The sequence below is a fragment of the Ciona robusta genome, chromosome 4, assembly GCF_009617815.1.
Source record: "Ciona robusta chromosome 4, ASM961781v2".
NCBI lineage: Eukaryota > Metazoa > Chordata > Ascidiacea > Phlebobranchia > Cionidae > Ciona > Ciona robusta.
The window spans coordinates 1-57,725 of record NC_143238.1 but is presented as its reverse complement, the minus strand read 5'-3'; the positions used below and the strand labels follow the sequence as shown (position 1 = coordinate 57,725).

Below are 57,725 nucleotides of genomic sequence, written 5' to 3'. Positions count from 1 at the left end.
TTTTTTTGCAAAAAGTCAAAAAGGTGAAAGTTTACTCCAACGCATGATATCGGTATCATGTGTTTTTACCAAAAATCCATATTTTTTTTTTTGCAAAAAGTCAAAAAGGTGAAATTTTACTCCCAACGCATGATATCGGTATCATGTGTTTTTATCAAAACTCGAGAAAAATACATTTTTTTGCAAAAGTAAAAAAAAGTGAGATTCTACTCCAACGCATGATATCGGTATCATGTGTTTGTACAAAAATTCGAAAAAATCCAAATTTTTTGCAAAAGTAAAAAAAGTGAGATTCTACTCCAACGCATGATATCGGTATCATGTGTTTGTACCAAAATTCGAAAAATAACTTTTTTTTGCAAAAGTCAAAAAAGTGAGATTCTACTCCAACGCATGATATCGGTATCATGTGTTTGTACAAAAATTCAAAAAAATCCAAATTTTTTGCAAAAGTAAAAAAAGTGAGATTCTACTCCAACGCATGATATCGGTATCATGTGTTTTTACCAAAATTCCCAAATTTTTCGGTATCATTTATTTTTACCAAAAATCCAAATTTTTTTTTTGCAAAAAGTCAAAAAGGTGAAAGTTTACTCCAACGCATGATATCGGTATCATGTGTTTTTACCAAAATTCCCAAATTTTTCGGTATCATTTATTTTTACCAAAAATCCATTTTTTTTTGTAAAAAGTCAAAAAGGTGAAAGTTTACTCCAACGCATGATATCGGTATCATGTGTTTGTACCAAAACTCGAAAAATAACTTTTTTTTGCAAAAGTCAAAAAAGTGAGATTCTAATCCAACGCATGATATCGGTATCATGTGTTTTTACCAAAAATCCATATTTATTTTTTTTTTTGCAAAAAGTCAAAAAGGTGAAATTTTACTCCAACGCATGATATCGGTATCATGTGTTTTTACCAAAATTCCCAATTTTTTTTTATTTTTGCAAAAAGTCAAAAAGGTGAAATTTTACTCCAACGCATGATATTGGTATCATGTGTTTTTATCAAAACTCGAGAAAAATACATTTTTTTGCCAAAGTAAAAAAAGTGAAATTCTACTCCAATGCATGATACCGGTATCATGTGTTTTTACCAAAATTCCCAATTTTTTTTATTTTTGCAAAAAGTCAAAAAGGTGAAATTTTACTCCAACGCATGATATCGGTATCATGTGTTTTTATCAAAACTCGAGAAAAATACATTTTTTTGCAAAAGTAAAAAAAGTGAGATTCTACTCCAACGCATGATATCGGTATCATGTGTTTGTACAAAAATTCGAAAAAATCCAAATTTTTTGCAAAAGTAAAAAAAGTGAGATTCTACTCCAACGCATGATATCGGTATCATGTGTTTGTACCAAAATTCGAAAAATAACTTTTTTTTGCAAAAGTCAAAAAAGTGAGATTCTACTCCAACGCATGATATCGGTATCATGTGTTTGTACAAAAATTCAAAAAAATCCAAATTTTTTGCAAAAGTAAAAAAAGTGAGATTCTACTCCAACGCATGATATCGGTATCATGTGTTTTTACCAAAATTCCCAAATTTTTCGGTATCATTTATTTTTACCAAAAATCCAAATTTTTTTTTTGCAAAAAGTCAAAAAGGTGAAAGTTTACTCCAACGCATGATATCGGTATCATGTGTTTTTACCAAAATTCCCAAATTTTTCGGTATCATTTATTTTTACCAAAAATCCATTTTTTTTTTGTAAAAAGTCAAAAAGGTGAAATTTTACTCCAACGCATGATATCGGTATCATGTGTTTTTATCAAAACTCGAGAAAAATACATTTTTTGCAAAAGTAAAAAAAAAGTGAGATTCTACTCCAACGCATGATATCGGTATCATGTGTTTGTACAAAAATTCGAAAAAATCCAATTTTTTGCAAAAGTAAAAAAAGTGAGATTCTACTCCAACGCATGATATCGGTATCATGTGTTTGTACCAAAACTCGAAAAAATAACTTTTTTTTGCAAAAGTCAAAAAGGTGAAATTTTACTCCAACGCATGATATCGGTATCATGTGTTTTTACCAAAATTCCCAATTTTTTTTATTTTTGCAAAAAGTCAAAAAGGTGAAATTTTACTCCAACGCATGATATCGGTATCATGTGTTTTTATCAAAACTCGAGAAAAATACATTTTTTTGCAAAAGTAAAAAAAAGTGAGATTCTACTCCCAACGCATGATATCGGTATCATGTGTTTGTACAAAAATTCGCAAAAATCCAAATTTTATGCAAAAGTATAAAAAGTGAGATTCTACTCCAACGCATGATATCGGTATCATGTGTTTTTACCAAAATTCCCAAATTTTTCAGTATCATTTATTTTTACCAAAAATCCAAATTTTTTTTTTGCAAAAAGTCAAAAAGGTGAAATTTTACTCCAACGCATGATATCGGTATCGCATGATATCGGTATCATGTGTTTTTACCAAAAATCCATATTTATTTTCTTTTTGCAAAGAGTCAAAAAGGTGAAATTTTACTCCAACGCATGATATCGGTATCATGTGTTTTTACCAAAATTCCCAATTTTTTTTATTTTTGCAAAAAGTCAAAAAGATGAAATTTTACTCCAACGCATGATATCGGTATAATGTGTTTTTATCAAAACTCGAGAAAAATACATTTTTTTGCAAAAGTAAAAAAGTGAGATTCTACTCCAATGCATGATATCGGTATCATGTGTTTTTACCAAAATTCCCAATTTTTTTTATTTTTGCAAAAAGTCAAAAAGGTGAAATTTTACTCCAACGCATGATATCGGTATCATGTGTTTTTATCAAAACTCGAGAAAATAACTTTTTTTTGCAAAAGTCAAAAAAGTGAGATTCTACTCCAACGCATGATATCGGTATCATGTGTTTGTACCAAAACTCGAAAAAATAACTTTTTTTTGCAAAAGTCGAAAAAGTGAGATTCTACTCCAATGCATGATACCGGTATCATGTGTTTTTACCAAAATTCCCAATTTTTTTTATTTTTGCAAAAAGTCAAAAAGGTGAAATTTTACTCCAACGCATGATATCGGTATCATGTGTTTTTATCAAAACTCGAGAAAAATACATTTTTTTGCAAAAGTAAAAAAAAGTGACATTCTACTCCAACGCATGATAACTCCAACGCATGATATATATATCATGTGTTTGTACCAAAATTCGAAAAAATCCAATTTTTTGCAAAAGTAAAAAAAGTGAGATTCTATTCCAATGCATGATACCGGTATCATGTGTTTTTACCAAAATTCCCAATTTTTTTTATTTTTGCAAAAAGTCAAAAAGGTGAAATTTTAGTCCAACGCATGATATCGGTATCATGTGTTTTTATCAAAACTCGAGAAAAATACATTTTTTTGCAAAAGTAAAAAAAGTGAGATTCTACTCCATCGCATGATATCGGTATCATGTGTTTTTACCAAAATTCCCAAATTTTTCGGTATCATTTATTTTTACCAAAAATCCAAATTTTTTTTTTGCAAAAAGTCAAAAAGGTGAAACTTTACTCCAACGCATGATATCGGTATCATGTGTTTGTACCAAAACTCGAAAAAATAACTTTTTTTGCAAAAGTCAAAAAAGTGAGATTCTACTCCAACGCATGATATCGGTATCATGTGTTTTTACCAAAATTTCCAAAATTTTTTATTTTTGCAAAAAGTCAAAAAGGTGAAATTTTACTCTAATGCATGATATCGGTATCAAGTGTTTTTACCAAAAATCCAAATTTTTTTTTTTTTTGCCAAAAGTCAAAAAGGTAAAACTTTACTCCAACGCATGATATCAGTATCATGTGTTTGTACCAAAACTCGAAAAAATAACTTTTTTTTGCAAAAGTAAAAAAAAATCATTTTTTGCAAAAGTTTAAAAAGTGAGATTCTACTCCAACGCATGATATCGGTATCATGTGTTTGTACCAAAACTCGAAAAAATAACTTTTTTTTGCAAAAGTCAAAAAAGTGAGATTCTACTCCAACGCATGATATCGTTATCATGTGTTTTTACCAAAATTCCCAAATTTTTCGGTATCATTTATTTTTACCAAAAATCCAAATTTTTTTTTTGCAAAAAGTCAAAAAGGTGAAACTTTACTCCAACGCATGATATCGGTATCATGTGTTTGTACCAAAACTCGAAAAAATAACTTTTTTTGCAAAAGTCAAAAAAGTGAGATTCTACTCCAACGCATGATATCGGTATCATGTGTTTTTACCAAAATTTCCAAAATTTTTTATTTTTGCAAAAAGTCAAAAAGGTGAAATTTTACTCTAATGCCGCGGTTCCCAAAGTGGGCGCCGCGGCGCACTAGTGCGCCGACGCAACTCGTCAAGTGCGCCATGAAAATTTGCCGAAACATTTCCAATTTAGCATGGTCGAGATAATTGATTTGTATTAATATTTTATTGCAATATAAATTGTTGTTTTATATAAAAATCCAACGTGTTTGTTCAATAATAAAATTTAAAAAGTTTGTTTTCGCATTTCTATCTGTACAGTAGATTTGTATATTACGTAACAATGCCAATTATTTCTTTCGGTTTGCAATAATCATGTCCAGACCACAGAAATAAAAAAGAGTAGAACGCGCAACTGCTCAAAACCGTGATATATTCTTATTTTAAACTTTTTTTTGCAAAAGTCAAAAAAGTGAGATTCTACTCCAACGCATGATATCGGTATCATGTGTTTGTACAAAAATTCGAAAAAATCCAATTTTTTGCAAAAGTAAAAAAAGTGAGATTCTACTCCAACGCATGATATCGGTATCATGTGTTTGTACCAAAACTCGAAAAAATAACTTTTTTTTGCAAAAGTCAAAAAAGTGAGATTCTACTCCAACGCATGATATCGGTATCATGTGTTTTTACCAAAATTCCCAAATTTTTCGGTATCATTTATTTTTACCAAAAATCCATTTTATTTTTGCAAAAAGTCAAAAAGGTGAAAGTTTACTCCAACGCATGATATCGGTATCATGTGTTTGTACCAAAACTCGAAAAATAACTTTTTTTTGCAAAAGTCAAAAAAGTGAGATTCTACTCCAACGCATGATATCGGTATCATGTGTTTTTACCAAAAATCCATATTTATTTTTTTTTTTGCAAAAAGTCAAAAAGGTGAAATTTTACTCCAACGCATGATATCGTCGGTATCATGTGTTTTTACCAAAATTCCCATTTTTTTTTATTTTTGCAAAAAGTCAAAAAGGTGAAATTTTACTCCCAACGCATGATATCGGTATCATGTGTTTTTATCAAAACTCGAGAAAAATACATTTTTTTGCAAAAGTAAAAAAAAGTGAGATTCTACTCCAACGCATGATATCGGTATCATGTGTTTGTACAAAAATTCGAAAAAATCCAATTTTTTGCAAAAGTAAAAAAAGTGAGATTCTATTCCAATGCATGATACCGGTATCATGTGTTTTTACCAAAATTCCCAATTTTTTTTATTTTTGCAAAAAGTCAAAAAGGTGAAACTTTACTCCAACGCATGATATCGGTATCATGTGTTTGTACCAAAACTCGAAAATTAACTTTTTTTTGCAAAATTCAAAAAAGTGAGATTCTACTCCAACGCATGATATCGGTATCATGTGTTTTTACCAAAATTCACATTTTTTTTTATTTTTGCAAAAAGTCAAAAAGGTGAAATTTTACTCCAACGCATGATATCGGTATCATGTGTTTGTACCAAAACTCGAAAAAATAACTTTTTTTTGCAAAAGTCAAAAAAGTGAAAGTTTACTCCAACGCATGATATCGGTATCATGTGTTTGTACAAAAATTCAAAAAAATCCAAATTTTTTGCAAAAGTAAAAAAAGTGAGATTCTACTCCAACGCATGATATCGGTATCATGTGTTTTTACCAAAATTCCCAAATTTTTCGGTATCATTGATTTTTACCAAAAATCCAAATTTTTTTTTGCAAAAAGTCAAAAAGGTGAAAGTTTACTCCAACGCATGATATCGGTATCATGTGTTTTTACCAAAAATCCATATTTTTTTTTTTTTGCAAAAAGTCAAAAAGGTGAAATTTTACTCCAACGCATGATATCGGTATCATGTGTTTTTACCAAAATTCCCAATTTTTTTTATTTTTGCAAAAAGTCAAATAGGTGAAATTTTACTCCAACGCATGATATCGGTATCATGTGTTTTTACCAAAATTCCCAAATTTTTCGGTATCATTTATTTTTACCAAAAATCCATTTTATTTTTGCAAAAAGTCAAAAAGGTGAAAGTTTACTCCAACGCATGATATCGGTATCATGTGTTTGTACCAAAACTCGAAAAATAACTTTTTTTTGCAAAAGTAAAAAAAGTGAGATTCTATTCCAATGCATGATACCGGTATCATGTGTTTGTACAAAAATTCGAAAAAATCCAATTTTTTGCAAAAGTAAAAAAAGTGAGATTCTATTCCAATGCATGATACCGGTATCATGTGTTTTTACCAAAATTCCCAATTTTTTTTATTTTTGCAAAAAGTCAAAAAGGTGAAACTTTACTCCAACGCATGATATCGGTATCATGTGTTTGTACCAAAACTCGAAAATTAACTTTTTTTTGCAAAATTCAAAAAAGTGAGATTCTACTCCAACGCATGATATCGGTATCATGTGTTTTTACCAAAATTCCCATTTTTTTTTATTTTTGCAAAAAGTCAAAAAGGTGAAATTTTACTCCAACGCATGATATCGGTATCATGTGTTTGTACCAAAACTCGAAAAAATAACTTTTTTTGCAAAAGTCAAAAAAGTGAAATTTTACTCCAACGCATGATATCGGTATCATGTGTTTTTACCAAAATTCCCAATTTTTTTTATTTTTGCAAAAAGTCAAAAAGGTGAAATTTTACTCCAACGCATGATATCGGTATCATGTGTTTTTATCAAAACTCTAGAAAATACATTTTTTTGCAAAAGTAAAAAAAGGTGAAATTCTACTCCAACGCATGATATTGGTATCACGTGTTTTTACCAAAATTCCCAAATTTTTCGGTATCATTTATTTTTACCAAAAATCCATTTTTTTTTTGTAAAAAGTCAAAAAGGTGAAAGTTTACTCCAACGCATGATATCGGTATCATGTGTTTGTACCAAAACTCGAAAAATAACTTTTTTTTGCAAAAGTCAAAAAAGTGAGATTCTACTCCAACGCATGATATCGGTATCATGTGTTTTTACCAAAAATCCATATTTATTTTTTTTTTTGCAAAAAGTCAAAAAGGTGAAATTTTACTCCAACGCATGATATCGTCGGTATCATGTGTTTTTACCAAAATTCCCATTTTTTTTTATTTTTGCAAAAAGTCAAAAAGGTGAAATTTTACTCCCAACGCATGATATCGGTATCATGTGTTTTTATCAAAACTCGAGAAAAATACATTTTTTTGCAAAAGTAAAAAAAAGTGAGATTCTACTCCAACGCATGATATCGGTATCATGTGTTTGTACAAAAATTCGAAAAAATCCAATTTTTTGCAAAAGTAAAAAAAGTGAGATTCTATTCCAATGCATGATACCGGTATCATGTGTTTTTACCAAAATTCCCAATTTTTTTTATTTTTGCAAAAAGTCAAAAAGGTGAAACTTTACTCCAACGCATGATATCGGTATCATGTGTTTGTACCAAAACTCGAAAATTAACTTTTTTTGCAAAATTCAAAAAAGTGAGATTCTACTCCAACGCATGATATCGGTATCATGTGTTTTTACCAAAATTCCCAATTTTTTTTATTTTTGCAAAAAGTCAAAAAGGTGAAATTTTACTCCAACGCATGATATCGGTATCATGTGTTTTTATCAAAACTCGAGAAAATACATTTTTTTGCAAAAGTAAAAAAAGGTGAAATTCTACTCCAACGCATGATATTGGTATCATGTGTTTTTACCAAAATTCCCAAATTTTTCGGTATCATTTATTTTTACCAAAAATCCATTTTTTTTTTGCAAAAAGTCAAAAAGGTGAAAGTTTACTCCAACGCATGATATCGGTATCATGTGTTTTTACCAAAAATCCATATTTTTTTTTTGCAAAAAGTCAAAAAGGTGAAATTTTACTCCAACTCATGATATCGGTATCATGTGTTTTTACCAAAATTCCCAATTTTTTTTATTTTTGCAAAACGTCAAATAGGTGAAATTTTACTCCAACGCATGATATCGGTATCATGTGTTTTTACCAAAATTCCCAAATTTTTCGGTATCATTTATTTTTACCAAAAATCCATTTTTTTTTGCAAAAAGTCAAAAAGGTGAAAGTTTACTCCAACGCATGATATCGGTATCATGTGTTTGTACCAAAACTCGAAAAATAACTTTTTTTTGCAAAAGTCAAAAAAGTGAGATTCTACTCCAACGCATGATATCGGTATCATGTGTTTTTACCAAAAATCCATATTTATTTTTTTTTTGCAAAAAGTCAAAAAGGTGAAATTTTACTCCAACGCATGATATTGGTATCATGTGTTTTTATCAAAACTCGAGAAAAATACATCTTTTTGCCAAAGTAAAAAAAGTGAAATTCTACTCCAATGCATGATACCGGTATCATGTGTTTTTACCAAAATTCCCAATTTTTTTTATTTTTGCAAAAAGTCAAAAAGGTGAAATTTTACTCCAACGCATGATATCGGTATCATGTGTTTTTTACCAAAATTCCCAATTTTTTTTTGTTTTTGCAAAAAGTCAAAAAGGTGAAATTTTACTCCAACGCATGATATCGGTATCATGTGTTTTTATCAAAACTCGAGAAAAATACATTTTTTTGCCAAAGTAAAAAAAGGTGAAATTTTACTCCAACGCATGATATCGGTATCATGTGTTTTTACCAAAATTCCCAATTTTTTTTATTTTTGCAAAAAGACAAAAAGGTGAAATTTTACTCCAACGCATGATATCGGTATCATGTGTTTGTACCAAAACTCGAAAAAATAACTTTTTTTTGCAAAAGTCAAAAAGGTGAAATTTTACTCCAACGCATGATATCGGTATAATGTGTTTTTACCAAAATTCCCAATTTTTTTTATTTTTGCAAAAAGTCAAAAAGGTGAAATTTTACTCCAACGCATGATATCGGTATCATGTGTTTTTATCAAAACTCGAGAAAAATACATTTTTTTGCAAAAGTAAAAAAAAGTGAGATTCTACTCCAACGCATGATATCGGTATCAGGTGTTTGTACAAAAAATCGCAAAAATCCAAATTTTATGCAAAAGTAAAAAAAGTGAGATTCTACTCCAACGCATGATATCGGTATCATGTGTTTTTACCAAAATTCCCAAATTTTTCGGTATCATTTATTTTTACCAAAAATCCAAATTTTTTTTTTGCAAAAAGTCAAAAAGGTGAAATTTTAATCCAACGCATGATATCGGTATCGCATGATATCGGTATCATGTGTTTTTACCAAAAATCCATATTTATTTTCTTTTTGCAAAGAGTCAAAAAGGTGAAATTTTACTCCAACGCATGATATCGGTATCATGTGTTTTTACCAAAATTCCCAATTTTTTTTATTTTTGCAAAAAGTCAAAAAGATGAAATTTTACTCCAACGCATGATATCGGTATAATGTGTTTTTATCAAAACTCGAGAAAAATACATTTTTTTGCGAAAGTAAAAAAGTGAGATTCTACTCCAATGCATGATATCGGTATCATGTGTTTTTACCAAAATTCCCAATTTTTTTTATTTTTGCAAAAAGTCAAAAAGGTGAAATTTTACTCCAACGCATGATATCGGTATCATGTGTTTTTATCAAAACTCGAGAAAATAACTTTTTTTTGCAAAAGTCAAAAAAGTGAGATTCTACTCCAACGCATGATATCGGTATCATGTGTTTGTACCAAAATTCCCAAATTTTTCGGTATCATTTATTTTTACCAAAAATCCATTTTATTTTTGCAAAAAGTCAAAAAGGTGAAAGTTTACTCCAACGCATGATATCGGTATCATGTGTTTGTACCAAAACTCGAAAAATAACTTTTTTTTGCAAAAGTCAAAAAAGTGAGATTCTACTCCAACGCATGATATCGGTATCATGTGTTTTTACCAAAAATCCATATTTATTTTTTTTTTTGCAAAAAGTCAAAAAGGTGAAATTTTACTCCAACGCATGATATCGTCGGTATCATGTGTTTTTACCAAAATTCCCATTTTTTTTTATTTTTGCAAAAAGTCAAAAAGGTGAAATTTTACTCCCAACGCATGATATCGGTATCATGTGTTTTTATCAAAACTCGAGAAAAATACATTTTTTTGCAAAAGTAAAAAAAAGTGAGATTCTACTCCAACGCATGATATCGGTATCATGTGTTTGTACAAAAATTCGAAAAAATCCAATTTTTTGCAAAAGTAAAAAAAGTGAGATTCTATTCCAATGCATGATACCGGTATCATGTGTTTTTACCAAAATTCCCAATTTTTTTTATTTTTGCAAAAAGTCAAAAAGGTGAAACTTTACTCCAACGCATGATATCGGTATCATGTGTTTGTACCAAAACTCGAAAATTAACTTTTTTTTGCAAAATTCAAAAAAGTGAGATTCTACTCCAACGCATGATATCGGTATCATGTGTTTTTACCAAAATTCACATTTTTTTTTATTTTTGCAAAAAGTCAAAAAGGTGAAATTTTACTCCAACGCATGATATCGGTATCATGTGTTTGTACCAAAACTCGAAAAAATAACTTTTTTTTGCAAAAGTCAAAAAAGTGAAAGTTTACTCCAACGCATGATATCGGTATCATGTGTTTGTACAAAAATTCAAAAAAATCCAAATTTTTTGCAAAAGTAAAAAAAGTGAGATTCTACTCCAACGCATGATATCGGTATCATGTGTTTTTACCAAAATTCCCAAATTTTTCGGTATCATTGATTTTTACCAAAAATCCAAATTTTTTTTTGCAAAAAGTCAAAAAGGTGAAAGTTTACTCCAACGCATGATATCGGTATCATGTGTTTTTACCAAAAATCCATATTTTTTTTTTTTTTGCAAAAAGTCAAAAAGGTGAAATTTTACTCCAACGCATGATATCGGTATCATGTGTTTTTACCAAAATTCCCAATTTTTTTTATTTTTGCAAAAAGTCAAATAGGTGAAATTTTACTCCAACGCATGATATCGGTATCATGTGTTTTTACCAAAATTCCCAAATTTTTCGGTATCATTTATTTTTACCAAAAATCCATTTTATTTTTGCAAAAAGTCAAAAAGGTGAAAGTTTACTCCAACGCATGATATCGGTATCATGTGTTTGTACCAAAACTCGAAAAAATAACTTTTTTTTGCAAAAGTCAAAAAAGTGAGATTCTACTCCAACGCATGATATCGGTATCATGTGTTTTTACCAAAAATCCATATTTATTTTTTTTTTTGCAAAAAGTCAAAAAGGTGAAATTTTACTCCAACGCATGATATCGTCGGTATCATGTGTTTTTACCAAAATTCCCAATTTTTTTTATTTTTGCAAAAAGTCAAAAAGGTGAAACTTTACTTCAACGCATGATATCGGTATCATGTGTTTTTATCAAAACTCGAGAAAAATACATTTTTTTGCAAAAGTAAAAAAAGTGAGATTCTATTCCAATGCATGATACCGGTATCATGTGTTTGTACAAAAATTCGAAAAAATCCAATTTTTTGCAAAAGTAAAAAAAGTGAGATTCTATTCCAATGCATGATACCGGTATCATGTGTTTTTACCAAAATTCCCAATTTTTTTTATTTTTGCAAAAAGTCAAAAAGGTGAAACTTTACTCCAACGCATGATATCGGTATCATGTGTTTGTACCAAAACTCGAAAATTAACTTTTTTTTGCAAAATTCAAAAAAGTGAGATTCTACTCCAACGCATGATATCGGTATCATGTGTTTTTACCAAAATTCCCATTTTTTTTTATTTTTGCAAAAAGTCAAAAAGGTGAAATTTTACTCCAACGCATGATATCGGTATCATGTGTTTGTACCAAAACTCGAAAAAATAACTTTTTTTGCAAAAGTCAAAAAAGTGAAATTTTACTCCAACGCATGATATCGGTATCATGTGTTTTTACCAAAATTCCCAATTTTTTTTATTTTTGCAAAAAGTCAAAAAGGTGAAATTTTACTCCAACGCATGATATCGGTATCATGTGTTTTTATCAAAACTCGAGAAAATACATTTTTTTGCAAAAGTAAAAAAAGGTGAAATTCTACTCCAACGCATGATATTGGTATCACGTGTTTTTACCAAAATTCCCAAATTTTTCGGTATCATTTATTTTTACCAAAAATCCATTTTTTTTTTGTAAAAAGTCAAAAAGGTGAAAGTTTACTCCAACGCATGATATCGGTATCATGTGTTTGTACCAAAACTCGAAAAATAACTTTTTTTTGCAAAAGTCAAAAAAGTGAGATTCTACTCCAACGCATGATATCGGTATCATGTGTTTTTACCAAAAATCCATATTTATTTTTTTTTTTGCAAAAAGTCAAAAAGGTGAAATTTTACTCCAACGCATGATATCGTCGGTATCATGTGTTTTTACCAAAATTCCCATTTTTTTTTATTTTTGCAAAAAGTCAAAAAGGTGAAATTTTACTCCCAACGCATGATATCGGTATCATGTGTTTTTATCAAAACTCGAGAAAAATACATTTTTTTGCAAAAGTAAAAAAAAGTGAGATTCTACTCCAACGCATGATATCGGTATCATGTGTTTGTACAAAAATTCGAAAAAATCCAATTTTTTGCAAAAGTAAAAAAAGTGAGATTCTATTCCAATGCATGATACCGGTATCATGTGTTTTTACCAAAATTCCCAATTTTTTTTATTTTTGCAAAAAGTCAAAAAGGTGAAACTTTACTCCAACGCATGATATCGGTATCATGTGTTTGTACCAAAACTCGAAAATTAACTTTTTTTTGCAAAATTCAAAAAAGTGAGATTCTACTCCAACGCATGATATCGGTATCATGTGTTTTTACCAAAATTCCCAATTTTTTTTATTTTTGCAAAAAGTCAAAAAGGTGAAATTTTACTCCAACGCATGATATCGGTATCATGTGTTTTTATCAAAACTCGAGAAAATACATTTTTTTGCAAAAGTAAAAAAAGGTGAAATTCTACTCCAACGCATGATATTGGTATCATGTGTTTTTACCAAAATTCCCAAATTTTTCGGTATCATTTATTTTTACCAAAAATCCATTTTTTTTTTGCAAAAAGTCAAAAAGGTGAAAGTTTACTCCAACGCATGATATCGGTATCATGTGTTTTTACCAAAAATCCATATTTTTTTTTTTGCAAAAAGTCAAAAAGGTGAAATTTTACTCCAACTCATGATATCGGTATCATGTGTTTTTACCAAAATTCCCAATTTTTTTTATTTTTGCAAAACGTCAAATAGGTGAAATTTTACTCCAACGCATGATATCGGTATCATGTGTTTTTACCAAAATTCCCAAATTTTTCGGTATCATTTATTTTTACCAAAAATCCATTTTTTTTTTGTAAAAAGTCAAAAAGGTGAAAGTTTACTCCAACGCATGATATCGGTATCATGTGTTTGTACCAAAACTCGAAAAATAACTTTTTTTTGCAAAAGTCAAAAAAGTGAGATTCTACTCCATCGCATGATATCGGTATCATGTGTTTTTACCAAAAATCCATATTTATTTTTTTTTTTGCAAAAAGTCAAAAAGGTGAAATTTTACTCCAACGCATGATATTGGTATCATGTGTTTTTATCAAAACTCGAGAAAAATACATCTTTTTGCCAAAGTAAAAAAAGTGAAATTCTACTCCAATGCATGATACCGGTATCATGTGTTTTTACCAAAATTCCCAATTTTTTTTATTTTTGCAAAAAGTCAAAAAGGTGAAATTTTACTCCAACGCATGATATCGGTATCATGTGTTTTTACCAAAATTCCCAATTTTTTTTTGTTTTTGCAAAAAGTCAAAAAGGTGAAATTTTACTCCAACGCATGATATCGGTATCATGTGTTTTTATCAAAACTCGAGAAAAATACATTTTTTTGCCAAAGTAAAAAAAGGTGAAATTTTACTCCAACGCATGATATCGGTATCATGTGTTTTTACCAAAATTCCCAATTTTTTTTATTTTTGCAAAAAGACAAAAAGGTGAAATTTTACTCCAACGCATGATATCGGTATCATGTGTTTGTACCAAAACTCGAAAAAATAACTTTTTTTTGCAAAAGTCAAAAAGGTGAAATTTTACTCCAACGCATGATATCGGTATAATGTGTTTTTACCAAAATTCCCAATTTTTTTTATTTTTGCAAAAAGTCAAAAAGGTGAAATTTTACTCCAACGCATGATATCGGTATCATGTGTTTTTATCAAAACTCGAGAAAAATACATTTTTTTGCAAAAGTAAAAAAAAGTGAGATTCTACTCCAACGCATGATATCGGTATCAGGTGTTTGTACAAAAAATCGCAAAAATCCAAATTTTATGCAAAAGTAAAAAAAGTGAGATTCTACTCCAACGCATGATATCGGTATCATGTGTTTTTACCAAAATTCCCAAATTTTTCGGTATCATTTATTTTTACCAAAAATCCAAATTTTTTTTTTGCAAAAAGTCAAAAAGGTGAAATTTTAATCCAACGCATGATATCGGTATCGCATGATATCGGTATCATGTGTTTTTACCAAAAATCCATATTTATTTTCTTTTTGCAAAGAGTCAAAAAGGTGAAATTTTACTCCAACGCATGATATCGGTATCATGTGTTTTTACCAAAATTCCCAATTTTTTTTATTTTTGCAAAAAGTCAAAAAGATGAAATTTTACTCCAACGCATGATATCGGTATAATGTGTTTTTATCAAAACTCGAGAAAAATACATTTTTTTGCGAAAGTAAAAAAGTGAGATTCTACTCCAATGCATGATATCGGTATCATGTGTTTTTACCAAAATTCCCAATTTTTTTTATTTTTGCAAAAAGTCAAAAAGGTGAAATTTTACTCCAACGCATGATATCGGTATCATGTGTTTTTATCAAAACTCGAGAAAATAACTTTTTTTTGCAAAAGTCAAAAAAGTGAGATTCTACTCCAACGCATGATATCGGTATCATGTGTTTGTACCAAAACTCGAAAAAATAACTTTTTTTTGCAAAAGTCAAAAAAGTGAGATTCTACTCCAACGCATGATATCGGTATCATGTGTTTTTACCAAAAATCCATATTTTTTTTTTTTGCAAAAAGTCAAAAAGGTGAAATTTTACTCCAACGCATGATATCGTCGGTATCATGTGTTTTTTCCAAAATTCCCAATTTTTTTTATTTTTGCAAAAAGTCAAAAAGGTGAAACTTTACTCCAACGCATGATATCATGTGTTTGTACCAAAACTCGAAAAATAACTTTTTTTTGCAAAAGTCAAAAAAGTGAGATTCTACTCCAACGCATGATATCGGTATCATGTGTTTTTACCAAAAATCCATATTTTTTTTTTTGCAAAAAGTCAAAAAGGTGAAATTTTACTCCAACGCATGATATCGGTATCATGTGTTTTTACCAAAATTCCCAATTTTTTTTATTTTTGCAAAAAGTCAAAAAGGTGAAATTTTACTCCAACGCATGATATCGGTATCATGTGTTTTTATCAAAACTCGAGAAAAATACATTTTTTTGCAAAAGTAAAAAAAGGGAGATTCTATTCCAATGCATGATACCGGTATCATGTGTTTTTACCAAAATTCCCAATTTTTTTTATTTTTGCAAAAAGTCAAAAAGGTGAAATTTTACTCCAACGCATGATATATATATCATGTGTTTGTACAAAAATTCGAAAAAATCCAATTTTTTGCAAAAGTAAAAAAAGTGAGATTCTATTCCAATGCATGATATCGTATCATGTGTTTTTACCAAAATTCCCAATTTTTTTTATTTTTGCAAAAAGTCAAAAAGGTGAAATTTTACTCCAACGCATGATATCGGTACCATGTGTTTGTACAAAAATTCAAAAAAATCCAATTTTTTGCAAAAGTAAAAAAAGTGAGATTCTACTCCAATGCATGATACCATCATGTGTTATTACCAAAATTCCCAATTTTTTTTATTTTTGCAAAAAGTCAAAAAGGTGAAATTTTACTCCAATGCATGATATCGGTATCATGTGTTTTTATCAAAACTCGAGAAAAATACATTTTTTTGCAAAAGTAAAAAAAAGTGAGATTCTACTCCAACGCATGATAACTCCAACGCATGATATATATATCATGTGTTTGTACAAAAATTCGAAAAAATCCAATTTTTTGCAAAAGTAAAAAAAAGTGAGATTCTACTCCAACGCATGATATCGGTATCATGTGTTTTTACCAAAATTCCCAAATTTTTCGGTATCATTTATTTTTACCAAAAATCCAAATTTTTTTTTTGCAAAAAGTCAAAAAGGTGAAACTTTACTCCAATGCATGATATCTGTATCATGTGTTTGTACCAAAACTCGAAAATTAACTTTTTTTTGCAAAAGTCAAAAAAGTGAGATTCTACTCCAACGCATGATATCGGTCGGTATCATGTGTTTGTTCAAAAATTCGAAAAAATCCAATTTTTTGCAAAAGTAAAAAAAGTGAGATTCTACTCCAACGCATGATATCGGATGCAAAAAGTCAAAAAGGTGAAATTTTACTCCAACGCATGATATCGGTATCATGTGTTTTTATCAAAACTCGAGAAAAATACATTTTTTTGCAAAAGTAAAAAAAAGGTGAGATTCTACTCCAACGCATGATATCGGTATCATGTGTTTGTACAAAAATTCGAAAAAATCCAAATTTTTTGCAAAAGTAAAAAAAGTGAGATTCTACTCCAACGCATTATATCGGTATCATGTGTCTGTACCAAAATTCGAAAAATAACTTTTTTTTGCAAAAGTCAAAAAAGTGAGATTCTACTCCAACGCATGATATCGGTATCATGTGTTTTTACCAAAAATCCATATTTATTTTTTTTTTGCAAAAAGTCAAAAAGGTGAAATTTTACTCCAACGCATGATATCAGTATCATGTGTTTTTACCAAAATTCCCATTTTTTTTTTATTTTTGCAAAAAGTCAAAAAGGTGAAATTTTACTCCAACGCATGATATCGGTATCATGTGTTTTTATCAAAACTCAAGAAAAATACATTTTTTTGCAAAAGTAAAAAAAGTGAGATTCTACTCCAATGCATGATATCGGTATCATGTGTTTTTATCAAAACTCGAGAAAAATACATTTTTTGCAAAAGTAAAAAAAAGTGAGATTTTACTCCAACGCATGATATCGGTATCATGTGTTTGTACGAAAATTCGAAAAAATCCAATTTTTTGCAAAAATAAAAAAAGTGATATTCTACTCCAACGCATGATATCGGTATCATGTGTTTGTACCAAAACTCGAAAAAATAACTTTTTTTTGCAAAAGTCAAAAAAGTGAAATTTTACTCAAACGCATGATATCGGTATATTGTGAAATTTTACTCCAACGCATGATATCGGTATCATGTGTTTTTACCAAAATTCCCTATGTAACGGTTAGAAACATAATACTTTTTTTCAGAAACATTTTACCGAGAGACGTTTATGGTTAGAAACCTAATTTTGGAACACATTATTAGGTTCCGGAAACCTAATACCTATATTTTTAACAACCAAATTACCAACCGTCAGTGGGCAGCATGGAGCTAAAATGCAATTTTACTGAATAAAAATAATGAAAAAGAGTTACACAACTCACGCACAACAATGTGTATATTATGATAGTTAATCAACCAGCTAGTCATGTATTCAGCTTTATTGTTGAAACGAAAGTCAATTTAACAGTTTATGAACCTATAAAAGCACATTATTATATACACTTCAATACAATATAATAGAAATATAGTCTATGGACCCATTAAAACACAATACAGTAGAAATATAGTCTATGGACCCATTAAAACACAATACAGTACAAATAAAATCTATGGACCCATTAAAAAAACAATGCAGTACAAATATAGTCTATGGACCAATTAAAAAAACACAATGCAGTACAAATATAGTCTATGGACCCATTAAAACACAGTACAGTAGAAATATAGGGACCCATTAAAACACAATACAGTAGAAATATAGTCCATGGACCCATTAAAAAACAATGCAGTACAAATATAGTCTATGGACCAATTAAAAAAACACAATGCAGTACAAATATAGTCTATGGACCCATTAAAACACAGTACAGTAGAAATATAGGGACCCATTAAAACACAATACAGTACAAATATAGTCCATGGACCCATTAAAAAACAATGCAGTACAAATATAGTCTATGGACCCATTAAAAAACAATACAGTAGAAATATAGTCTATGGACCCATTAAACACAATGCGGTAGAAATATAGTCTATGGACCCATTAAAACACAATACAGTAGAAATATAGTCTATGGACCCATTAAAACACAATGCGGTAGAAATATAGTCTATGGACCCATTAAAACACAATACAGTACAAATATAGTCTATGGACCCAATAAAACACAATACAGTAGAAATATAGTCTATGGACCCATTAAAACACAATGCGGTAGAAATATAATCTATGGACCCATTAAAACACAATGCGGTACAAATATAGTCTACGGACCCATTAAAACACAATACAGTACAAATATAGTCTATGGACCCATAAAACACAATGCGGTAGAAATATAGTCTATGGACCCATTAAAACACAATGCGGTACAAATATAGTCTATGGACCCAATAAAACACAATACAGTAGAAATATAGTCTATGGACCCATTAAAACACAATGCGGTAGAAATATAATCTATGGACCCATTAAAACACAATACAGTACAAATATAGTCTATGGACCCATTAAAACACAATGCGGTAGAAATATAATCTATGGACCCATTAAAACACAATACAGTACAAATATAGTCTATGGACCCAATAAAACACAATACAGTAGAAATATAGTCTATGGACCCATTAAAACACAATGCGGTAGAAATATAATCTATGGACCCATTAAAACACAATGCGGTACAAATATAGTCTACGGACCCATTAAAACACAATACAGTACAAATATAGTCTATGGACCCATAAAACACAATGCGGTACAAATATAGTCTATGGACCCATTAAAACACAATGCGGTACAAATATAGTCTATGGACCCATTAAAACACAATGCGGTACAAATATAGTCTATGGACCCAATAAAACACAATACAGTAGAAATATAGTCTATGGACCCATTAAAACACAATGCGGTAGAAATATAATCTATGGACCCATTAAAACACAATACAGTACAAATATAGTCTATGGACCCATTAAAACACAATGCGGTAGAAATATAATCTATGGACCCATTAAAACACAATACAGTACAAATATAGTCTATGGACCCATTAAAACACAATGCGGTAGAAATATAGTCTATGGACCCATTAAAACACAATACAGTACAAATATAGTCTATGGACCCATTAAAACACAATACAGTACAAATATAGTCTATGAACCCAATAAAACACAAAACAGTAGAAATATAGTCTACGGACCCCATAAAACACAATGCGGTACAAATATAGTCTATGGACCCATTAAAACACAATACAGTAGAAATATAGGGACCCAATAAAACACAATACAGTAGAAATATAGTCTACGGACCCATTAAAACACACAATACAGTACAAATATAGTCTATGGACCCAATAAAACAAAATACAGTACAAATATAGTCTATGGACCCATTAAAAAACACAATGCAGTACAAATATAGTCTACAGACCCATTAAAACACAATACAGTACAAATATAGTCTATGGACCCATTAAAACACAATGCAGTAGAAATATAGTCTATGGACCCATTAAAACACAATACAGTAAAAATATAGTCTATGGACCCATTAAAACACACAATACAGTACAAATATAGTCTATGGACCCATTAAAAAACAATGCAGTACAAATATAGTCTATGGACCCATTAAAAAACAATGCAGTACAAATATAGTCTATGGACCCATTAAAAAACACAATGCAGTACAAATATAGTCTACGGACCCATTAAAACACAGTACAGTACAAATATAGTCTATGGACCCCATAAAACACAATGCGGTACAAATATGGTCAATGGATGCATTAAAAGCATGATGAGGTAGAAATATAGTCGAAGAAATCTCTAAAAATACAAGGCGGTAGAATTATACAACCCATACTAGAGCATGACTGATAGTAGCGTTTTTGCTAATTTGACGATTACTCAGAAGAGGGGCATTAATATTGCTGTGAGTTAACCAGACAAACGAAAAAACATTCATCATTATAAATTCAAAAAGCAAACTGGTCCGCAAACATTACCTAGTTTTTAAACCTAAGTTACTATCAATTAGTTTATAAATATTGATAGCTTTTAGAGCAACCAAATATTGGTTATATGCAACTTAAATTTGTATAATATTAGTATCACATCATATTGAAAAAAACAATGTCAGTCAGGCTCCAGTGTATAATCCCAATCGTAAAAACAATGCAGTAAAATATACAGTCTAGTCTTTATACAGTAAATTAAACAAGGCAATTAATATAACAGCTTCTTCTTTCTTTTTCGCTTAAATGGAGATTCAGCTACAAACTCATCATCAGAACGCACTTGTTTGCATGGGGACCCTGTAAAATAATACATAGTTAAGTATATCTGAAGACGTTAATAAAAAAGAATACTTTGTGTTAAAAGGGACAACTATTAATCAGGTGAACAAAGACAAAACCTGAACCACTAAAATTAAATTCAAATGAGTAAACATGCAAAAGATAGAAAAGCATGTGTTAAAAAAACAGACAAGATATGAGCATACATTTAAAGGTATATGCAAAATAAAACAGACAAATTATCCAGAAATACCACTCACAAGTTGTCACAACACGTCGAGCTGGATAAAAAAGGTTGTCTGCGGGCCACCTCGCTTTGCATTCTTCTTCCATCTTAATTTCATTAAACTGCTTGATGCGTTTCCCATTTTTTGTTTTTAAATCCCGCACACGGTAAATATCTATTACTTCAGCATCATCAGAAAATGCAACCCGAATAAACTTTTCATCTTTATCTGCAAAATAAATGTCAGCATTTCATTTTCACATAAAAAACAGTTACCTGCTTGACGTTTATGTTATGTAAAAATTAAGTCCAGAATTTAAACTACTCATTTAAATATACAAAGTAAAAGTACAACATAACTTACTTAAGTCAGCACACACAAGATCAGTCTCTTTATCTACCGCAGTCGGATCAGAATCAGTCAGTGTAACACCTCTTTCTTCCTCAGCAGAATTGGGATCAGGCAGTCTAGCACCTCTCTCTTCCTCAGCAGAATTGGGATCAGGCAGTCCAGCACCTCTCTCTTCCTCAGCAGAATTGGGATCAGGCAGTCCAGCACCTCTCTCTTCCTCAGCAGAATTGGGATCAGGCAGTCTAACACCTCTGTCTTCCTCAGCTGAACTAGAATCATGCTCATTACACTTTTCATCTGCAAAATAATTTTAAAATAAGGAATTTGGAAAGCTACAACGTTTATGTTATTTTTAGTTGTTAATAAAAGGATTATTTATGAAATGTGGCTTTATAATAAATTAAAGAAATATGGCATTTATGTATGTTATAAATATGGATGAATTCTAACCATTTGCTAACTGTTGCAATGTTGTACGACCCTGTTCCACAAGCTCATGCGGATGCGAAATGTCATACACCTTATGAGCTACAGCAATTGAGTGACCTTTAGACCTAGCAATGGCAATTTGAGCTGATTTCGATTGTTTACTTGCAACCATCGTAATTAACTTCCGAACATCTGTTACTGTTATATCCTTGTTTGTTGAATGAAATACTTGACTGCTTGTTTTCTTCCAATATCTATTAAATTCTGTTGACTCCATTTTTCTGTTACAACTTATTGAAGGAAACACTTTATCTAACTTGGTTGATTTTTGTTTTTTTGTTGCCCATAAATGATTTGAGGTAGTCCTCATATCGTGCAATTCCTCAACACTTAGCACTAAACAGGCATGTTCATTTTTTAACTTTTGGTCTTTAACGTATATACTATAATTTCCTTTCGGTGTTTTTTCTGCTGAATCTAACTCTTCTATTGTGACTCCGGTTAGCACAGATGGTCGACAACCAGCTCGACAAACGACTCTTAAAAAAACATCACCACATAATTCTTGAACTTCTGATTTCGACAAACTGCCAACTTCACTTCTGCGTAACTCAGCTATGGTCATTCCATGATTTTGCTCATACTCTAAAATTGCCCGGTAGGGCTGTGGCAAACCACTCAACTTTTTTCTAGAGTGCTGTTTGACAATGTTTTGCCTTTTTTCTTTCCGTGCTCTTTGTCGACTCAACCAAGAAACTGTGTACTTTATTAGTTTATGAACACTCTCACTCATGTACATTGGATATTCCAAGTCTACAAACTCCAAAAAGTTTTTTAATGTAGCCAGGTACGCATATTTTGTTCCATCTCGGCCATCACCAACAATGCTCTTTTCAATATTGATAAAAATGCGCTTGGGGTCTTGTATTTCACTAGGATTTTGAATCATCTTTTTAACCTGATTCATATATGTTTTAGCTGTATCTGCATTGACTGGATTTCTTTTTCCAACCCCAATATCTTGTAAATGTCTCTCGTACATTAATAAAATTTTGTTGTACTGTGAAGTTTCAGTATTGCAATCGACCAACATATTTTGAAACTGAGTGCCTTTTATATCAATGTCTGGATGAGCTTTAATGCAGTGCCTTTTTAAACACTTTACTACAAGGTGACATATGCTGCACTCATATCCATTAAAATCTTTATAGTTTCCCTGTTTTTGAAGTTTTAACTCAGAGTCATAGAGAAGCTTGCTTTTTGGCAAATCTTTATGGTGATTGTTATAGTGTGTTGTTACATTATAAAACATTTTGGAGCAGTAGGGACATTTTCTTTGGCGTCTGGAATGAAAAAAGATTAGTCTGTGAACACAAAATCATAAAGCCAGCAGACACACTTAAAATAATAATAGAAATAGTTAGGTTTTGATTTTTGCACTTTCAGTAAACACAACATTGCAGCCAAACTTAACAAGCATTGCATTGCAGGTTGCCTCTAGCACTTACTGAGATAAAAATAATTTAATGTGTATGTTAAGGATATACCATTCCATAAACCGATAGGAATTGTGGATCATAGGCGAATTGCCTTCCATGGATTATTAAAATTAGGTGCCGGCATCACTAACCAGTAAGGCCTAAGAAACATTTTGACATTCAAATTTTCACTAGTAACTGATTTTACTGGTTTTACTAAAGATTAGCCTACCCATCGGTTACACTTTAGATGGAATGCAAAAGAATAAATTGCGATAAGTGTTGCTTTTTTGGTCCATTTATACTTAAAATATAAAACACTTAAAAAAAAGTTAAAACTTTTGGTTCGACCCAGAAATTTAGAACCTTAATTAACTTTTATAATCAGATTATCAGAAATACACATACATTTGAAAAATATCATCTTACCTGCCAGATTTCGAAATCTTTCCAGTTTTTAATATTGTACTACTTTTGGTGGATAACGGTGTACTACTTTTGGTTGATAATGGGGAAGAAGTTGCACTGAAACATAGCATATGTAACATAACAAACTATTGCACAAATAAAGTAGGTGATTCAAAAATGCGTTAAAAACTCGAGCTTTATTGGGTTTGCTTGTGGACAATAATACCCATTTTAATAAAAAGAATATAATATATCAATATATATTGTTAAAAAGACGTGTCTTAATTGGTATAAACAGATGAAACATTGGTGCAATTTTTATGCATGTTCATCGTGGATAATGTAACGATTATTTGCACCATAATACCTTTGATAACCTATTACGATTATTACATCACAAACAAGAATGTAACTAAATATTTAAACACATACTTCGAGCTGGTTCCAGAACAGGTTGGCTGATCACTAAATATCCTGTAAAGAGAAGTTATTGTTTATTAACCAACCATGATGCAGGGTTGATATTAATTATTAAAAGGAAAAACATAGTATTAAACTGATTTACTGCCTATACATTAATTTGCAATGTTCAGATAATATTCGTATTGCAGTAGTATATACTATGTTGCACATTTAGATATTCTTCTTAATAAACTAGATGCCCATAGACAATGTATATAACATTAGAATGTTAGATATAAATAATTGAACTTCCAGACTCCAGTCTTAAACCCAACCTGCTTTAGCCACGAGGCAAGTACACTTATTGCAAAGCCATGGCTATGAAATAATAAATATTGAATTAGAATATACATACAGTGGCGCACCCAGACGGAAATAAAGAGGGGGGGGTGGGGGGACCAGTTCGCGACCTCTTAGGATCGTTTAACCAGGGAGGAGTTGGCGGCTGTGTAACGTAGCATATTTTAACCTAGGACGAGTTCGCGGCTGTGTCAAGTATCATATTTTAACTGGGGACCAGTTGGCGGACCTGTAACCTACCATCGTTTAACGAGGGATGAGATCACGGCCGTGTAGCATAGCATCGTTTAACCGGGGACGAGTTCCGGGACGTTTAACGTAGAATCGTTTAACGGGGGACGAGTTCACGCCGTGTAACGTAGCATCGTTTAACCGGGGACGAGTTCGGGGACGTTTAACGTAGCATCGTTTAACCGGGGACGAGTTCACGCCTTGTAACGTAGCATCGTTTAACCGGGGACGAGTTCGCGGCGGTGTAACGTAGCATTGTTTAACAGGGGACGAGTTCACGCCGTATAACGTAGCATCGTTTAACCGGGAACGAGTTCACGCCATGTAACGTGGTATCGTTTAACCGGGGACGAGTTCACGCCGTGTAACGTAGCATCGTTTAACCAGGGACGAGTTCACGCCGTGTAACGTAGCATCGTTTAACCGGGGACGAGTTCACGCCGTGTAACGTAGCATCGTTTAACCGGGGACGAGTTCGGGGACGTTTAACGTAGCATCGTTTAACCGGGGACGAGTTCACGCCTTGTAACGTAGCATCGTTTAACCGGGGACGAGTTCGCGGCGGTGTAACGTAGCATTGTTTAACAGGGGACGAGTTCACGCCGTATAACGTAGCATCGTTTAACCGGGAACGAGTTCACGCCATGTAACGTGGTATCGTTTAACCGGGGACGAGTTCACGCCGTGTAACGTAGCATCGTTTAACCAGGGACGAGTTCACGCCGTGTAACGTAGCATCGTTTAACCGGGGACGAGTTCACGCCGTGTAACGTAGCATCGTTTAACCGGGGACGAGTTCACGCCGTGTAACGCAGCATCGTTTAACGAAAGACGAGTTCGCGGCGGTGTTACAACGTAGCATCGTTTAACCGGGAACGAGTTCACGCCGTGGAACTTACCATCGTTTAACCGGGGACGAGTTCACGCCGTGTAACGTAGCATCGTTTAACAAAAGACGAGTTCACGCCGTGTAACGTAGCATCGTTTAACGAAAGACGAGTTCGCGCGGTGTAGCGTAGCATCGTTTAACCGGGGACGAGTTCACGCCGTGTAACGTAGCATTGTTTAACCGGGGACGAGTTCACGCCGTATAACGTAGCATCGTTTAACAGGGGACGAGTTCACGCCGTGTAACGTAGCATCGTTTAACCAGGGACGAGTTCACGCCGTGTAACGTAGCATCGTTTAACAGGGGACGAGTTCACGCCGTGTAACGTAGCATCGTTTAGCCGGGGACGAGTTCACGCCGTGTAACGTAGCATCGTTTAACGGAAGACAAGTTCACGCCGTGTAACGTAGCATCGTTTAACCGGGGTCGAGTTCACGCCGTGTAACGTAGCATCGTTTAACGAAAGACGAATTCGCGGCGGTGTAACGTAGCATCGTTTAACCGGGGACGAGTTCGCGCCGTGTAAGGTAGCATCGTTTAACCGGGGACGAGTTCACGCCGTGTAACGTAGCATCGTTTAACCGGGGACGAGTTCACGCCGTGTAACGTAGCATCGTTTAACGAAAGACGAATTCGCGGCGGTGTAACGTAGCATCGTTTAACCGGGGACGAGTTCGCGCCGTGTAAGGTAGCATCGTTTAACCGGGGACGAGTTCACGCCGTGTAACGTAGCATCGTTTAACCAGGGACGAGTTCACGCCGTGTAACGTAGCATCGTTTAACCGGGGACGAGTTCACGCCGTGTAACGTAGCATCGTTTAACCGGGGACGAGTTCACGCCGTGTAACGCAGCATCGTTTAACGAAAGACGAGTTCGCGGCGGTGTTACAACGTAGCATCGTTTAACCGGGAACGAGTTCACGCCGTGGAACTTACCATCGTTTAACCGGGGACGAGTTCACGCCGTGTAACGTAGCATCGTTTAACCGGGGACAAGTTCACGCCGTGTAACGTAGCATCGTTTAATCGGGGACGAGTTCACGCCGTGTAACGTAGCATCGTTTAACCGGGGACGAGTTCACGCCGTGTAACGTAGCATCGTTTAACCGGGTCGAGTTCACGCCGTGTAACGTAGCATCGTTTAACGAAAGACGAGTTCACGCCGTGTAACGTAGCATCGTTTAACGAAAGACGAGTTCGCGCGGTGTAGCGTAGCATCGTTTAACAGGGGACGAGTTCACGCCGTGTAACGTAGCATTGTTTAACCAGGGACGAGTTCACGCCGTATAACGTAGCATCGTTTAACCGGGGACAAGTTCACGCCGTGTAACGTACCATCGTTTAATCGGGGACGAGTTCACGCCGTGTAACGTAGCATCGTTTAACCGGGGACGAGTTCACGCCGTGTAACGTAGCATCGTTTAACCGGGTCGAGTTCACGCCGTGTAACGTGGCATCATTTAACCGGGGACGAGTTCACGCCGTGTAACGTAGCATCGTTTAACCAGGGACGAGTTCACGCCGTGTAACGTAGCATCGTTTAACAGGGGACGAGTTCACGCCGTGTAACGTAGCATCGTTTAGCCGGGGACGAGTTCACGCCGTGTAACGTAGCATCGTTTAACGGAAGACAAGTTCACGCCGTGTAACGTAGCATCGTTTAACCGGGGACGAGTTCACGCCGTGTAACGTAGCATCGTTTAACGAAAGACGAATTCGCGGCGGTGTAACGTAGCATCGTTTAACCGGGGACGAGTTCGCGCCGTGTAAGGTAGCATCGTTTAACCGGGGACGAGTTCACGCCGTGTAACGTAGCATCGTTTAACCAGGGACGAGTTCACGCTGTGTAACGTAGCATCGTTTAACCGGGGACGAGTTCACGCCGTGTAACGTAGCATCGTTTAACGAAAGACGAGTTCACGCCGTGTAACGTAGCATCGTTTAACGAAAGACGAGTTCGCGGCGGTGTAGCGTAGCATCGTTTAACCGGGGACGAGTTCGCGCCGTGTAACGTAGCATCGTTTAACCGGGGACGAGTTCACGCTGTGTAACGTAGCATCGTTTAACCGGGGACGAGTTCACGCCGTGTAACGTAGCATCGTTTAACGAAAGACGAGTTCGCGGCGGTGTAGCGTAGCATCGTTTAACAGGGGGCGAGTTCGCGGCCGTGTAAGGTAGCATCGTTTAACGAAAGACGAGTTCGCGGCGGTGTAGCGTAGCATCGTTTAACCGGGGACGAGTTCGCGCCGTGTAACATAGCATCATTTAACAGGGGGCGAGTTCGCGGCCGTGTAAGGTAGCATCGTTTAACGAAAGACGAGTTCGCGGCGGTGTAGCGTAGCATCGTTTAACAGAGGGCGATTTCGCGGCCGTGTAACGTAGCATCGTTTAACAGGGGGGGCGAGTTCGCGGACGTGTAACGTAGCATCGTTTAACGAACGACGAGTTCGCTGCGGTGTAGCGTAGCATCGTTTAACAGGGGGCGAGTTCGCGGCCGTGTAACGTAGCATCGTTTAACAGGGGGGCGAGTTCGCGGACGTGTAACGTAGCATCGTTTAACAGACGAGTGCACAAGCTGGTGTGTTTGAATCAACAACGAGTTCTGGAATTTTACACCGGATGCTTGTTGAGCCCAAACATATTAATATGTCAATTCGTCGGCATCTTATCTAGACCTATCTGGAATTAAGTTAAAGTATCCAAAGACGCACAGTAAGCTAACACATTACATATGGACACATTACGCGAATGCGAATTTATATTTCTGTAATGGTTGAAGGGAATTGTTACCATTAATTGATATCAAAAAGGGGGGCTGGTCCCCTTAATTTCACTCCCCCTGCATGTGCCATTGTATACATACAACAATTTAACAAATAAAAAACATAAATTTAAAACAGTTTTGTTTTGTAACCTTTCAATGCTTGTTGTAAAATTCTTGACAACATCTCGGAGCATCTGTTTTTTCCTTCTAAATCATAAAAACATTGGAGAGCTACTTAGTTATATATTATGAAAAAGGGGAAAAGCAGACTTGCGCAAAAGTTTTTTAAGTAGAGAAACTAATATAGTCTATAATATATAATTATATAGCCTATGTCACCAAAATTCAACTGGCTTTTTGCGCATTATAAAAGTTCAGTTTTAGTACTAAAAATTAAAGACACATTTTTTTAAAAATATTATATAGTGGGTATCACCATGTCAGTGCGAGACCTAAGGAACATTTTAACACTAACAATTTTACTAATCACCAGCTAAAGGATTGCCCAACAGACTACAAATACAGTACTAGATAGTACTCGTAGTAGGTAAGGTACCTGTTACATTCTCGTCCTAATAAATGTACATTATTTTGTGTACAATTAAGAACATTTTCATTATCTTCACTTAACACTTCTGAATCTTCACTTACTACTTCATTGAAATCTTCTTCTTCTAAATCTCTGTAATAAAAAGAAAACTTATGCAATGTGGAAACAGGTACAAATGGTGATACCGAGTCTGAACAATCGCATTCGATATACAGCAAATTCAAATACCTTTCTAAAACAAACGAGTCGGCATGAACGGATTCCACTTCACCATCACTTGGACTACTCACGGAAGAATCGGTAATTAAATTATAAAAACTTGACACGGACGACATTATTTTACAGCATACACATTCAATAACTCTTGCTTCTCAACTTCTGTAAACTAAATTCCCTCCTAACTGAAAAAAATACCCACAATGCAAAGCCAGAAAAACGTGTTTTTACCTGATTCATTGTTACGTTCAACATACCTACTGTTACGTCAGGCAGCAGGGCGCCATTTTGTATGAAAATAACACAGCGGACATGCGGAAATGCACATATTTAGCAAATGAAAGGAACTATACGCATAAAACAATTTTAACGATGGAAAAGTGAAAAAAATGTATTGACGTGTTACTAAAATAAAAACTCTTGCTTCTCAGCTTCTGTAAACTAAATTCCCTCCCAACTGAAAAAAATTACCCACAATGCAAAGCCAGAAAAAACGTGTTTTTACCTGATTCATTGTTACGTTTAACAAACCTACTGTTACGTCAGGCTGCAGGGCGCCATTTTGTATGAAAAATAACACAGCGGACATGCGGAAATGCACATATTTAGCAAATGAAAGGAACTATACGCATAAAAACAATTTTAACGATGGAAAAGTGAAACAAATGCATTGGTGTGTTACTAAAATAAAAAACGAATGTAAAGAAGGCCAATTTGTTAATGTTTTGGCTAATTGTTGGTACCCGAATTGGGCCAGTCATCGTTTTCTAAAAATGAACACCATGAACTCGTAAAAATAAAAGTTTGCGTGTTGCTGTAAACATAGCCATAACACTCGACTTAAGAAGTTTTAATTGGAATACATTTTTTCGTACTTGTTATTATGAATCAAATTAGGTTTGTATGTATTTGTCACTGTGGCTGACTTCTTGATAAGCTTTCGGCCACATGCCTATGACTCTATACGATCATAAAAGTTTCGCGGGATTTTAATATTCAGATATTGCACCAGTAAGTTGCTCTTCGGTGTCCCCACTGATCAGACTATGACAGAAAAGCGATAAATGAAGTATAAACCCACAACACTTGACATGAGGGTTGATGTGACGTCACGTGAAAAAACCAAGTAAAATATTTTAAAATAGACTAATAGAGCATTGTCAACACAACTACCAGAACTTATCTCGCGCGACTGAAAGATAATTTAAGCCTTGGGCAATTCTCATGAACCAGCTCTCTGTTGGCCGAAATTATCGATGTTTTACAACATGATCAAATGTCGTCCTTCCCTATCATCTGACGTCAGGTCGCTGTCACGTGATTTTATTCTTCATGCATAATTCGCCATTTTTCGTCCGCCAAAATTAAAATTAACCCAACTACCTTGTACTGCGTCTCCAGATCAACTTATTGGCCACAGGCGGCTCTGAAACTATTGGAAAATAATGCCACTGAAACTCACCACAAAATACTTTCTATCACAATAGCATATAGGCTACGCTAATGGGAGTAAATATTTTCGTTCCACAGATATATGTAACTTATACGTTTGCACACACACGAAGAGTACATGAAGTACATATAGAAAGCATAAATTTATAAAGAAAAATCCACTTCACCTGTAACTCCTTGATCAAAAAAACGTATCGGTCGGTAGCCCGGTTTCGGTGATGCCAGGATAGAGGATATACACGAAAAATGTCATTGTTAATAATCTCGGGTTTCGAAAATCCTACGTCTACACTCTACAAGGTGATCTCTGTTTGAATCAGAAGGAAATACCCAACAAGACGTGCGTGATGAAAAATTTCCCAAACCAAATAACTTCACTAAACAAGTGTTATAACGGCATATGTAGATTAAACTAAAACGTTAAAAGTAAATCGTGCCCACCACGCATCATCATGGAAACAAAATATTTCTGGAAAAAATATATTTTGCAGCAGTACAATTAATAATAAAAAAGAAATTTGTCAGTAAATAAGCGAATACATCCCATAAATGGCAACGAGTAAGAAGTTAGCGCCACCTAGCAGAAAATGTGCAGAAATAAAGACTTCCGGGGCAGTGGCAATGTTATTAAACTTACAAATAATACTATACGAACACCAAATTCTTTCTGTTCACTCACTTTAAGCGCTGTTCAGTTAAAGTTTGGGTGTGTTTCGTTGGCAAACTGATTACCGCTAGAAAGCCGGAGACTTGAATTTGGATTCTAGCTCCGGTAACAGCCAATTAAATAAATTTAAATAAAAAATACTGTAAACTTTTATTGTGAGCTAAAGTTAAAAATCCACTCCCGACACAGACCCACAAAACCGTATTCACTTGCGCAATACATTTAACCCATGCGCCAGTTTTATATTCACTTGCGCAATACATTTAACCCATGCGCCATGATGTTTTTTATGCGTGCGCCGTATTACAGTGCAATAACTGCTGTAAAAAAAACTAATTAATTGAATATGTATTATTGCATTTACAAAGATTAATAATTTTATAAAGTTATTTAGAAACCTTATTACGATTGTATAACATTATCGGCGCTGTAGCACACTTGGTTAGCGCATCGGCATCCAACCCAGCGGTAATGGGCCCAAAGGTCCTCCCCGTGATCACAAATGGGTTGTCCAAATTATCAGTCACACTTAAAAAAGTAAAACAAAATTATAATAATTATACCCACAAAGTAACGTCCTTGGTAACTCGTAAGGTGGCACATATGCTGGTGTTTGAAACAGAACACCCGTGTTATAACGACTGTCGTTTTCCGGCCACGCGAAGGTAAAGTAAGTTACATTCATTCATTATATACGGTTTCGGAAACATAGTCCAGTTTTTGGAAACATAATCATACAGACTCAGAAACATAATCCCATATCTGGTAACATTATAATGTTTCGGTTTATGGTAATATTGTTTCGGAAATATTTTCTGAAACATAAAAAATCGTTCTCAAAGACGGCAAATTGTTTCGTTTATTATCGTTAATGCACGGACCTAATTGTATATTTAATAATAGGCAGTCGCGCGTACCAATTTTAAATTAATATTTTTTTGTTTTTTTCATATTTTCAGGAGCGCGTTTAAAATGCGTAAAAACACCCCGCGTTACTTTATTTTTTGTGGTAAATTCAAAAAGCGACCGTTTTATTGATTCCAAAAACTTTGCTTATTGAAATTGGTCCAGTATAGGCGGAGATATTCGTCCTCAAACAGTGATCTCTAGCGCTATCCTATTTTTACTACGAGCTCCGTGATTGTGACGTAGGAACGTACTATAGGCACGTGCTGACTGATTCATTCGTGAAAGCGAAGCATGCGTTTTTTTGTTCTCTCGTTTTTCGCTGAAAACACTGCCTCTCGCCTTTCAGAATGAGAGCGGCCACGCTTCAACAATTTTGTCACGTGTTTTGTCACGTTCGTAGTACACTTCTCATTTTTTCGCCATGCAACTTTCAAATCAGCTTTATGAATTTCACGTGTTTGAGCTGGAGTATCTTTGGTTATACTGAACCGATTAAAACAAGTAAGGTGTCGTTGGAATTAGAAAAACACACTCTATATATTAAAGCGATGTACATTTGGGGTGTGTTTAGGCCCTTTAAGCGAGAAGCACCAACTACATTACTAAACCACTTTACAACCGTCTTGCCCGCTAATAACTGTTTCGTCACAATCCTAATTGTAATGTCATACACTGCCGTAGCTCCGTGCATATAGGCGCCGGTGTCTTGATATATTCGTTCCGATTGGTATATTTGTATTGCGCATGCGCCGCGACTCCAATATGACCATCCGGTCCAAATTTATTACCACCCTCCGTTGAAAACGTTGCAGACTTTTACACGTTGGAACTTTAGCTTTTGATTTAAAGTCAACAGAACTAAGTTGAGTGTTATTTGTGCCTAGAATAATTTGAGATTAGTAAAACTAACAAATTTCTCAAACAGGATGGCTTACACTGTAAATCATATAGGTGGAAATTTAGGGGTGGTTTTTTTGTTATCGTGGTAACATCCACAAATGCGTGGAAATACACACGTGTGGTATCACTATTTCCACCATTTGACTTATATCAGCATATCTTGTACCCGCCCATCACCCAAAAGGTGGAGTTGGCCACCACTAATCAAAATATTGGATTTAGTGAAATAAAATTCCGCTAACCCATATATTTAGAAAACACCTGTTATTCCGGACGTTCATTGAGTATTTACTATAATATAAACAAGTTGTCAGTGCATTTGGCTTATTTGTAAAACCTTGTTGAAATATATACTTCTAAATCTCACTCGTATGCCAATTTTGCATTTCGAAAAGAATTTTGTTTTAGGTTTGATTTGATTTTAAATTACCGAAGTAAACCAATGTCAAACAGACAGTGGGTCACGTTCAAAAGTTGGTTTTATTTATTTATTTATTGTTATTTCTGTGTTTGCGGCGTGGTCGTGGGAAAATTTACTGCGCATGCGCATTTCCGTCATGCAGTTTTTGTGAAACGTGTTCGGTTTTTTTGTATTAATATAGTGCAAACGCTGTTAGGAAGTAAAGTAAAGAATAAAGATCGGTATGTTATAATTGCATTTTCAATGTTATTTACTTACTTTTACAGTCTATTTAACCTAATTTAAAAATGGAGGGAATACCTTGCCCATATCAGGAATGCTGTGAAACAATGGCCAAACCAAGTTTAATTCACCATTTAAAGTTTGAGCATGGAAAGACTATTATTTACCAATGTAAAATAGCGAAATGTGGTTTAATTTATTCAAGTGTACGGAGCTATGAAAAGCATCTCCTAAGAATGCATTCCAATTATTCATCAATCATTCATCAGCAAGATCCAGTTGTTTCAGATTATGTGGAATGTCACGAACCCAATTCATCTGACGATAATGTTTGTGAGGGGGAGCAAACGTTTGTGAGCAATTTTGTTAAGTTTTGTTTGCAACTACGAGAGCGTTATATCTTGCCTCAACGCGCATATGAAACCATTATAAATGACATGACTGCCTTGTTTTCCCATTTTCATCAAAATTTAATCAAGCACTTCAAATCTGAGGTTGGATTCAATGAGCATTTAGAAAATCCAAATTTTTTACCAGACCTGTGGAAGAAATTACAGAACAAATCCATGTTTGAGCAGAGCTGTCAGTCGCTAGGGTTGGTTCAACCTGAAACAGTAAAGAGTGATAATAATAACATAACTTTTCAATATGTACCAATAGTAAAATCTTTGTCGAATTATTTAAACCAGCAAGATGTGCTGCAGGCAGTTTTATTGAATAACAGATCATGTGCTTCACAGACAAATGTTCTTTGTGATTTTACAGACGGTGAATATTTTCGTACAAAATCATATTTCAGGGGCAACCGAGACTTGTTGCGACTTCATTTTTATTGCGATGAACTGGAAGTTTGTAATCCACTAGGTTCTTCAAAAACAAAGCACAAGCTTACTGTGTTTTATTATTATGTGGGAAACATTGGTGTAAAACATAGTGCTAGCTTGAAAAATATATTTTTGGCTCTTCTCATTGAATCTAAGAAGCTGAAAACAATTGGTTATCATACTGCTCTTAAACCTCTTATAAAAGATTTACAGTTTTTGCAAGAGAAAGGGATTGTCACATGTGATGGTGCACATACACTATATGGTACTATAGCAACATTGTCTGCTGATAACCTTGGCGCTCATGAACTTGGCGGATTTCGAAAATGTTTTAGTAGCGGCCGAATATGTCGCTTTTGTATGTGCTTATATAGCGAATTAAAACAAAAAACACGTGAAGAAGATTTTGTTTTAAGAAATCCCATCACACATGCACTGCATGTTAGTGGTGTTGAAATGGACAGCACATTGTCTTGTGCATACGGTGTACTTGAAAGTTGTGCATTTTCATCAGTAATTGGTTTTTCCCCTGTTACGTCTTTGCCACCAGATATTATGCATGACTGCATGGAAGGTGTACAGCAGTATTTTTTGCAATACCTTTTTAGACACTTATCTTCAGAAAAAATTTGTTCTATCAGTGAATTAAATGAAAAGCTTAGCTGCTTTCCATATGGACCAACAGACTACAAGAATAAACCGAGGAGTCTACCAGGACAAGTTGTTCGTGTTAATGGAAAATTTTCAATGTGTGCAAGTGAGACGTGGTGCTTGTTTAGGCTAATCCCACTTGTTGTGGGACAGCTTGTTCCAGAAGGAGACAAAGCATGGAAGTTGTATTCTCTTTTGGCAGAAATAATGGAAATTGTTTTTGCACCTAAAATTGATGTAATGCATGTGAATCACTTAAAATTGTTGATTGATGAATTTTATTGTTCATTTCTTAAGGAAGCAGAAGACTTAATCAAACCAAAATTTCACTTTCTCCTGCATTATCCAAGACTTATAGCATATTATGGTCCTTTAAGGCACTTGTGGTGTATGAGATTCGAGTCGTTTCACAGGAAGTTAAAAAAAATAGCGAAAGTGTCACAAAACTTTAAAAACATTTGTTTGACAGTTGCACAAAGATTGCAGTATGGAAAATGTTACGAACATTTTAGTGGAACATGTATAGCAGAAGTCAATGAAGTTGGTAATCAAACTGTAACTAATTTAAACAATTTTGATACCAAAATATCCACTTTTCTTTTGTCTTTGACACCTCACTGCGCAGATAGTGTTTTGTATTCTGCCACTAGTGTCCATATAAATGGTGCAAAGTATGTGTATGGAAATGTTTTTTTACTTGACATAAATAATGAATTACCTGTTTTTGGCCAAATCAAGGATATTATTATTTATCATCAATATGTGGTAATTGTTTGTGTATATGTACTTGCTAAAAGTTTTGACAGACATTTGCACTCCTACATAGTTAGCACTACAGAGGAGTTAGTATTTCTGCAACCCGGATTTGAATTAAATTATCACCCCCTTGATTTATATGACATAGGTGATAAAAAAGTTATTCGTCTCAGACACACACTTGTGCAACAATAGGCTTAAAAATGATAAATGCGTTTATACAGCACTAACCCTGTGTTTCTTGTTTAGATTTTCAGTATGGCTTGTATGCCTTGTAAATATCTAGTTGTATTTAACAGTACAAAAAAAGTTATTACATGCAACAAAACTGAAATCCCTGACAAAATAATGGACAGTTTCAAACTTGATCAAGGTTTTGATATGAAATTGTTTGATGAGGATTTTGAAGAATGGGTTAGTATATCCGACAACTTGAATGAACTCCCGTCAAAAGGCAAGCTTCGTGTTGTAACTGAAGGTACTTTCATTCTACTTTTTGTGTAAAGGATGATAATGATTTAACCCCTGTTTTTAATTACAGAGGATGTTGAATCCGATTGTACTGTACCATTAAATACTTCGTCGGAATCGGAAGAAAGCATGGCACGTGGGGAAACAAGTAAATCATGGCTGTTATCATACTCTCTGCCAAAGTTTCCTGCATTCATTTCTGACATATTGGAGACAAACGAAGAAATATCGACACACACTAGAAAAAAGATTGGACAAATCATTTTTGATTCCATGGCTTGTTACACACTGTATGTATATTTTGTTATTGTTCTTTAAAACTTCTTTCATATAAAGTTAGTATTAATTTATGTTGCAGATATCCCACTTCATTTGAATATAAATCTGTTTGCATGGCACTGTTAAAAAAATATCCGAACCTGGCCGATAAGAGTACAAAAGATGTTACAGTTACGTTTTATATAATAGTGATTTGACTCATTTTAAAAACTTTATAATATGCAGGGTACATGGCTAGTAAGTCTTAGACAAAGGTTCAGGGATATGCGAAGACCCATGTATAACAATGATACAGTGAAAGCTATGAAAAGGAAATATGGTTTTCATGCTAGGAGAGACGATGACCAGTTACAATCAGCAAAGCGTGTGTTTGTGGTAGGTATAGTTTGGTTTGATGTAGTATGCATTAAGGCAAGGTTTGAAATTTCACAGGCATCCGATTGTACGGAGGATGCAACAAGTATCAAACTACACATAAAAGCCTTGGATGCCGAACTTAAGAAAAAGGAAAGAAATCTTGATATATTGCAAGACAGAATGTCCAGAACTTACAGCATACGCAGAAAAGAGGTTCAGGAAGGGGACTTAAGTATTTCGGACATTATATCAAAGTACTCCGCCTTAAGATTACCATTATGTGTGAGTAACATGTCGTCAGCTTTGTATTGTTATTATTTGTATTCTACTAATATTGTGTGTTTCAGTTTCTGGAAGAAGCACAACGTGTTTTCAAAGCTGATATACAAGCTAAGTTAAATGCAGTGAATCCTAACATTTGGAAAAAACTGGGAAATTTAACTAAAATTGCCAAACCATGTGAATTGGATAAGTGGATGGTTGATGGTAAGCACAAGTGAATTTTGCATGTGTTGTCTTATTTTGGAACATGGTGAAATTTATTCCTCATGAAATTTAATTCAATTTTTTTTTTACTTTAACAGAAAAGAGTTTGGCACTACTCTTTCTTCCAAGAGTATTTAAAGAAGAAACAGAACTTTACATGATCTATAACATGGTTTGTAATTTCTTACAAATTCCTAGAAAGATTTTCATTTTACTTACATACAAATTTCCTGCAGAAAAAGGAGGAATTGTGGCTTCCAGAGAGTCCCTATCCATGTATGGTCATTTCAAAAAATGAAATTGGCATATATGTTCAAAGGGTTTTTTTGTTCAACGCTGAAAATGCAAACGCAGCTGCAGTGATGGTTTTTGCATGTTATTGGGTTTTTGATATTGAATTTCCCAAAAAAAATCGTAAATCTTTGTCACTGTTGGCCGCCTTGGCCGAAATAGAGGAAAACGTTAGCACGCCTGTGCAGCGCATTTTGAACACAATACGTTGAATACTTTTGTATGTGCTAATAAAAATGACGTTCTTTAAATTATAACGGGGTGTTTGTTACCCGGTCAGGGGTGGAAAAAAAGCATCCTGGACGACGTTCAGCAGGGTGGAAACCCACACGCTGGGTTTCCGGTAAAGGTGGAAACCACCAACATAGGGGTGTTTTAGTGGGACCACCCTTGCGGGTGGTGACTACGATACTGTTTGATTTACAGTGTACATAACACCATACCTTTCTCATTCATTGTAAACTTACATAAACAAAATCAGCTGTGTATAATACAAACAAAATATTTCCCCCAGGTGATCAAAAATAAACAATGCTAATTTCGAACTAAACTCTTTGTTTTTGCTTTACAATTACATAATAGAAAAATACTAACATAGTCAAGTGTAACAACGAAGTGATTTGAGTGTTTATTTCATTAATGATAATTATCGGCACAGCATGATGTCTGATGTGATTAGACATAGCGACGCCGAAACAGTGCAGATGGTACAAATGTACCTTGAAACGGTGCAAAATGTGTTTCGTTTTGCCCAGGAACGTATTTTAGCCGGTACGTATTTATTAGAGCCCGTATATAAGTTCCGACCTACAGGGCATGCGCAGTAGCGTCACGGCGCATGCGCAATAGCGCCCGGTACAAATATATCAGTCGAAACGAATATATATAGACACCAGCTTTTTGAAAAGTAGTGCGGAGGCGAAGTCGATTATTACGTAACACAGTTGTGACGTCATAATACTTCGGTGTGATTACTCATGACTTTGGAACGACTCTAAAACAGCCGAAAGTGAGCTATAGTACTGGTATTAGTGTCGTAATGCTACCGCAAAGTTCTATCATTTTATCAAACAATCAATTTATTTCAGTGCAATTGATATTAAGTTAATGCGGTAATACAGTGACTATATGCGCCACAATTTCTTTAAAAACAAGAATGTTACGAATATTTTTGTGTGATGAACAGTTGTAATCAAGTAAAGAAAACAGAAAACGTTTTCGTGATCACTATACTGCCTTACATTTCCGTAGGATCGTCTGGTCTGTTCATGAAATAATGCTATTTGTGTCGATTAAAACGTCACAATCGAAATTTTAAAAATGGCTTTTTGTAACTTAGGTGTTTTTAGGGTATTGCGTCCTACCAACCATTGCTGTTGCATTACAGACACGAGTATATTGACAATCTTGCGCAAGCCCAGTAGTACACCTGCAAGTAAAGCGAATTCATTACGTCAGAGGCGTTATTGTGATGTAACTGATTATCGTACTGCATAATAGTAAACATATATTGAATGCATGTATTATATAAGATTGTAAAACCGTCGTTAGTTTCCTTGATAAGACACCATTTTTCTCGTTAGGTGGCAGTACATTTATGTATTTTGAATTTAAGCAACTAAAACCAGCACTACAAAGTGTTAAAGGGTATAAAAAAAAACGAATTAAAAAATAAACTAATTATATAACAAAAGTTAAATCACTTAAAACAACATCGAATATAAACTTTCCCGCCCTATACTCAGTTTGTAAAGGCACTTATGACACCATTTCTACCGGGTTCCCAACCTTGTTAACTCTTTTAAAAGTTTTTTTTTGTTTACTTAAAGTCTTAAAATGCGTAAAAACAACCCGCGTTACTTTTATTTTTTGTGGTAAATTCAAAAAGCGACCGTTTTATTGATTCCAAAAATACTTTGCTTTTTGAAATTGGACCAGTATAGGCGGAGATATTCGTCCTCAAACAGTGATCTCTAGCGCTATCCTATTTTTACTACGAGCTCCGTGATTGTGACGTAGGAACGTACTAGGCACGTGACTGATTCATTCGTGAAAGCGAAGCATGCGTTTTTTTGTTCTCTCGTTTTTCGCTGAAAACACTGCCTCTCGCCTTTCAGAATGAGAGCGGCCACGCTTCAACAATTTTGTCACGTGCGTAGTACACTTTTAAATTCTTTCGCCACGCAGCTTTCAAATCAGTTTTATGAATTTCACGGTGTTTGAGGTGGAATATATCTTGGGTTATACAGGACCGATTAAAACAAGTAAGGTGTCGTTGGAATTAGAAAAACACACTCTATATATTAAAGCGATGTACATTTGGGTGTGTTTAGGCTCTTTAAACAAAGTTCATTTTTTTGTGATCGACACGTGTAAGGGGATATAATTGAATTCTTGGGCAGTGGCAAGGTTATTAAACTTACAAATAATACTCCGAACACCAAACATAATCAGAAACATATTCCCATATTTAGTAACATTATAATGTTTCGGTTTGTAGTAATAATGTGTTGGAAACATAATAATTTTTCAGAAACAATATTCTGTTTCTGGTGTGGTAACTATGTTAGCAAGGACAGTCCTTATTACACGGTTGTTTTACTCATTAGTGACCACTGGGTTGGAGAACATTTGTCGTTAAGTGTCTTGCCCAAGAACCCATACGCCCACACGGCCACACTATTAGCAGCTACAAGCGTTCAACCCGCAACCTTAACGTCCGAGGCAGGCGCGTTAACCACTGTAACATGGCGCAGACGAAAGTTTCAGAAACATAATACTATTCAGAAACATTATTATGTTTCTAGTATGGTAACAATGTTTCGGAAACATAATATGTACAATTTCAGAAACATTATTATGTTTCTAGTGTGATAATAATGTTTCGGAAACATAATACCATTTCAGAAACATATTATTATGTTTCTAGTGTTGTATTATGTTACGGAAACATTATTATCACACTAGAAACATAATAATGTTTCTGGTGTTGTATTATGTTTCGGAAACATAATGCCATTTCAGAAACATATTATTTTTCTGGTGTTGTATTAGGTTTCGGAAACATAATGCCATTTCAGAAACATTATTATGTTTCTGGTGTTGTTTTAGGTTTCGGAAACATAATGCCATTTCAGAAACATTATTATGTTTCTGGTGTTGTATTAGGTTTCGGAAACATAATGCCATTTCAGAAACATTATTATGTTTCTGGTGTTGTATTAGGTTTCGGAAACATAATACCATTTCAGAAACATTATTATGTTTCTGGTGTTGTATTAGGTTTCGGAAACATAATGCCATTTCAGAAACATTATTATGTTTCTAGTGTTGTATTAGGTTTCGGAAACATAATGCCATTTCAGAAACATTATTATGTTTCTGGTGTTGTATTAGGTTTCGGAAACATAATGCCATTTCAGAAACATTATTATGTTTCTGGTGTTGTATTAGGTTTCGGAAACATAATACCATTTCAGAAACATTATTATGTTTCTAGTGTTGTATTATGTTTCGGAAACATAATACCATTTTTAGAAACATTATTATGTTTCTAGTGTATCGAAACTGTTCAGTTTTAAAAATGCGAAAAAATATGCTCTTTGTTGCCACCTAGTGACATTTTTTTGTACTTAAGTTTCGGAAACATTATGTATTAATTTTGCTAAAATCTTATGTTTCTGGATTTTGTTTCGGAAACATAATTCAACAGAGGTATTAGGTTTCCATTCCAGGGATTATGTTTCTGGATTATGTTTCTAGAAACTTTATCTTTGAATTAGAAACATTATACACGCCTGAGAAACGAAAATAGAAACATAATACCGACTCCCTATGCTTAAGTATAGGGTGAACAATTCCCAATTTTTTTTATTTTTGCAAAAAGTCAAAAAGGTGAAATTTTACTCCAACGCATGATATCGGTATCATGTGTTTTTATCAAAACTCAAGAAAAATACATTTTTTTGCAAAAGTAAAAAAAGTGAGATTCTACTCCAATGCATGCTACCGGTATCATGTGTTTTTACCAAAATTCCCAATTTTTTTTATTTTTGCAAAAAGTCAAAAAGGTGAAATTTTGCTCCAACGCATGATATCGGTATGATGTGTTTTTATCAAAACTCGAGAAAAATACATTTTTTTGCAAAAGTAAAAAAAAGTGAGATTCTACTCCAACGCATGATATCGGTATCATGTGTTTGTACAAAAATTTGAAAAAATCCAATTTTTTGCAAAAGTAAAAAAAGTGAGATTCTACTCCAACGCATGATATCGGTATCATGTGTTTGAACAAAAATTCGAAAAAATAACTTTTTTTTGCAAAAGTCAAAAAAGTGAAATTTTACTCCAACGCATGATATCGGTATCATGTGTTTTTACCAAAAATCCAAAATTTTTTTTTTTGCCAAAAGTCAAAAAGGTAAAACTTTACTCCAACGCATGATATCAGTATCATGTGTTTGTACCAAAACTCGAAAAAATAACTTTTTTTTGCAAAAGTAAAAAAAAATCATTTTTTGCAAAAGTTTAAAAAGTGATATTTTTATTCCAACGCATGATATCGGTATCGTGTGTTTTTACCAAAAATCCATATTTTTTTTTTTTTGCAAAAAGTCAAAAAGGTGAAATTTTACTCCAACGCATGATATGCAAAAAGTCAAAAAGGTGAAATTTTACTCCAACGCATGATATCGGTATCATGTGTTTGTACCAAAACTCGAAAAAATAACTTTCTTTTGCAAAAGTCAAAAAAGTGAAATTTTACTCCAACGCATGATATCGGTATCATGTGTTTTTACCAAAATTCCCATTTTTTTTTATTTTTGCAAAAAGTCAAAAAGGTGAAATTTTACTCCAACGCATGATATCGGTATCATGTGTTTTTACCAAAATTCCCAATTTTTTTTATTTTTGCAAAAAGTCAAAAAGGTGAAATTTTACTCCAACGCATGATATCGGTATCATGTGTTTTTATCAAACCTCGAGAAAAATACATTTTTTGGCAAAAGAAAAAAAAATGAGATTCTACTCCAACGCATGATATCGGTATCATGTGTTTGTACAAAAATTCAAAAAAATCCAATTTTTTGCAAAAGTAAAAAAAGTGAGATTCTACTCCAACGCATGATACCATCATGTGTTATTACCAAAATTCCCAATTTTTTTTATTTTTGCAAAAAGTCAAAAAGGTGAAATTTTACTCCAACGCATGATATCGGTATCATGTGTTTTTATCAAAACTCGAGAAAAATACATTTTTTTGCAAAAGTAAAAAAAGTGAGATTCTATTCCAATGCATGATACCGGTATCATGTGTTTTTACCAAAATTCCCAATTTTTTTTATTTTTGCAAAAAGTCAAAAAGGTGAAATTTTACTCCAACGCATGATATCGGTATCATGTGTTTTTTTATCAAAACTCGAGAAAAATGCATTTTTTTGCAAAAGTAAAAAAAAGTGAGATTCTACTCCAACGCATGATATCGGTATCATGTGTTTTTACCAAAATTCCCAAATTTTTCGGTATCATTTATTTTTACCAAAAATCCAAATTTTTTTTTTGCAAAAAGTCAAAAAGGTGAAACTTTACTCCAACGCATGATATCGGTATCATGTGTTTGTACCAAAACTCGAAAATTAACTTTTTTTTGCAAAAGTCAAAAAAGTGAGATTCTACTCCAACGCATAATATCGGTATCATGTGTTTGTTCAAAAATTCGAAAAAATCCAATTTTTTGCAAAAGTAAAAAAAGTGAGATTCTACTCCAACGCATGATATCGGATGCAAAAAGTCAAAAAGGTGAAATTTTACTCCAACGCATGATATCGGTATCATGTGTTTTTATCAAAACTCGAGAAAAATACATTTTTTTGCAAAAGTAAAAAAAGGTGAGATTCTACTCCAACGCATGATATCGGTATCATGTGTTTGTACAAAAATTCGAAAAAATCCAAATTTTTTGCAAAAGTCAAAAAAGTGAGATTCTACTCCCAACGCATGATATCGGTATCATGTGTTTTTAACAAAATTCCCATTTTTTTTTATTTTTGCAAAAAGTCAAAAAGGTGAAATTTTACTCCAACGCATGATATCGGTATCATGTGTTTTTACCAAAATTCCCAATTTTTTTTATTTTTGCAAAAAGACAAAAAGGTGAAATTTTACTCCAACGCATGATATCGGTATCATGTGTTTGTACCAAAACTCGAAAAAATAACTTTTTTTTGCAAAAGTCAAAAAGGTGAAATTTTACTCCAACGCATGATATCGGTATAATGTGTTTTTACCAAAATTCCCAATTTTTTTTATTTTTGCAAAAAGTCAAAAAGGTGAAATTTTACTCCAACGCATGATATCGGTATCATGTGTTTTTATCAAAACTCGAGAAAAATACATTTTTTTGCAAAAGTAAAAAAAAGTGAGATTCTACTCCAACGCATGATATCGGTATCAGGTGTTTGTACAAAAAATCGCAAAAATCCAAATTTTATGCAAAAGTAAAAAAAGTGAGATTCTACTCCAACGCATGATATCGGTATCATGTGTTTTTACCAAAATTCCCAAATTTTTCGGTATCATTTATTTTTACCAAAAATCCAAATTTTTTTTTTGCAAAAAGTCAAAAAGGTGAAATTTTAATCCAACGCATGATATCGGTATCGCATGATATCGGTATCATGTGTTTTTACCAAAAATCCATATTTATTTTCTTTTTGCAAAGAGTCAAAAAGGTGAAATTTTACTCCAACGCATGATATCGGTATCATGTGTTTTTACCAAAATTCCCAATTTTTTTTATTTTTGCAAAAAGTCAAAAAGATGAAATTTTACTCCAACGCATGATATCGGTATAATGTGTTTTTATCAAAACTCGAGAAAAATACATTTTTTTGCGAAAGTAAAAAAGTGAGATTCTACTCCAATGCATGATATCGGTATCATGTGTTTTTACCAAAATTCCCAATTTTTTTTATTTTTGCAAAAAGTCAAAAAGGTGAAATTTTACTCCAACGCATGATATCGGTATCATGTGTTTTTATCAAAACTCGAGAAAATAACTTTTTTTTGCAAAAGTCAAAAAAGTGAGATTCTACTCCAACGCATGATATCGGTATCATGTGTTTGTACCAAAACTCGAAAAAATAACTTTTTTTTGCAAAAGTCAAAAAAGTGAGATTCTACTCCAACGCATGATATCGGTATCATGTGTTTTTACCAAAAATCCATATTTTTTTTTTTTGCAAAAAGTCAAAAAGGTGAAATTTTACTCCAACGCATGATATCGTCGGTATCATGTGTTTTTTCCAAAATTCCCAATTTTTTTTATTTTTGCAAAAAGTCAAAAAGGTGAAACTTTACTCCAACGCATGATATCATGTGTTTGTACCAAAACTCGAAAAATAACTTTTTTTTGCAAAAGTCAAAAAAGTGAGATTCTACTCCAACGCATGATATCGGTATCATGTGTTTTTACCAAAAATCCATATTTTTTTTTTTGCAAAAAGTCAAAAAGGTGAAATTTTACTCCAACGCATGATATCGGTATCATGTGTTTTTACCAAAATTCCCAATTTTTTTTATTTTTGCAAAAAGTCAAAAAGGTGAAATTTTACTCCAACGCATGATATCGGTATCATGTGTTTTTATCAAAACTCGAGAAAAATACATTTTTTTGCAAAAGTAAAAAAAGGGAGATTCTATTCCAATGCATGATACCGGTATCATGTGTTTTTACCAAAATTCCCAATTTTTTTTATTTTTGCAAAAAGTCAAAAAGGTGAAATTTTACTCCAACGCATGATATATATATCATGTGTTTGTACAAAAATTCGAAAAAATCCAATTTTTTGCAAAAGTAAAAAAAGTGAGATTCTATTCCAATGCATGATATCGTATCATGTGTTTTTACCAAAATTCCCAATTTTTTTTATTTTTGCAAAAAGTCAAAAAGGTGAAATTTTACTCCAACGCATGATATCGGTACCATGTGTTTGTACAAAAATTCAAAAAAATCCAATTTTTTGCAAAAGTAAAAAAAGTGAGATTCTACTCCAATGCATGATACCATCATGTGTTATTACCAAAATTCCCAATTTTTTTTATTTTTGCAAAAAGTCAAAAAGGTGAAATTTTACTCCAACGCATGATATCGGTATCATGTGTTTTTATCAAAACTCGAGAAAAATACATTTTTTTGCAAAAGTAAAAAAAAGTGAGATTCTACTCCAACGCATGATAACTCCAACGCATGATATATATATCATGTGTTTGTACAAAAATTCGAAAAAATCCAATTTTTTGCAAAAGTAAAAAAAAGTGAGATTCTACTCCAACGCATGATATCGGTATCATGTGTTTTTACCAAAATTCCCAAATTTTTCGGTATCATTTATTTTTACCAAAAATCCAAATTTTTTTTTTGCAAAAAGTCAAAAAGGTGAAACTTTACTCCAACGCATGATATCTGTATCATGTGTTTGTACCAAAACTCGAAAATTAACTTTTTTTTGCAAAAGTCAAAAAAGTGAGATTCTACTCCAACGCATGATATCGGTCGGTATCATGTGTTTGTTCAAAAATTCGAAAAAATCCAATTTTTTGCAAAAGTAAAAAAAGTGAGATTCTACTCCAACGCATGATATCGGATGCAAAAAGTCAAAAAGGTGAAATTTTACTCCAACGCATGATATCGGTATCATGTGTTTTTATCAAAACTCGAGAAAAATACATTTTTTTGCAAAAGTAAAAAAAAGGTGAGATTCTACTCCAACGCATGATATCGGTATCATGTGTTTGTACAAAAATTCGAAAAAATCCAAATTTTTTGCAAAAGTAAAAAAAGTGAGATTCTACTCCAACGCATTATATCGGTATCATGTGTCTGTACCAAAATTCGAAAAATAACTTTTTTTTGCAAAAGTCAAAAAAGTGAGATTCTACTCCAACGCATGATATCGGTATCATGTGTTTTTACCAAAAATCCATATTTATTTTTTTTTTGCAAAAAGTCAAAAAGGTGAAATTTTACTCCAACGCATGATATCAGTATCATGTGTTTTTACCAAAATTCCCATTTTTTTTTATTTTTGCAAAAAGTCAAAAAGGTGAAATTTTACTCCAACGCATGATATCGGTATCATGTGTTTTTATCAAAACTCAAGAAAAATACATTTTTTTGCAAAAGTAAAAAAAGTGAGATTCTACTCCAATGCATGATATCGGTATCATGTGTTTTTATCAAAACTCGAGAAAAATACATTTTTTGCAAAAGTAAAAAAAAGTGAGATTTTACTCCAACGCATGATATCGGTATCATGTGTTTGTACGAAAATTCGAAAAAATCCAATTTTTTGCAAAAATAAAAAAAGTGATATTCTACTCCAACGCATGATATCGGTATCATGTGTTTGTACCAAAACTCGAAAAAATAACTTTTTTTTGCAAAAGTCAAAAAAGTGAAATTTTACTCAAACGCATGATATCGGTATATTGTGAAATTTTACTCCAACGCATGATATCGGTATCATGTGTTTTTACCAAAATTCCCAATTTTTTTTATTTTTGCAAAAAGTCAAAAAGGTGAAATTTTACTCCAACGCATGATATCGGTATCATGTGTTTTTATCAAAACTCAAGAAAAATACATTTTTTTGCAAAAGTAAAAAAAGTGAGATTCTACTCCAATGCATGCTACCGGTATCATGTGTTTTTACCAAAATTCCCAATTTTTTTTATTTTTGCAAAAAGTCAAAAAGGTGAAATTTTGCTCCAACGCATGATATCGGTATGATGTGTTTTTATCAAAACTCGAGAAAAATACATTTTTTTGCAAAAGTAAAAAAAAGTGAGATTCTACTCCAACGCATGATATCGGTATCATGTGTTTGTACAAAAATTTGAAAAAATCCAATTTTTTGCAAAAGTAAAAAAAGTGAGATTCTACTCCAACGCATGATATCGGTATCATGTGTTTGAACAAAAATTCGAAAAAATAACTTTTTTTTGCAAAAGTCAAAAAAGTGAAATTTTACTCCAACGCATGATATCGGTATCATGTGTTTTTACCAAAAATCCAAAATTTTTTTTTTTTGCCAAAAGTCAAAAAGGTAAAACTTTACTCCAACGCATGATATCAGTATCATGTGTTTGTACCAAAACTCGAAAAAATAACTTTTTTTTGCAAAAGTAAAAAAAAATCATTTTTTGCAAAAGTTTAAAAAGTGATATTTTTATTCCAACGCATGATATCGGTATCGTGTGTTTTTACCAAAAATCCATATTTTTTTTTTTTTGCAAAAAGTCAAAAAGGTGAAATTTTACTCCAACGCATGATATGCAAAAAGTCAAAAAGGTGAAATTTTACTCCAACGCATGATATCGGTATCATGTGTTTGTACCAAAACTCGAAAAAATAACTTTCTTTTGCAAAAGTCAAAAAAGTGAAATTTTACTCCAACGCATGATATCGGTATCATGTGTTTTTACCAAAATTCCCATTTTTTTTTATTTTTGCAAAAAGTCAAAAAGGTGAAATTTTACTCCAACGCATGATATCGGTATCATGTGTTTTTACCAAAATTCCCAATTTTTTTTATTTTTGCAAAAAGTCAAAAAGGTGAAATTTTACTCCAACGCATGATATCGGTATCATGTGTTTTTATCAAACCTCGAGAAAAATACATTTTTTGGCAAAAGAAAAAAAAATGAGATTCTACTCCAACGCATGATATCGGTATCATGTGTTTGTACAAAAATTCAAAAAAATCCAATTTTTTGCAAAAGTAAAAAAAGTGAGATTCTACTCCAACGCATGATACCATCATGTGTTATTACCAAAATTCCCAATTTTTTTTATTTTTGCAAAAAGTCAAAAAGGTGAAATTTTACTCCAACGCATGATATCGGTATCATGTGTTTTTATCAAAACTCGAGAAAAATACATTTTTTTGCAAAAGTAAAAAAAGTGAGATTCTATTCCAATGCATGATACCGGTATCATGTGTTTTTACCAAAATTCCCAATTTTTTTTATTTTTGCAAAAAGTCAAAAAGGTGAAATTTTACTCCAACGCATGATATCGGTATCATGTGTTATTACCAAAATTCCCAATTTTTTTTATTTTTGCAAAAAGTCAAAAAGGTGAAATTTTACTCCAACGCATGATATCGGTATCATGTGTTTTTATCAAACCTCGAGAAAAATACATTTTTTGGCAAAAGTAAAAAAAAATGAGATTCTACTCCAACGCATGATATCGGTATCATGTGTTTGTACAAAAATTCAAAAAAATCCAATTTTTTGCAAAAGTAAAAAAAGTAAGATTCTACTCCAACGCATGATACCCGGTATCATGTGTTTGTACAAAAATTCGAAAAAATCCAATTTTTTGCAAAAGTAAAAAAAGTGAGATTCTATTCCAATGCATGATACCGGTATCATGTGTTTTTACCAAAATTCCCAATTTTTTTTATTTTTGCAAAAAGTCAAAAAGGTGAAATTTTACTCCAACGCATGATATCGGTATCATGTGTTTTTTTATCAAAACTCGAGAAAAATGCATTTTTTTGCAAAAGTAAAAAAAAGTGAGATTCTACTCCAACGCATGATATCGGTATCATGTGTTTTTACCAAAATTCCCAAATTTTTCGGTATCATTTATTTTTACCAAAAATCCAAATTTTTTTTTTGCAAAAAGTCAAAAAGGTGAAACTTTACTCCAACGCATGATATCGGTATCATGTGTTTGTACCAAAACTCGAAAATTAACTTTTTTTTGCAAAAGTCAAAAAAGTGAGATTCTACTCCAACGCATAATATCGGTATCATGTGTTTGTTCAAAAATTCGAAAAAATCCAATTTTTTGCAAAAGTAAAAAAAGTGAGATTCTACTCCAACGCATGATATCGGATGCAAAAAGTCAAAAAGGTGAAATTTTACTCCAACGCATGATATCGGTATCATGTGTTTTTATCAAAACTCGAGAAAAATACATTTTTTTGCAAAAGTAAAAAAAAGGTGAGATTCTACTCCAACGCATGATATCGGTATCATGTGTTTGTACAAAAATTCGAAAAAATCCAAATTTTTTGCAAAAGTCAAAAAAGTGAGATTCTACTCCAACGCATGATATCGGTATCATGTGTTTTTAACAAAATTCCCATTTTTTTTTATTTTTGCAAAAAGTCAAAAAGGTGAAATTTTACTCCAACGCATGATATCGGTATTATGTGTTTTTATCAAAACTCGAGAAAAATACATTTTTTGCAAAAGTAAAAAGAAGTGAGATTCTACTCCAACGCATGATATCGGTATCATGTGTTTGTACAAAAATTCGTAAAAATCCAATTTTTTGCAAAAATAAAAAAAGTAATATTCTACTCCAACGCATGATATCGGTATCATGTGTTTGTACCAAAACTCGAAAAAATAACTTTTTTTTGCAAAAGTCAAAAAAGTGAAATTTTACTCCAACGCATGATATCGGTATATTGTGAAATTTTACTCCAACGCATGATATCGGTATCATGTGTTTTTACCAAAATTCCCAATTTTTTTTATTTTTGCAAAAAGTCAAAAAGGTGAAATTTTACTCCAACGCATGATATCGGTATCATGTGTTTTTATCAAAACTCAGGAAAAATACATTTTTTTGCAAAAGTAAAAAAAGTGAGATTCTACTCCAATGCATGATACCGGTATCATGTGTTTTTACCAAAATTCCCAATTTTTTTTATTTTTGCAAAAAGTCAAAAAGGTGAAATTTTGCTCCAACGCATGATATCGGTATCATGTGTTTTTATCAAAACTCAAGAAAAATACATTTTTTGCAAAAGTAAAAAAAAGTGAGATTCTACTCCAACGCATGATATCGGTATCATGTGTTTGTACAAAAATTCGAAAAAATCCAATTTTTTGCAAAAGTAAAAAAAGTGAGATTCTACTCCAATGCATGATATCGGTATCATGTGTTTGAACAAAAATTCGAAAAAATAACTTTTTTTTGCAAAAGTCAAAAAAGTGAAATTTTACTCCAACGCATGATATCGGTATCATGTGTTTTTACCAAAAATCCAAAATTTTTTTTTTTTTGCCAAAAGTCAAAAAGGTAAAACTTGACTCCAACGCATGATATCAGTATCATGTGTTTGTACCAAAACTCGAAAAAATAACTTTTTTTTGCAAATGTCAAAAAGTGAGATCCTACTCCAACGCATGATATCGGTATCATGTGTTTTTACCAAAATTCCCAAATTTTTTTATTTTTGCAAAAAGTCAAAAAGGTGAAATTTTACTCTAATGCATGATATCGGTATCATGTGTTTTTATCAAAACTCGAGAAAAATACATTTTTTTACAAAAGTAAAAAAAAATCATTTTTTGCAAAAGTTTAAAAAGTGATATTTTTACTCCAACGCATGATATCGGTATCGTGTGTTTTTACCAAAAATCCATATTTTTTTTTTTTTGCAAAAAGTCAAAAAGGTGAAATTTTACTCCAACGCATGATATGCAAAAAGTCAAAAAGGTGAAATTTTACTCCAACGCATGATATCGGTATCATGTGTTTGTACCAAAACTCGAAAAAATAACTTTTTTTTGCAAAAGTCAAAAAAGTGAAATTTTACTCCAACGCATGATATCAGTATCATGTGTTTTTACCAAAATTCCCAATTTTTTTTATTTTTGCAAAAAGTCAAAAAGGTGAAATTTTACTCCAACGCATGATATCGGTATCATGTGTTTTTACCAAAATTCCCAATTTTTTTTATTTTTGCAAAAAGTCAAAAAGGTGAAATTTTACTCCAACGCATGATATCGGTATCATGTGTTTGTACCAAAACTCGAAAATTAACTTTTTTTTGCATAATTCAAAAAAGTGAGATTCTACTCCAACGCATGATATCGGTATCATGTGTTTTTACCGAAATTCCCATTTTTTTTTTTTTTGCAAAAAGTCAAAAAGGTGAAATTTTACTCCAACGCATGATATCGGTATCATGTGTTTGTACCAAAACTCGAAAAAATAACTTTTTTTTGCAAAAGTCAAAAAAGTGAAATTTTACTCCAACGCATGATATCGGTATCATGTGTTTGTACAAAAATTCAAAAAAATCCAAATTTTTTGCAAAAGTAAAAAAAGTGAGATTCTACTCCAACGCATGATATCGGTATCAGGTGTTTGTACAAAAAATCGCAAAAATCCAAATTTTATGCAAAAGTAAAAAAAGTGAGATTCTACTCCAACGCATGATATCGGTATCATGTGTTTTTACCAAAATTCCCAAATTTTTCGGTATCATTGATTTTTACCAAAAATCCAAATTTTTTTTTGCAAAAAGTCAAAAAGGTGAAAGTTTACTCCAACGCATGATATCGGTATCATGTGTTTTTACCAAAAATCCATATTTTTTTTTTTTTTGCAAAAAGTCAAAAAGGTGAAATTTTACTCCAACGCATGATATCGGTATCATGTGTTTTTACCAAAATTCCCAATTTTTTTTATTTTTGCAAAAAGTCAAATAGGTGAAATTTTACTCCAACGCATGATATCGGTATCATGTGTTTTTACCAAAATTCCCAAATTTTTCGGTATCATTTATTTTTACCAAAAATCCATTTTATTTTTGCAAAAAGTCAAAAAGGTGAAAGTTTACTCCAACGCATGATATCGGTATCATGTGTTTGTACCAAAACTCGAAAAATAACTTTTTTTTGCAAAAGTCAAAAAAGTGAGATTCTACTCCAACGCATGATATCGGTATCATGTGTTTTTACCAAAAATCCATATTTATTTTTTTTTTTGCAAAAAGTCAAAAAGGTGAAATTTTACTCCAACGCATGATATCGTCGGTATCATGTGTTTTTACCAAAATTCCCAATTTTTTTTATTTTTGCAAAAAGTCAAAAAGGTGAAACTTTACTTCAACGCATGATATCGGTATCATGTGTTTTTATCAAAACTCGAGAAAAATACATTTTTTTGCAAAAGTAAAAAAAGTGAGATTCTATTCCAATGCATGATACCGGTATCATGTGTTTGTACAAAAATTCGAAAAAATCCAATTTTTTGCAAAAGTAAAAAAAGTGAGATTCTATTCCAATGCATGATACCGGTATCATGTGTTTTTACCAAAATTCCCAATTTTTTTTATTTTTGCAAAAAGTCAAAAAGGTGAAACTTTACTCCAACGCATGATATCGGTATCATGTGTTTGTACCAAAACTCGAAAATTAACTTTTTTTTGCAAAATTCAAAAAAGTGAGATTCTACTCCAACGCATGATATCGGTATCATGTGTTTTTACCAAAATTCCCATTTTTTTTTATTTTTGCAAAAAGTCAAAAAGGTGAAATTTTACTCCAACGCATGATATCGGTATCATGTGTTTGTACCAAAACTCGAAAAAATAACTTTTTTTGCAAAAGTCAAAAAAGTGAAATTTTACTCCAACGCATGATATCGGTATCATGTGTTTTTACCAAAATTCCCAATTTTTTTTATTTTTGCAAAAAGTCAAAAAGGTGAAATTTTACTCCAACGCATGATATCGGTATCATGTGTTTTTATCAAAACTCGAGAAAATACATTTTTTTGCAAAAGTAAAAAAAGGTGAAATTCTACTCCAACGCATGATATTGGTATCACGTGTTTTTACCAAAATTCCCAAATTTTTCGGTATCATTTATTTTTACCAAAAATCCATTTTTTTTTTGTAAAAAGTCAAAAAGGTGAAAGTTTACTCCAACGCATGATATCGGTATCATGTGTTTGTACCAAAACTCGAAAAATAACTTTTTTTTGCAAAAGTCAAAAAAGTGAGATTCTACTCCAACGCATGATATCGGTATCATGTGTTTTTACCAAAAATCCATATTTATTTTTTTTTTTGCAAAAAGTCAAAAAGGTGAAATTTTACTCCAACGCATGATATCGTCGGTATCATGTGTTTTTACCAAAATTCCCATTTTTTTTTATTTTTGCAAAAAGTCAAAAAGGTGAAATTTTACTCCCAACGCATGATATCGGTATCATGTGTTTTTATCAAAACTCGAGAAAAATACATTTTTTTGCAAAAGTAAAAAAAAGTGAGATTCTACTCCAACGCATGATATCGGTATCATGTGTTTGTACAAAAATTCGAAAAAATCCAATTTTTTGCAAAAGTAAAAAAAGTGAGATTCTATTCCAATGCATGATACCGGTATCATGTGTTTTTACCAAAATTCCCAATTTTTTTATTTTTGCAAAAAGTCAAAAAGGTGAAACTTTACTCCAACGCATGATATCGGTATCATGTGTTTGTACCAAAACTCGAAAATTAACTTTTTTTTGCAAAATTCAAAAAAGTGAGATTCTACTCCAACGCATGATATCGGTATCATGTGTTTTTACCAAAATTCCCAATTTTTTTTATTTTTGCAAAAAGTCAAAAAGGTGAAATTTTACTCCAACGCATGATATCGGTATCATGTGTTTTTATCAAAACTCGAGAAAATACATTTTTTTGCAAAAGTAAAAAAAGGTGAAATTCTACTCCAACGCATGATATTGGTATCATGTGTTTTTACCAAAATTCCCAAATTTTTCGGTATCATTTATTTTTACCAAAAATCCATTTTTTTTTGCAAAAAGTCAAAAAGGTGAAAGTTTACTCCAACGCATGATATCGGTATCATGTGTTTTTACCAAAAATCCATATTTTTTTTTTTGCAAAAAGTCAAAAAGGTGAAATTTTACTCCAACTCATGATATCGGTATCATGTGTTTTTACCAAAATTCCCAATTTTTTTTATTTTTGCAAAACGTCAAATAGGTGAAATTTTACTCCAACGCATGATATCGGTATCATGTGTTTTTACCAAAATTCCCAAATTTTTCGGTATCATTTATTTTTACCAAAAATCCATTTTTTTTTTGTAAAAAGTCAAAAAGGTGAAAGTTTACTCCAACGCATGATATCGGTATCATGTGTTTGTACCAAAACTCGAAAAATAACTTTTTTTTGCAAAAGTCAAAAAAGTGAGATTCTACTCCAACGCATGATATCGGTATCATGTGTTTTTACCAAAAATCCATATTTATTTTTTTTTTTGCAAAAAGTCAAAAAGGTGAAATTTTACTCCAACGCATGATATTGGTATCATGTGTTTTTATCAAAACTCGAGAAAAATACATCTTTTTGCCAAAGTAAAAAAAGTGAAATTCTACTCCAATGCATGATACCGGTATCATGTGTTTTTACCAAAATTCCCAATTTTTTTTATTTTTGCAAAAAGTCAAAAAGGTGAAATTTTACTCCAACGCATGATATCGGTATCATGTGTTTTTACCAAAATTCCCAATTTTTTTTTGTTTTTGCAAAAAGTCAAAAAGGTGAAATTTTACTCCAACGCATGATATCGGTATCATGTGTTTTTATCAAAACTCGAGAAAAATACATTTTTTTGCCAAAGTAAAAAAAGGTGAAATTTTACTCCAACGCATGATATTGGTATCATGTGTTTTTTACCAAAATTCCCAATTTTTTTTATTTTTGCAAAAAGACAAAAAGGTGAAATTTTACTCCAACGCATGATATCGGTATCATGTGTTTGTACCAAAACTCGAAAAAATAACTTTTTTTTGCAAAAGTCAAAAAGGTGAAATTTTACTCCAACGCATGATATCGGTATAATGTGTTTTTACCAAAATTCCCAATTTTTTTTATTTTTGCAAAAAGTCAAAAAGGTGAAATTTTACTCCAACGCATGATATCGGTATCATGTGTTTTTATCAAAACTCGAGAAAAATACATTTTTTTGCAAAAGTAAAAAAAAGTGAGATTCTACTCCAACGCATGATATCGGTATCAGGTGTTTGTACAAAAAATCGCAAAAATCCAAATTTTATGCAAAAGTAAAAAAAGTGAGATTCTACTCCAACGCATGATATCGGTATCATGTGTTTTTACCAAAATTCCCAAATTTTTCGGTATCATTTATTTTTACCAAAAATCCAAATTTTTTTTTTGCAAAAAGTCAAAAAGGTGAAATTTTAATCCAACGCATGATATCGGTATCGCATGATATCGGTATCATGTGTTTTTACCAAAAATCCATATTTATTTTCTTTTTGCAAAGAGTCAAAAGGTGAAATTTTACTCCAACGCATGATATCGGTATCATGTGTTTTTTACCAAAATTCCCAATTTTTTTTTATTTTTGCAAAAAGTCAAAAAGATGAAATTTTACTCCAACGCATGATATCGGTATAAATGTGTTTTTATCAAAACTCGAGAAAAATACATTTTTTTGCGAAAGTAAAAAAGTGAGATTCTACTCCAATGCATGATATCGGTATCATGTGTTTTTACCAAAATTCCCAATTTTTTTATTTTTGCAAAAAGTCAAAAAGGTGAAATTTTACTCCAACGCATGATATCGGTATCATGTGTTTTTATCAAAACTCGAGAAAATAACTTTTTTTTTGCAAAAGTCAAAAAAGTGAGATTCTACTCCAACGCATGATATCGGTATCATGTGTTTGTACCAAAACTCGAAAAAATAACTTTTTTTTGCAAAAGTCAAAAAAAGTGAGATTCTACTCCAACGCATGATATCGGTATCATGTGTTTTTACCAAAAATCCATATTTTTTTTTTTTGCAAAAAGTCAAAAAGGTGAAATTTTACTCCAACGCATGATATCGTCGGTATCATGTGTTTTTTCCAAAATTCCCAATTTTTTTATTTTTGCAAAAAGTCAAAAAGGTGAAACTTTACTCCAACGCATGATATCATGTGTTTGTACCAAAACTCGAAAAATAACTTTTTTTTGCAAAAGTCAAAAAAGTGAGATTCTACTCCAACGCATGATATCGGTATCATGTGTTTTTACCAAAAATCCATATTTTTTTTTTTTGCAAAAAGTCAAAAAGGTGAAATTTTACTCCAACGCATGATATCGGTATCATGTGTTTTTACCAAAATTCCCAATTTTTTTTATTTTTGCAAAAAGTCAAAAAGGTGAAATTTTACTCCAACGCATGATATCGGTATCATGTGTTTTTATCAAAACTCGAGAAAAATACATTTTTTTGCAAAAGTAAAAAAAGGGAGATTCTATTCCAATGCATGATACCGGTATCATGTGTTTTTACCAAAATTCCCAATTTTTTTTATTTTTGCAAAAAGTCAAAAAGGTGAAATTTTACTCCAACGCATGATATCGGTATCATGTGTTTTTATCAAAACTCGAGAAAAATACATTTTTTTGCAAAAGTAAAAAAAAGTGAGATTCTACTCCAACGCATGATAACTCCAACGCATGATATATATATCATGTGTTTGTACAAAAATTCGAAAAAATCCAATTTTTTGCAAAAGTAAAAAAAGTGAGATTCTATTCCAATGCATGATATCGTATCATGTGTTTTTACCAAAATTCCCAATTTTTTTTATTTTTGCAAAAAGTCAAAAAGGTGAAATTTTACTCCAACGCATGATATCGGTACCATGTGTTTGTACAAAAATTCAAAAAAATCCAATTTTTTGCAAAAGTAAAAAAAGTGAGATTCTACTCCAACGCATGATACCATCATGTGTTATTACCAAAATTCCCAATTTTTTTTATTTTTGCAAAAAGTCAAAAAGGTGAAATTTTACTCCAACGCATGATATTGGTATCATGTGTTTTTATCAAAACTCGAGAAAAATACATTTTTTTGCAAAAGTAAAAAAAAGTGAGATTCTACTCCAACGCATGATAACTCCAACGCATGATATATATATCATGTGTTTGTACAAAAATTCGAAAAAATCCAATTTTTTGCAAAAGTAAAAAAAAGTGAGATTCTACTCCAACGCATGATATCGGTATCATGTGTTTTTACCAAAATTCCCAAATTTTTCGGTATCATTATTTTTACCAAAAATCCAAATTTTTTTTTTGCAAAAAGTCAAAAAGGTGAAACTTTACTCCAACGCATGATATCTGTATCATGTGTTTGTACCAAAACTCGAAAAATTGACTTTTTTTTGCAAAAGTCCAAAAAAAGTGAGATTCTACTCCAACGCA

At 32.5% G+C, this 57,725-nt stretch overlaps 3 protein-coding genes and 1 long non-coding RNA gene across 9 annotated transcripts; 2 read left to right on the top strand and 2 right to left on the bottom strand.

Annotated features, from left to right (window-relative positions):
• Positions 1-17,794: 17,794 nt before the first annotated feature.
• On the bottom strand, positions 17,795-32,010 carry LOC149736233 (uncharacterized). Of its 5 annotated transcripts, none has more exons than XM_089877517.1 (9): positions 30,605-32,010; positions 28,776-30,417; positions 28,370-28,426; positions 24,006-24,047; positions 23,595-23,690; positions 21,709-23,030; positions 21,271-21,555; positions 20,941-21,135; positions 17,795-20,698 (listed from the first exon to the last, which is right to left on the bottom strand). In XM_089877517.1, exons 2-9 carry the CDS (start codon positions 29,102-29,104, stop codon positions 20,610-20,612), a joined length of 2,415 nt encoding a protein of 804 aa, XP_089733643.1. In that variant the 5' UTR covers positions 29,105-30,417; positions 30,605-32,010; the 3' UTR covers positions 17,795-20,609. The 5 variants fall into 5 exon arrangements, with proteins under 5 accessions (XP_089733643.1, XP_089733647.1, XP_089733644.1 ...); XM_089877521.1 differs by having other exon boundaries at positions 28,776-28,901; positions 30,605-32,008; XM_089877518.1 differs by lacking the exon at positions 30,605-32,010 and having other exon boundaries at positions 28,776-28,901; positions 28,998-30,587.
• Positions 32,011-32,945: 935 nt separating this feature from the next.
• On the top strand, positions 32,946-36,037 carry LOC149736232 (uncharacterized). The gene has a single exon (XM_089877522.1). It carries the CDS (start codon positions 33,622-33,624, stop codon positions 35,980-35,982), a length of 2,361 nt encoding a protein of 786 aa, XP_089733648.1. The 5' UTR covers positions 32,946-33,621; the 3' UTR covers positions 35,983-36,037.
• LOC149736231 (sterile alpha motif domain-containing protein 3-like) lies at positions 35,990-37,928 on the top strand. 2 transcript variants are annotated; one of them, XM_089877524.1, is made up of 8 exons: positions 35,990-36,265; positions 36,329-36,548; positions 36,617-36,707; positions 36,763-36,912; positions 36,970-37,176; positions 37,242-37,380; positions 37,479-37,552; positions 37,617-37,928. In XM_089877524.1, exons 1-8 carry the CDS (start codon positions 36,046-36,048, stop codon positions 37,881-37,883), a joined length of 1,368 nt encoding a protein of 455 aa, XP_089733650.1. In that variant the 5' UTR covers positions 35,990-36,045; the 3' UTR covers positions 37,884-37,928. The 2 variants fall into 2 exon arrangements, with proteins under 2 accessions (XP_089733650.1, XP_089733649.1); XM_089877523.1 differs by having other exon boundaries at positions 36,763-37,176.
• Positions 37,929-38,269: 341 nt separating this feature from the next.
• Positions 38,270-41,534, bottom strand: LOC149736230 (uncharacterized). Its single transcript, XR_016384981.1, has 2 exons — positions 41,501-41,534; positions 38,270-39,100 (listed from the first exon to the last, which is right to left on the bottom strand). It is a non-coding gene; the product is annotated as an uncharacterized LOC149736230 (long non-coding RNA).
• Positions 41,535-57,725: the final 16,191 nt, after the last annotated feature.

Excerpts from the sequence above, each read along its gene's own strand:
- LOC149736233 (XM_089877517.1), bottom strand. The coding sequence starts at position 29,104 with ATGTCGTCCGTGTCAAGTTTTTATAATTTAATTACCGATTCTTCCGTG. Across the intron at positions 23,691-24,005 it reads TGTTCTGGAACCAGCTCGAA|TGCAACTTCTTCCCCATTAT; the intron begins GTATGTGTTTAA and ends GCTATGTTTCAG. Across the intron at positions 23,031-23,594 it reads AAGATTTCGAAATCTGGCAG|ACGCCAAAGAAAATGTCCCT; the intron begins GTAAGATGATAT and ends TTTTCATTCCAG.
- LOC149736232 (XM_089877522.1), top strand. The coding sequence starts at position 33,622 with ATGGAGGGAATACCTTGCCCATATCAGGAATGCTGTGAAACAATGGCC.
- LOC149736231 (XM_089877523.1), top strand. The coding sequence starts at position 36,046 with ATGGCTTGTATGCCTTGTAAATATCTAGTTGTATTTAACAGTACAAAA. Across the intron at positions 37,177-37,241 it reads CCTTAAGATTACCATTATGT|TTTCTGGAAGAAGCACAACG; the intron begins GTGAGTAACATG and ends TGTGTGTTTCAG. Across the intron at positions 37,381-37,478 it reads GGATAAGTGGATGGTTGATG|AAAAGAGTTTGGCACTACTC; the intron begins GTAAGCACAAGT and ends TTACTTTAACAG.